The following is a 63,005-nucleotide window of genomic DNA, read 5'->3' as shown; positions in this document are numbered from 1 at the left end:
ATGTTTTGACTCTTCAAGTTCTAGACACCTAAGGAGTGTACCATAATGACCTCTCCTAAACAAGTCATTAGCGATGATGGCATAACAAGAAGCATTTTGGATAAGGTGATGTTTCTCATTCTGGATTAGAGTATCTAGAATAATCTAGTCACGTAATTAGGAGTATATGTAGAGGTAGTGAGATGAATCATGTCCTATGAAAAAATAGGTCATTCAAGATTCAAGGGAATCATAGGTAGGGTAGGATAATGTCTCTACTGGGAATTCATGTCGAAAGTCATTTTCTAGAATTTATAACATAGAAGCTAGAGTGGTCATTGCATCAGTCACCTTGTTATCTACCCAAGGAATCTTCTAGAAAGTAACATGTGCAAAGTACTTTTTTAGATCATCAACCATTCTCTTGTAAGGTGTCAATTTTTCATCTTTTGTGTGATAGATATCATTAACCTTGTTGATCACCAATTTCGAGTCATCAAAGATATTTAGTTCATTCAATGTCAATTTTCATCACATTGATCAAGGCTTCATATTCAACAATATTGTTTGTACAAGTAAATAGAATCTTGAATGCCTTAGGTAGAGAATATTTATATGGAATGATGAATAGAATTTAGGCACCATAGCCTTTTTGTGTGAAAAAAAATTCAAAGAACGTAACCCATGTTTGTTGTGTTAGCAATAGAATAGACTCATTAGAAAATTCAACATTCAGTGGTTGGTGACTTTACAATGGTGTCTCTAATAGTTGATCAAAAATTTCTTGTCCTTTGATAGCTCTTCATTCTACATATTCAATATCGAGTTCACTCATGATCATTACCCATTTAGCCAACCTCCCTATCAAAGTAGCTTTGCTAAGAAAGCACGTTAATGGATCAATCTTTGCAATTAGTCTTGTAGTATGAGTGAGCATGTAGTGTCTCAGCTTTTGGGAAGTGAAAACAACTACCAAGCAAGATTTCTTGATAATATATTAATTCATCGCATACAAGATCAATGTACGACCAGGTAGTAAATAGCTCATTCCTTATTGTTGTTATCTTCTTGAGCCCGTAAGATACCTAGAGATGAGTATGTTATAGAGATGTACAAAATGAGTGGCTTCCCATGAAAAGGAGGCATTAGTATTGATGAATTAGCAAATCTATGTTAAGCTTTGGTCACAATCTATGTTCCAATTGTATTTCAGACTCTTATGCAAAGTTTTAGTGAAGGGTTGTGATTTATTTGCTAACTATGATATGAACCAGAAAATAGACTAAAGTCTTCCTTGTAACCCTCTCATTTGACTGATGTTGCAAGGTGGAGGAACCTCCATTATAGTTTGAACCTTTTTAGGATCGACCTGGATACCTTTTGCAAACATAATCTACCCAATTAGTTTTATTGATGTGACACCAAAGGAACACTTCTTAGAATTCAATCTAAGATTAAATTTTTCCATACAATTTAAGCTAGGTCCTAAATCTTTTATATGTGTGATTTTCTACATACTCTTGGCTAGAGTATCATCAACATAGTATTCCATTGTTGTATGCATCATGTCATGGAATATTGTCATAACTACATGTTGATATGTTACACTATCATTCTTTAAACCAAATGGCATTACATTCCAACAAAAGGTCCTCCACACACAAGTGAAGGAAGTCTTCTCTTGGTCTTCTGCCACAATTTTTATTTGATTATAGCTAGAGAAACCATTCATTAATGAGTGCATTTCATATCCAACCATCATATCTACTATCTTATAAATTTTAGGTAGTGGAAAATCATCCTTACGACATGCTTTGTTGAGATCCTAGAAATCAATGCAAAATCTGATAGATTTTTTATGTTTTGAGACTAGAACTATATTTGATATCCATTCAACATAATCAATGGTGCGAATGAAACTAGCTTTCAAGAGTTTTTCCAATTCATCTTTAACAAGAAGTATCACATGAGGGTGTATCTAAACCTGGCATACTTAAGTATTTCCATGCAAAGTTGATCTTTTTTTCCAAAAAAAAAGCAACAAATTCTTCTTTTTCTTTAGTAGATAATGATTGTGCAAGATGTATGATATGAGGATGGTCCTCAGTTCCTAGATTTATTGGTTGCATTGGTTCTATCAATAATGATGATCACTCCTAAAAGTGACTCAAAAGTGCATCAAGTATCTCATCCTTAGGCACCTTATAGAGGTATTCATGTTTAGGTAGGTCTTTTTAAAACTATTTTTGGCTCTAATACTACCACACTAATACATTTGGCATCGATTTGCAAAGGCTATGTGTCGCAATTATGATAGCAATGTGTCGCCACTACGACAGTAGTAGAAGTCATTATTTTTTAGTCACAAATTACAATGTCTATCCTATACCATTGAAATTACAACACCTATGCATCGCTATGCAACCACTTTTTTGTAACATCAACCTCGTCACAATTCTTGTGGCTGACGTCGCAATTGTAATGGACACCCTAGAAATTGCGATAGTGGTTGCGTCATCATTACAGCAACCCCATCCTAGTGCTTGTGGCTAATGTCAGAATTGCAACGAACACCCTAGAAATTGTGGCAGTAGTTGACATCGTCGCTATAGAAACCCCATCGTAATTCTTGTGGCAGACGTCGCAATTGTGACGAATACAAAGTAAAACAAAAAAAAATTGCTAGCTTACTCAATTGCATGAAGCATTAAAGTGCCTAAACTTTTAGGCCATGTTTTACAATGCTATAAATAATCTTGATCTAAGATGGAGTACTATCAAGCATGGGAATCGCATGAAACTGATTGTCAATTTATAGACATACTTCAGTTATTTTGTATCATGTGCATGTGTGCTACCCATATGTTGCTTCTCTTGGCAATGTAATGATGAGAAGAGTTCACTAACATGGGGAGTCAAACTTACAAAGAGAAATGACCCCTGACAGATATATACTATACCCAAGGCAAGGTCCCTAAAGATGGAAACCAGATATTTGAGACATACTGCTTCAATTAGAAGTCTTCCAAATAGGGAAAAATGGAAATATATACTTAAGTATTATAAACAAGATAAAATTTTCTCACACCTTGGAAAATTCTAATATAGATTGTATGAGGAAGATTTTGCAGGAGACAACTATTAATGTTAGTACATTTATACCAAAGTTTAGGGAATGTGCATTATGTAGAAAACTCACAACTTCTTGAGTAGAGTCAAAAAATCCTTATGTACGAATAAGAATAGCTAAAGATTTGCTAAGAATTTGAGAGTCATTCAAAGTATTTCATACTTCAAAATTTCAATTAGAGAAGGAAACAACATTTAATACTTGATAAAGCCTGTGCTATAAATAATCAAATAGATACAATCGACAATTCTAAAAGATGAGATAGGTAAAAATTCTGCCTTATGAATACATTATTTCCAGAGCTATATAATTAGATTGGAAATTTTTTTAAATAGTATACTTTTCTACTTCGATAAGGAAAATTGAGCATGAAGAGAATACTTACCTTACCCATAATACTATGTTGTCAACTTATTCCCACCCATTCATAAGTTTTCCCATCAAAATAGCACACAGTTTTCATACCTGCCCATATACCTTCACAAGAAAGAATAATAATAACATTAGGACTAGATTTGTATACTGCTTAAACAATCCATGATACAAAAAAGTGGAAATCAAAGTAAGGTTTGCAATTTTTTTTGAAGATTGAACTCTCCAATTTAGGCTCAGTTACAATGAGGTGAGACGCTAAGTATGACATTTGTGGCCCTGATTATATTATTCATAAGCTTTATTGTCTTTTCCACATTCCATGAGCATTCTATATTATTTGTCACAACCCATTTTATTAACTCATTATGTGAATTAAAAAGTTGATTATTAACTAACTATTTATCTATGTGCATTTGATGTTTCGATACAATAAACTAAATGTGATGACACTAAATACAAATTTATGTCAATCATGAAATTTATTTGAAAGTTCCAACCATTTTTGTTGCCCTTCTATTGAGATCTTTCTACATTTTTCCTATCAAAAACAAAGCCCAACCATCAAACTATCATGATCATACTTTAAAAATTTACTATTTAGCTTTTGACTTCACATTTCACAAGTTAAATCACAACAACAAAAAAACAAAGATCCGTTTTGTGAATTTCATGAACACCCTTGAATCCAGAGGGGCATGCTTGGGAAGTAATTTGTTCCCTATCACCTTAGAACTAAAATAAGAAACTAGTTTGTGTTCAAAAGAAACATTGAGACCATAAATAGACAGAATGACAAAATAACACAAAATTCAGATATTATAATTTATTATCACAGTTTGAAATAGCAAAATTTCATAACAATAAATGATTAGGAAGCTCCATGAAAGTTGGCTTACATGTGCTTTTTTTTAAATGTAATTTCATATTAGCCCTTTGCAACTTTCACTAAAATAAATACACAAAACATATCGAGATAAAACCCAAGCTAACTTCAGTAAATAAACAAGAAACAATGTTTAGAAAAGCCATGAACAGTAATAGCTCTTTTAAGTAAAAGTTGCAAGAAACAGCTTATATAAAACACCCTACTAGGAAGCTATGGTGAAATTTAGAAAAAAAAAAAAAAATGAGGACACAATTCATAACTTTGTTGAATGCTGAGGATACAAATCCAGTTAGGACAGGCTTGAATGGGAAGATAGTTGGATCCAAAAGATTAAACGTTGAATCTGTAATTTTTTTTAAATGTGGAGTATATAAATTGAATAAGGATAGATTTGCATCTTTTCATTAAAGAAAGTTTTAATCAAACCCTATAAGAATCTAATAGTTAAGATCGATCTTCAATCTCTTCAATCCAACTTTCCTACTAGTCAACCTGGCTTCTTGAATGCTTTTCTACTTGAGCTTCAACCCATATCAATGGCTTTACCTAAAAAGTAATAAAAACATATGATATGAAACCTACTTTAGAAGGATATCCTTCATAACAGAACTTCAAAGATTTGACAACAACTGCATTCTCTTGAATATATGAACAAACCTGTGTGCTAAGTCTATAGTTCATAAGATCAAAAGTCTCATCAGGAGGTATGAAGGATATAGTTCTATCATTTTCAAAACGAGCAAGATGAATGCACCTAACAGAAGAAATAGAAATTAACATATGTCTTTTCAAGGGAAAAAAAAGACCAAGTACAACATCAAAGGAATTTGCAAGCACTTTAATATAAGATAAAATTGATAGTTTAAGGAATTGAATAAGAAAATGAGCTTGATTGGATCCTATGTAATCCAAATCAATTGCTTTACCCTTTGACGCTTTGCCTTGAGCTTCTAGTAGCACACTGTCATTGAGTCCAAGTTTTCATTTTGGCATTCCACTAAAAAAAAGTGAATCAAAATACACTTGTCATCTTTGACTTTGAGTCAACACTATTTTATATCATGCATAGTTGAGGCAATTTATCGTCCCTATCAACTGGCAAACATGTTATTCTACCATCTCTATTTCTATTTGCTTGTTTTAATTCATAATCAGTTGTTTCTAATATAGCTATAAGGATGCAAGCCTCACATGAAGAAATCTTTTCAAACATCAATGAATTAGTGCCTTCCAATCAAATTATTTTGTTTTTTCTTTAGTGACAATTTAACAAAAAGTAAGAGGCAATTTCAATGACGATTTGATAAAATGAGCATCGACTTACTTGTGCTCCAAATTTTCACAGGTAGTAAATGCACTTAAAAGGCTCCCATAAGTAATACAATCCGGTAGCATCCTTGTCCTCTGCATTGTCTGAAACAAATTCAAATCCTCTTCCCCAAACCAATGTTGTGCATATCCTAGAAGCATTGCATTCTAAGAAACAATGTTCTCTTTTGATTACATCTAACATTTCACAAGCATAATCAACATTTCCATGTTGAAAATGTGTTGTAATTGTACTAATTTGTGACACAGCAACCTGCATGATTATTTTCTCAAACACTTGGCATGCCTCCTTGATGCTATAGCATTTCCCATTTCCCATTTTGCCAATTTTCTCACTTCTCATGTCTTCTTTGCAGGACTATTTTCCAGCTATTTTTGATTTTTTCAGTGCCAATGTAATTATTCATGGCACTTCTATGAATCTACAAATAATGTATTGGAGGTTTTCAGCTGTATGTGCTTCGTTAACCAATTTTTCTTTAATAAATTGCTTAGTTGGCAGCTTTGCAATGACCCAAACACTTTATAGTTCTTCATGTTTGCAAACATTTCAAATTTTTTGTATTTTGGATACATCTCCCTCTCCCCCTCTCTTCCTCTTCTTCCCACTCTATCTTTATCTCTTCTTTTATCTATTCTAAACTAATGGTAGGAACTTTGATGCTTTGTGTCTCTTGCTTTTAAAAGGGAATGATGCAATTAAGGTTTCAAGACGGGGGATATGACAAGTAAGAAGGATCCAAAAACTTCAACACATTTATGAAAAAGTTTTATGGAGCATAAAACTGCATAAAAATTCATAGATTCATTTTTTTTAATTTAGTTTTATTGTTCATACCTGCTCATCCCAGAATTGGGCATACATACCATATAACTTTTAAATTTTAACTTGACATCTATATACTCCAAATGTCTTTTCTTGGCCTTATTGATAAATTTATTAAAACTGCCAAAGCTCATTGTGTTGATGTATCAACTGCCCTTAGGAGAGGAAATAAATGTGAGTGAGTCCACCATTGTTTTTTCCAACATTGGCATGGCAAGCAAACTGGATGTCTGTCAAATTTTCCAAATCGAAGTTCATATACCTATCTATTATCTTGGTTTTCCAATTCATTGGAATTATCTTGCCTTTCTACAAGTCTACGGAAAGTCAGTATAAGAAGAATAAAGAATGAACTTACACACTATGAACAACTGGTTTAACTTTCACAAGAAGAGTCCTATTGATGGTCTGCTTTCTCCAATTGTATGTCCATCATTTAATAGTTGTAGACTCTCCTATTCTCGCTTGTTATAGTTTTGTGCAGTACACATTTCCTCTTTCTACAATTGTATGCAGTCTAAACGAAATCCATGCTTTTAGTTGTATGAACAATTTTTAGGATTATGTCAGCATAAGGTTTCTTGGGAAATTGATAATTCTTATTTGCTTCTAAGTTCTAGGTCATCTACTATTTAGTGACATTTTTTGGGGTTCTTTTTGAGGCATTTGGGTATATTATTGTAGACATATGTCTAAACAAGATTGTAAAGTTCATGTCCTAGGCAATTGTAATTATTTTCCTTCTTTGATACACTTCTCTGTTTTATCTCAGAATGCACTCTAAAAGATCCTGAACCATTTAATAATGGGAGTACAAAAGTTATTGCAATCAAGACATATAGAATGCATCTCAAGACTTTTATTCTACATCAGCATCATTTTCTAGTCAAACTCATGTAGCTTTATATGTTGTTCAAAGAGCCTCATTTTTTTGCCTTCTTGTGATGCTTTTCATCAGTCATATCCATCATTTAATGTTTTCTAAAGCTCCCGTACATATTTGGATAACTATCAGAATAGTCATGAAATGTCTGTTGATCTTGTTGCGGTTCAAAGCATTCCTTTCAGGCATTTACTTTACACAGAATATTCAATCCCAAAGCTTCTTTCACATTCTTTTTATGCCTCTCATGAATGTTCAGTTATAACTATCTTTGGGTAACCAAACTATGGGAATTTCAGCATGATCAATTTCTTCCATGGATCCATGAGGAAGCTTTTCTAATAGGCCAGAAGATCTTATTATGTTGCTATCCAGGGATTGTGCATTAGATCTCTCTCATGAATGTCAACTATTGTATCATTGGTGATAACACAGTCCCAAGACAGTGCTGAGATCCAAGGATGCAATAAAAAAGCTACAAGTTTAGAACTTCATGACAGTTCAAAGCATGAAGCCTTAGATGCATAGGACAACAGTCTAAACATAGGACAAAATAGAGAAATATTTAGTATCTTATTGAGCTTCACTTTGTTTTGAGAATAGTTTAATATTCTCTACTAAATAGGGCCAACCACGTGAAGGTGGAAGCTCATTTGGCCCCACCCCCCCTCCCCCTAACATCACTCTACATTCCCCGTTAACATCTATCATTCATTCATTCTTTCAACCATTAATAAAATGTAACATTCAATCAATATCACATGATAACATTCACTAACACATTAGATTCATTAACATGCAACATTCATCAATATTCTGCATTAACACATAATTCATGAACATTCATTAGCACATAATTAAATTCATTGAGACATAAAATTCAGTCATTATCAATTAAGGTATGTAGATGACAATCATTTCTTTTTTTTTCTTTCTATTTATTTTTTCTATGTAAGCTCTAAGAGGAGCATCAGTGTCATCATCAATTCCCCCCTCATTAGTTGTTCTGTTCTCTATTCTTGATGATCTCAAATTCCTATGCTGTTGCAAAGGGGGGTCCTCTGCAATAACAAATAAAAGAGTTAAATTAAAAATAATTTATTATAATTGTTACAAGTATTTAATTATTTTAAATAACATAATTGTGGAGCTCTTTACCTGATCTAACCACATCATTTTGTTTGGACTCAACGTCAACACACTCATGAACATCGACCCCTCAATCCTCTATAGTTGCTATACAAAATGTTATGTTAATCCAAACACCAATTACCATTACTTATAAAAAATTTAATAGAAAATGTATACCTCCACCGCTAGGATGCACATCATGCGAACTTTCAGCATCCACAGATTGTGTAGAAGGATTGTCAAGCTGCATTCCAACATCCTACGCATTGTTATCATTGCTTGCTTAAAACAGATATACTCACTTTATATTGGAACTTAACATCAAATAGACTAATTGGTAAAGTATTCAATTTGAAATAAATTTCATTTAGCTTATTTACCTGTGGTTCAGATGCATCATTATTAGAACCTTCCACACTGATTTTAGCTCGTAGCCATTCAGCCACGGCTCTATAGCCTTGTTGGAAGCCAATTCTCTTATCCTCTTCTGTGAGGCATCTCTTGAACTTTGAGCCCTGCATTTTTGCGTGGTATGGTGAATTTTACTTGCATTGTTTCATCAACCAATGGAGGGTAGTTAAAATATCAAAAGGAAATGGTAAATAGTTAGCAGGGTTTCCAACCCTTGTTACACCTTATTTTAGTCATGTTGGAGTTGTTCTAAACTATCTTTGGTGTTTGGGAGTCCTAGAGGATCCAATTGCACTCTTGGTTGGGTGTGTAGAATAAGGTCAAGTGCTGCAATCTGCCCTATGACTGGTAACAGCAAGTTTGCCTTAGACCTGATTTGTTTTGGGTTGTGTTGATGTTTGTTTTGGTTTCCATTTATTTTAGAGGGTTGGAGTTGTCCAAAACACTTGGTGTCAAGGTTGGGTGTATGAGGCCTTGAATGGTACAAGGGAGAAGTAACTAGTATGCAACCTTATGTGATGTGTTGGGTCCATGAATTAAAGGAGCAGTTGTAACAGCAGATTAGTTCCTTGTTTGAAGGTGAATTGAATCAAGCCTTGAATTTTCTTATGGAGAACAGAGGATTGGGGTGATAACTTGAATTGCTTAGTTGTTCCAAGGTGCTAGGAGTTTGTTGGTGCTTCCAAAGCATGTTACTCTGCATCATATATTGGTGTGGAGGAACACTAAGATCCAAGTTGAGGATCAAGAGCATAGACAAGCTAGTCTATCCTAGCATTTCCCATCACAATATATAAAAAAATTGATACAATTTTTCATTTACTAATACTTACAACTCGTGCTTGAAGTTTCAGAAAACCACCAGAGCCAAGCTTGTGTGTCTCGTGCTTTTCTAGTCTTTCCTTTGTTGCCTTTGATGTGTCAGGCAATCTATGAAAAGTTTGAAATATGTTAGATAGTATAAATATAGAGGTTAATTAGTACATAATTACATTCTCGATAGTATCACATACCTTTTTGTACTGTCTACTGGTGTAATATTATTTTTCTTGTCACCTTTATACTTTCCATCCAAAATCAGAGTCTGCCACTCAGCCTCAGGAACATAGGGCGGATGCTCGTACCTGGGGTTATCTTATAAAAATTTTATGTACTGGTCCCTAATATACTTCAAACATAAACCATCTTTTTCAAGGAGCTTATTTCTCTCAAATGCATGAGGTCCAAAGAGTTGGGTCATGCTCTCTATAAGATCATCCTTCAACTTTTTGTCTTGGTTATTCCACCTTTTAAGTAAAAAAAAACATGTTAGACTCATAAATGAAGTGAAGCTACCTTTAATATAGTTCAATAAATGGATGAAAAGGAAAACTATTCTAGCAATGATATGAAATCAAAATAGTGGTTTGGGGTTTTAGTTAGGATATGATGTTCCACCAAGTATGCAGGGTGGGCCTGAATATTCGCAAACACTCATCACCAAGTTTTTTCCAAAAAACATCATTCCCTACAAAACAATCATGGGATCATTAGTCGATGAAGAGTGATCAAAAACTAAATTACTATTATATCACTATAGAATAATAATAACTTTAAAGTACCTAGAACTTTGGCTACTTTTAATGGAATGCCTTCATCGTCGCTGACGATCAATATGACATCCTTCACCATTCCTGTACTAGGAACATAGAAACATCCAGGAAATGATGTTGCAGCTCCTATTGCAAAAATTTTCATAAGTTCCATAAGTCTTTGTCACGAAGTATAAAAGAACAAATGATAATTGATGTTAAAAAGTTGTAAAAAAAAAAATGGTTAAATGATAACACTTAAACACATAACAAAAGAGAGAAAAAGAGGGATTTGTGTACCAGTAGATGGTGCAACAGTTGATGCCTATAAGTTGTGTGTTTTCGACTCAGCAGTCGAAAAGAGATTTGTGGTTGTCCTGGATGGAGGCGGTGTCCTCATAGGATACAACTGATTTGAAGCTGAAGAATAAAATTGTTAGAGCATGCATAAATATAGGACATGTGGTCTAGCATGGACAAGATTGTTAGAGCAGTAAAAAAAAGGATTTTTCGAGCATGTATTGTCAATGATTATGATCATTCCTATATATATTCAGTGGAAAACACAAGTGGGGAATGGAACATGCGATCTACCTAAACCACCTGCAACACCCTCATCATGGGAATGGAGCTCGAAATCACACAAAAAACTCTGTAAAGACAACACATCCATATTTTAATTAATGCCATAAAAGAGCATAACATAAAAACCATTATTGAACTCTTGTTATAATTAAAAATTTCATTAATACTTACTTTTAAGGTTTCAAAGGTGTGCAACAATTCAGATCCCCTATCTTTTATTTCCTGAGTAGTAGGCTTTATGGTTGCCAAACGTATAATTTCTTTGCCAATTTTCTTTAGCACATTTTTAATCGAATTGATCGGATCATCGGTCTCTACTAAATCAATATAGAAAGGGTCCTCCTCAGGGGGGGCTGCTAAGGGACTGCAAGTTCCTTTCCCTCCGTCTGACCACTGGCCCTCTGTGACAACAATAGTATTAGTATTATCAAAATTACTCCAAAACAATGAAGAAAACAACATTAAAAAAATAACATTTTGCTTCTATCTAGTATGCACAATTACAATGAGTTTTACTTGCTCATGTGTAGATGAGTCGGGAACATCACCAGCATCCCCTCTGAGCGGTTGCTCCATATAGTGCCCTTGTGTCAAAGATCAAGTATAAAAATGTTAGCCAAAAATTTATTGACTAAATGGTATGTTGGAGTCATTGATTAGAAGTTGGTTTAATAGTATGTACCACCCCCATGATAGTAGCCTTGTTTGTATCTATGCGGTTCAAATTGTAATCAATAAGAAGCTCTTCCCCTGCATGTATTGATTTTATCACACAGATGAATACACGATTTCCCTTGTGTGCCTCAAATATACAATTGGGTTGCTTTATAGTTGACCCAGGTCTTGTACTATTTATAAAACCCGCAATATTCCCTGTTGCTTTTGGCCTTCCATCAATGTATATAGCCACACTTTTACTTTGATTATTGTCTTGCTGTTGTATATAATTTTCCGAGAGGGCATACCTACACATACTTTTTTTATATTGAACAATATGCATTCAACTTTTGTAATCGTAACATGGTCCAACATACTCCATCAATTCATAAACTTTGTTGTAAGACACCTTTATGCCGTCCATAGAAAATAGGCCCAAACCATGTAATGATGATGGTGCTATGCGATATATCCTCTCGTTAACACAAAAATTAGTGTTTATTGGAGGAAGTTCCTTGGGTACCCAATGTTTCTGTACATGTTGGTACCTCAAGGGCACCTCGATGTCGCCTTCCATCTCATCATCATAAGAACATGACCCCCCTTCAGCAAGGAAAATTTTCATGCATTTATTGAATTTCCTTCTAGTCCTTTGACCTCTAGTTAATCTCCCTGTTCTAAATAAACTGCATGGCTCACTTTCCTCTTCTATTCCTATATTTCCCTCACTCGAGGAAGACACTTCTGACAAATACCTATTCACTGGTACCTGCAAATGGGAGAGATCTTAGAATACATCAATCTTACTATTGATAAGTGTATTAAATAGACTGTTTATAAGGAGTATTGACTTATACCTGTCGATCCATGAGACTGTGTAGGATGCTTCTGAAAGGGGTTCAGTTTCTTGCAAATGTAATTCAATTATTGTGAGCATAATCACATCATAATCATAATCACATCCATCATAAGCATCACATAAAAATTAAAAATATTAAAAGGTACACAATATAACACTTAAATCAAGCTCACATTATAAGCATACTAGGGAAGTAGGCCTAGTGAAGGGCTAAAATTGGGTTTTTGTATCAGTTGATGAGTTGAGGGCTTAGTCACCTTGGGGACACGCTATTTGAAGTTTTTTGATGTGTGTGGAGGTGGAGGAAACACCTAGTTAAGGTGAAGTCAAGTTTGGCGCCTATTGAGGCATTGTGAGCATTTGATAGTTTGTTGATTAGATTTCTTGGATGAATCCATTAGATGGATTGAGGGACATTCATGGGATTATTCCAAAGATGTAGAACCTAAGGTGGCATAAGGATTTGGTGTGCACTCTGATAGGTTATGGAGTTGGCTTGGATCAAGGAGAGGGATCTTATGAAGATGCTTGGTTGGTGTTGTGAGAACACTATGGAAGTCCCTCTTGTTATGAATGATTGCAAGTCCACCTAGGGTCTCTGCATCACCTATAGAGGCAAAATTATTAACCAAAAAATTGGGTAAGCACTTATATTATGTTTTACCTATGAATTTTATTCTAGGTACAACTCCCTTTTATACATATTTAATGAATTCCCTTTTCTAAACTAAACACTTACAAATGCTTTTGACTTGAAAGAAAATAAGGCTCAATACATTCACACATCAATATGTGTTTTAAATAGTTTTATTTAATTAATTTAGATTAATAGTTAATTTAGATTAGCAGTATTCTATTTTTAGTTGAAACTTGTAGCTTTCAAATAGATAATGAATAAACTATGTAACCATATAAGACAAATATATTTCTATCAAGAAATGAATATTAAATAGATAAGTATTGATGGCATACCTCCAAATTTCATCATCATCATCCTCATCATCGTCGTCATCATCATCATCATCATCATCATCCTCATCATCATCATCGTCGTCGTCATCATCATCATCCTCACCATCATCATTATCGTCATCCTCATCATCATTGTCATCGTCGTCATCGTCATCAACATCATCATCATCAACATCAACATCATCTTCATCATCATCATCAGTAGCATCATCATCTTCTTCTTCTTCTTCTTCTCCTTCATGAAAATTTGTTTCAGGAACATCATCCAATAACTGTCGATCGTGATCACCATCTACATCATCTTCTACTTCTTCAGTATCTTCTTCTTCCATCGCATTATACTTTATTGGCCTTCCTCTCGGTTCATGTCTAACAAAAAATGACCAACCTGGTTTATGTGGAACCTTTGAGTAAAATACCTACTCACATTGGCTTGGAAGAACATAGGGCTCATCCCCAACTGGCTCAAACAACCTTGTATTAACCATTGTAAATCTATTATCATGTTCAATAATAGTTCTATCAGGATCATTTAGATTAAGTCGTAGCCTATACCATTTGACAACGAATAGTACTAATTTGAAGGAACTAAAGTTAGACTCAAGTATATCATCCAAAATGCCATAGTATCAATTTTTAGACTCTTGAGGATGTAAGTCATTTCTAGATGAAATATTAGTCACTTGAAAGACTGCAATTATTCTTGAATCACAAGTTTTTTTCATGTCATCCAACACTTTGACGTGAAATTTTTTACCATTACAGAACATAGCCTTGTGGTGTTTAACCTGCAATAATATGTGAAACATGTCAAAATTATTGTATCGTGAGTTGATAAACATACGGGTGATTAATAAATTTGTACGTACCTAAAAATCTCTTAAACCATGTGCTAAATCTATTTCCCTTTGCATAACATTGGAATCTCCATTATGATGAGCTTCTTTAACCAATGAAGATACACCTTCCCATGTTAATGTGCGACCAAAATGTTGACATCATTGAATCCATACCATCATCCGATCAAGATTGTTTGCAATATACAAATGTAGTGCATCCCACTCTCGAGCAGCTGTACAAAAAAAAATAGACAACTTACAACCAATTTATTTTGAAGATTAAGAAATAATTTATTACAATAACATCTTATAATTTATTACCTCTCACTTTCCTCAATGTACCTTTGCCCATCAAGTACTCCCCTTCTAACTTTTTAAAAGGATCGAGATCCCAAATGTGATCTACATGGATATTTGATGCAAACTTAGGAAGATATTCAATAATGTACACCATAGTCTGATATACCATATATCCCTCTACCATAGAACCCTTAGGATGTGCTCTTTGTCGAACCAAAGCCTTCAAATATTTCAAGTGTCTCTCAACCATTCACATTGACCTAGTGTGTACAGGTCCACACAATTCAATTTCCTCAACTAGGTGTATGAGGTAGTGTTCCTGTGCATTGAAAAAAGTTGGAGGTAGACACTTTTGCATTTCACATAGTAAATGAGGAATTCTCCTCTTCCAATAGTTTATATCTTCTTTATGGATTTCTTTAGATGACAACCACCTACATTAAGAGATTCAAATCACAAAAAATATATAGATATGAGACTTTACAAAATAATGTACAATAGATTACATAGCAAGAAAAACAAATCGTGAATATAATAAATATATACAACAAATTGAATAGATATTACTGCTTACCTCATGTATTTTCCAAGATTGTATATCACTTGTTTGATGTTATTGTTGAAGTGCTCTAGGAGAGATAGAGAAAGCACCTACTGCAGTAATTATAAACCAATCATTTCATTGTTTTCTAACATAACATAACGAATAGTACACGTAGTTTATGAATATATTGTAAATACAAAAGAACATAACTTACCTTGACGAAAGTATGTCAATCATGCATTTTGAACCCTGGCCCAAATTCACTTTTTTTTTTTTATGAGATTGTTTATGTTCGTAAAAAATCCTGTGGGAAATCAAATTGTTTGTATGACTTCTTTTATGGCATCACTTTGCTACTCTGTTAATAACCAAGGAAGGGCACTTATATTAATCTGATCTCTGTTGCTATTTGAGTGAATGAAATTCTTCAATGCATGATTGGATTCATGAATGTCATTACAAATTTTGACATTTTTTTCTTTGTCACGCCTTCCATCCAATATTTTCCACAATGTCTCTATTATATTGTTTCCAATATGCATAGTATCAAACAAATGCACAATTTGTAAGTGCTCGTAGCAGGGCAACCTACTAAATTGTCTGGGATAGCTTTTTAGTCCCTTTGGAAGGTTGTCAGTACTGCCTTGATGACCTTCACAATCATCAATTACACAATTAGTAAACAAAAATCACAATAGAAATATATAAATTACAAACATAAACCATTAGGTGGAACAACATTACGTTGATGATTAATTCTATTATATTCGAACTTCCATAGGCGAGGTGTCATTCTTCGTGGCTTTGATGTAGTCTCTTCTTTCCCATTGAAAAGATGTTTTTTCGTACTTCGATACTTATGATTCCTATGTAGGAAGTGTCTACACTCATCAAACACCTGCTTTCTTAAACTTTTTGAATGACGAGATTTCATCTTTGGACCACAAACTGGACATGCAAATTTTCCCTTTGTTTGAAGACCTACAAGATAATGATATAATTGGATTATTAAATATGTTGATTTTTATAATTAGAATTATCGTGCGCAACTTGAATTCACTATAACATACCACAAAAATGTGTTAGCCCTAGGGCATCATGTATTGTTCATGCAAGTATTGCATGGAATTGAAATTTTCTTTGTCCTATTGGTCTAGACATGTCATACATAGTGACACTATTCCATAAGTCCACCAACTCGTCGATAAGAGGCTCAATATATACATTCATATCTTTTACTTGATATTTACCTACTTGAATGAACAGTAACATTACATAATTATTGTGACCGTTTTACTGCAAGATTTGTAAGTACATGTAAATTAATAACTATCAAATGATAAGATACCTAGAACAATCATTGTCAACATAATGTGCTCCCTCTTTATTGACATCCACGGAGGAATGTTATTGTTGATAACAAAAATAGGCCACACCGAGTAAACAGATCTCATCTCTCCAAATGGATTGACACCGTCCACTGCTAATGAAAGTCTGAGATTACAAGGTTCTTCTTTGAAGTGTTGCCACGTTTCCTCTATGTGCATAAATGTCGAAATATCCGCAGGGATTCGAATAATGTCATCTCTACTTCTATTGCATGCATGATAATCCATAAATTGAGCCAAGCTACTACACCTGAATAATTGTCGCATCTGTGGAATAATGGGGATGTAACGAAGAACCTTTTGAGGCACATTTTTTGTTAGTCAATCTGTTTGATATCTACTCATATGACATACAGGGCATTGTGTTGCAAATTCATGTTCTTTATAATATATAATATGATCATTGGGACAAGCATGTATTGCTTCAGACTCCATTCCAATATCTTTCATAACAGCAGATAATTCTCAATATGAGCAAGGTAGAATATTTGATGGTGGTAACAGAAACTCACCTATCAATCTATAGCAAAAAATATAAGTTGTTAATATAAACAATATTAGTGGTACATTATTCACCCTTTGTTAACTATAAAGACATATATGACATACCTTAACATACATGACATTGTTATGTTGGATAAACCATTCATAACCTTCAAGTTCAACAACAACAATACAGCAGAGAGAAGAGTTGTTTGGGATTCTTTGTATAGGGGCTCGTATGCCTTCTCAAGTAGAGGTACATCGAGGCTATCATCATCATCATGATCAGATACGCTTGGACTAAATGTGTCATGGATCAATGTATTTATACCATCATCTTTAATTGTGTTTTTTGGTGCATGATCATCATCTTCCATGGGATCATTATCTTCACCTTGGATATTCGCACCTCCATGTTCCTCCACTTCGAAAACCATATTCTTCGGATTGTTGTGGTTCATATCATGTACTTCCCTGGGGAGATCAACCTATATAAAATTGATTAACATAAATAAACTATGATAATCAACTCATCATCAAGTGATTTCATATGTATATAAATTGTTAAAATGATATAATGAACAACTTACCAATGGATGATAGTCATGCCCCCCTTCAATATGACCAGTCTCCCTACAATGTCTCTTAACTATTTTGATTAGCAGTCTTATACGGTTTAAGCCCTTACAAATTTTGCAAGGACAATAACATTTTCCATCACCTTTTCTTTTCAAGTTAGACCACAATCTAGTGATTGTCTCCCTATTTTGTTCTTCACTTATATTATCTGACATGATCGTTCTTCGCAAGAAGCAAAAATTGAGCTATGAAAACTTTGGTCTACAACTTTCACAAACTAAGAAAAACTGTCAAAAGTACACAAATATTCTTAGACCTAGCTAAATACTTTAATATTTTAAAAATACTTTCTTTGACTTTATTCCTAAGACATTTAACCCAATCACCTTTTATAACATTCAGTCAATTGCTCTAGGCAAATTTTTGGATAAGATTATTTGTAAAACTTTGACCAATCGCCTAAAGGTCTTATTTCAAGAGACCTTACAACATTAAGCCACTAAAAGCAATTTCAAAACATATAAGCTAAAAGTCTAGTTAAAATATACATTAGATTAAAAAATATACAATTTTCATACCTGAGCACACGGCTATAACTCGTGCAACGGCCTTCTTGCTTAGCTTTAGAAGCTCTCCAACAATCAAATTATACAAGCTACAAGGCCTAACAGAAATTTCAAAACATATAAGCGACAAGGCAAGACATATTACATGACATGGAAAAAGGAACAAAATTTACAAGCTTTAGCAAGCCATATTAAACGACATCATAGTCCTAGAGAGATCACAATTATATGAGTCAAACATAGTCATGAAAAAGCACATAAATTAGTTATTATATGCAATTAAAAGATATATAGTTAGATAGGGACATCCATAGGGCATATTGAAAATGGAGCAATGAGATCTGGTGGGGGTGAAATAGGTGGCCAAACACAAAGGAACAGCATAGCAGTGACAAATGCAGATGGAGATGCAGACGAGATGGATCGATGGTGGGCAGTGTCAATGGGGTTGTGTTTTGGAGTTGGATTTGCCAGCGTGATTGCAATGTTGTGCTTTCACCTAAAATCAAGGTACAGGTGTTTTACTTTGATGGATAGTTTTATCCAATATCTTTTTGAATGTTGAATTCATGAAGGTTTTATGTTGGTCCTGATGTATTTGAATTTTTATATTTAACTTCTTACATATAGTTAGAAGTCCCACAACGTAGTTGTTATATGGGTTGAACTGATTCTTCCTCTCCTTTATTTTATTGACCAAATTTCTCAAAATTAATTGTTCACATATTGCATTTGATTCTAGTTTTCCCTAAATGCTTGTAATTGAATATTAAAGATATAACATTTTTGTTAACAATCAAGATAATTTTGTGCAATCAAATTTTATTCAAGAAGCAACTTCTTATCACTTTGAAAGGTGACCAATATTTGGTGGATCTACACAATAAAATATATAACTCTTGCATAATTTTCATAATGAGTAGAATGTATGTGAGAATTTCAAAATACATTTCAATTGCCCTAGATACATATTCTTGATAGAATCTTCTTAATAGTTTGCATTTCAAGAGTGCAAACATAAGAGCTTATTTGTACTAAATTAAATATGATTAATGTTGTTTGTTGATATTCTTTTTGCTGAAAATTGTTTTGGAGCTTTGGTTAGCAATCTGTAGCAATATATTACAAAGATTACAACAAGTAAAAACATGGAGGTTCTTCAATATATTTCCAGTGACACGAAATTTGTAACTGTCTTGTTAACTGGCTCTATTCCGCTATATATATGTCTTGCCAATAATATTTTAGTATTTGTGGACTTTTCAAAGAATGCACTAAGTGATGTCACTCCTACAAATCTGGTCAGATGTTCTCAATTGAGAATTTTGAATTTGACTCAAAATTATTTCAAAGGTGGGGTACTAGAAGAGTTAGGAATCTTCCTCTACTTGAGACACTAAATATGAGTAAAGAAAAAATTGCAAGCTATTATTCCTCCTCCTATTGCAAATTGCACAAAACTTCGAGTATTTGACTTGCAAAACAAAATTCAAGGGTGTATCTCAATTTGGATTGGAGAACTAGCAGAGTTACGATTCTCAGCTTGTCTTTTAATGAGTTGTAAAACATTCTCTCACCAAAGTTGTTTACGTTCAAGAATCTTCAAATTCTAGATTAATCTCATAATAATTTATGAGGACTAATTCTTGAGAGTTCAGGGATGTTGAATGATACGGCAAATGTGACACAAAGTGAAAAACAAAGCTCTCTCTGTCTTCATCCAAGAACTTGATCGTTACCGCCATTTTCATTGTAAATTATCCCTTTCTGGTCTCTATAAACCTCTTATTTCTAAATTTTTCATCAAACCACCAAAAACAGCATGTACTTGGTGCCTTAATCCTCGGCAGTCCACTCTTCTTTTCACCCAAATTTACCCCAACTCTTGGAATGGACTTTGCAAAAAGCTCCTCCATTCCACCCAATGCCCAACTGCAGAGCCCATACCATGATCATCCAACTACAAAGCCCATACCATGATCTTGGAATGGATGTCGGTGTTTGTTTTGTGACGTTTCTCAACTTGGTGGAACAGCTCCCTCAACAAAAGCAAAACACTCTCCATTAATTTATTGTCCATAAAATTGAACATTTTATCAACCCTAGTCTTCTTACTCTTCCCATGATAAGAATTTTGTTGCTTGGTGCAAGAGAGAGTGAAAGCAATTTCCATCACTCCAATTGTAAAAAGCCTCTCAAACAACAATGTGGTTACCAAATCCAGCTTCTATCGAGGATTCAATTCTGGGGGCACACAAGACAAACATTCTCAATCATTATCAACCTAATTGATGGTACTTACATGGCACTTCCGGCAAGGATCACCAAGAACTCCCATCACATCACTATCGTTGCCTACATACCTCATTAAATGGATGAAGTTGGTGGTGGCCAATAAAAGAAACGAAAGAAATAATCACAATGGATGAAGTTGATAGTGCCCAATCAAACATGGTGTTGACCTCTTTATTGCCTTGTCTTCTCAAATGTGATAATTTGGAGTCATCCAGAGAAGCTAATTCTGCATTAATTTGATCTATGTAGTTCTACAAGTGCTAAGCTGCCATGTCCCTTTTATTATTGCATTTACAATGATTTGCGAATCACCCTCAACATGAAGTTTTCTGGCTCCTAGCTGCTTTGCTACTCATACTGCTGAGATAGCAGCCTCTAGCTCTAAAACATTATTTCTACCATCTGAATCATACTCCATGATCCATCATCAAGATGAAAGAGTTCAATGAACCAAAAATTGGATCATGGTGTATGATTTGAAACGTTAATTATAAAAATAATGTTACACAATCAAATTCTAGAAACATACTACAAAATTCAATGTGGATTATGGAAGCCTGCTATCTTTAATTAGAAATATAATTATGAGCTCTACATTCATTTACTTTTTTCAAAGTTTACCTCAATTATCTTTTATTCAATTTGTTGCATATATGCATTCGATTAATTATTTGGACATCTTGCAACAAAACAAAAGTTTAGTTTACATAAGATGACTTTTGTTCAATGGATTGATATGCATTTAGATTATTGGTATATGATTTATTTGCTAAGGAGAGATCAAGGGTTTTTCTATTCATCATTTTATGGCAATCCTAAATAAGGATAACTATGACCCTTGACAAAACAATTGCTTGACACATCTTAAGTTGCTTTATCTTTTGTATTATCGTTATAGACTTATACCAGAACCAACTATACCTAGGACACAATCAACATGGGGAACTAATATCAACCATTTTGTAAGACTAATTAATTCCAATGTTGATTCAGATATTGTGTGTTGTATTAGACCTTCATTACCCATTCACGCTTGGACCATAAATCTCTCCATTCCCAAATAATCTTGGTACAAATTGCCTCATTCCCCTTGATTGTTAATGTTGTGCCCAGAAGTAAGGATAAACAGAAACAAAGAACACAAAAAAGGTGCAAAAGACACAAGACATTTATTCTGGGAGAACACTTTGGCTTGAAGGGAAAGACCCAACCACACTAGGAAAATATATCTTTTATTGATATAAAAATGTTCAAGTACAATGCTTTCAACTTGATACGTTATCTCAACACAGAAAGCAATCACATATATATAATTGAGAGACTCTTCATATCACAACCAATGTTCTCTTCAATTTCCAAATACAAGTCTCTTCATATTTCCAAATGCATGACACATGTCACTTCATATAATATTATCTCAAATATCCAACTATAAACAGAATCCATAGGTATTATTTCTATTTCAATACATAGAGAAAAATCAGAGATAAAGATTTCTATCATAGCTAAAATCTTTAACATTGCTGATGCCAGAGTTCATTGCAAGAAAAAACAAGTGTGTGATACAGTGTTTTTAAGGTCAGGTGCATTAATAAGTACAAAAAGATTACATAAAAATAGCCAAGAGATTGCAATAAATTGGGAGGAAGAAGAAACCAATGAATGTGTATAACTTTATTTGTGAGCATTTACAATAGGTTGCTAGGAGTAACTTAAACCTCACCATTCGTCTCTATTGGGATTATGCAAATGCCTATTAATTTCAACAATACCTCTTAATTTCCACTTGCAATAATATTCTTCCTTATGGAGAAACTTGGTTTCTTCTAAATCAATGTGGTATTTTGTATTGAAACAATGCTTAAAAGTGCATATTAGTTTATGTATTCATGTGTAATGTCAGCATTCTGTTCTTTATTCCTAAGAGCAATTAAGTGGATAGTTTCTCCAATATTAAGGGAACCATATGAACAATCAATTCTATAGACAGCTAAATTGAAAATTCACAAGTGGTTCTCTCTAGACTCTAATCCTGCATAGCAAAGATCACATTCCTAATCATCTAGTGAATTAGGCATTATATTGATGCTTTTTCCTCTAATATTTTTTAGATCTCATTTGAGATTTCCTTTGACATAAGTTTACGGAGTTGCAATGTGATAGAAAATTGCCTTTAATAGCCCTTCCTTGATATTATTCATTTTCTAAAGCTTGATTGTTCCATTTCTATCAAGTGTTCACAAAAAACAACATATTTACCTTTATCTTTAGACATCTTATCATCACCATGCTACCCAAAAAACAGTTCTACTAAACACTAATGCTGCAAGAGAATTTCAAGTCTACATTGAGGTACAAATTGACCAGAGATGTCTGACCTAAGATAAGTGTTTGAAAAGAATCAATACAAATCTAAGTCGATTGCTAGGACATTTAAAGAAGCCAAAAGATGAAACAAGGGAAGTGTGGATACTCACAAAATAATACAAGACCTATAGAGCAAAACTGAGCAAAACCTATGAGGGGTTGGCCTGGGAGGTTTTCCACTCTGTCTGCTTCTTTAGCAGCTCCATTGCTCCCCTTCACCAGCAAAACCAAAGCCAACTCAGTCTGAAAATGGCCTCGCTTCAAACTTGCCCTAAATCATCCATCCATCTATCAACATTGCGTCTAGTAGCGGAATGGGTTCAATATCAAATGAGGTGATGTTGTATAACAAATGAGCAACGTTTTCTTTTTTTTTCTCTTATATCTTGTTAGCATCGCAATTGCGACGTTGTCGGGCTATAATTGAAAAAAAAAAAAAAAAAAGCCAAAAACACGTTACATTTGCCTGCCGTTCCAAATTGACCCCTAATGTATTAGTGAACCTTGTCCTAGAAGAAGGCATTATGGTTTTTAACCTATGCTTTGATGTAGAATGAATGATATTTAATATTAAATTATAATTAGTGTAGTAAGAAATATTTGTTTGATTAAAGTGGATTATTATGAGGTCAATGGTGATAGGATCTCACTATTCCTAGGAGGGCTTCACTTAGCAAACTTGAAGCATAGCACATACATACATTGAATACTAAAGAACCCTCCTATTTTCAAAAAAATATTACCCAAACTTGATTTTTGTTACCTCCATCCAATACCCTCACACCTCTTTTCCTATATAAATCCCCACCCCCACAACCCCCCTCCCCCCTTCACCAAAAAAAAAAAAAAAAAACCCACCCAAACACACATTAGCCCATACTATTAAAATTGGGCATACGATAGACCAAAAGACCAAGCATGTCTATTAGCCGAACCATCATGTTGCCTCCTTGAAAAGTTGAGGAAAGGACCCCCAACCCGCACCACTATTTGAGCTCTTGGCACCAATGCCACCATCTTGACCACCACCCTTGGGACTAGCTTGCTTAGGAGGGATTTGACACCAAGGAACTAGGACCCTGTTGTTCCTCCAAGGAGTCATATATTTCATTAGCGAGTTCTTCACTTTCCTCCTCTTCCCAACCACCAATTTTCCCTTCACCACTGATGACATTATCATTGTTATGTTGTTAATGATGAGTATATATTGAAGGTGTGGAATCATAATGTTCAAATACATAAAAATGATTATGCTATTAAAATTCCATTTCAATAGTTGCAATTATTTGTATATGTACTTTGGCAACTGCATGAGTAGGTAAACTTGACACATGATTGTTGTAGTGGTTGTGGATACAAGGCATCAACTCCACCTATCTCAATAGGTCTAAGCATGCCTACTTCCCAATGGTGGTTATTTAGAGATGACACATTGGACCATCTCCCTAAGCCTAGTGTCATCATGCTTACTTGAGTACAATTTATCTATTTATGAGACTCACATTACACACTAGGTACCACTATTGGTAGTGTTCAATGACCTTGACTTTATGTCAAGACTCCATAACAAGTATTCTTGTACTTGCATTTAATAGAAGAAATTATTGCAATTATGAGTTGATATTCAAATCAATATTTTTCATAGTTTAATGGTTTAATTAATGGTTTTTGCAGTTAAGTAAATATTTACGACTAAAACAAGCTTTAAATGATTCTTCACAACAAAACAATGTCTAGATGTTGTTAGGATCTCTTGGGAAGAAATAGGGTTTGAAAACAATGTGTTGTGCAATTAAACTATGATTTAATGTTTGTATTGGATCTTAGTATTACATGTGTGTGTTCACTAATGTGAGATACTATGATTTAATGTTTTATTGGATCTTAATATTACATGTGTGTGCTCGTTAATGTGAGATTTTTGTCACTGGTGAAGCTGATTAAACATTTGGACACACCCATTGAACATGACTACTCATTATTCTCAAATTCATATCAGAAATGGTCTTTTGAGAAACTCCCTTGAAAGCCCAAGTGAAAGCAATAACTTCAATTGATGCAAGTACAAATAATACTCTTTGATGAATTAAAATATTTTATGTTGACATAAATCAATGTGAAGGTGCAAGAAAAGAGCTAGTGTTTAATACACACATCATATTCAACTTACAAGCAAAATTGAAGGTAAATGCTTTTACTGTTTTGCTTAAAAAATAGTTCACTTTGTAGAAAAGTCATATATCAATTTAAATATTTTTGTTTTTATTTTCCTCTATTGCATTTCTTTTTTATTTATATTAAATGTTAAGCGAAAAATGTCATAACATGTCTACAATATTATCAATTGTAGAATAGTTGTAATTTAATACACACACAACCATCTTATATAAACTTGCACTTATTTTCCCTATTGTCCTACTCCATGCACCTCCTTTGGGTGCAAGTGCTAGTTTTATTTTATCCTATAATTGATTACATATCATGATTATCAGTACTTGTTGAGCTAAAATATAGAATACAATTATCCTAAATCATTATCATTGTTCTCAAAATTATCTTATTGCTTCAGAAAAAAGGTACTATAATCTAGCTTCATAATCATGAAGAGATACAGTCTGAAAAATCTAAAACCTCAGCTTTTTGGTTGAACGGTAAGATCATCAAATGTTGCTTTTAAGTGGACGTTCTCGTACAAACTAACCTATACATGGTTATCTGTTAGACCCAATGATATGCCTGTGTATTTTAAAATCCATGTGAAAAATAGCAGCCCAAAGATAACTTCTCGAATGAATGAATTGGTAAGAATTCAATGCAAATTGCATGACAAATGAGTAGATAGGAATCTTCAGAATTTAGGGCATAGGTGTGCAATTGATGTGAACTCACTGAATCTCAGGGCCCCAGGTACCAATGCTAGTTCTAAGTTTCCTACCTTTCTTGGTAGGGACTTTTCATGTGGCCCTGTCGTTGAATTGATCCTTAATTGAGTAATGTAAGTTGCATTTTTCCTAATACTAACAATAAGGCAAATAGAAGATCTTCAGGGACAGTTCGTCAGAATAGCATCCAAAAATTTGGGCAGAGAAGAAAATTGGAATAGATTTCTCTGTCATATTTGTGCGTGGATGCAGGTTTCAATTATGTACAGCACATGAACCCAATCTGCTCAGTGAACATGAAAAAAGAAAGCTTATCAGGAATCCTCAGAATCAGCACAATAACCAAGCTTACTTAGCTAGGACATATAATTTATAACCTCAGCTAATACAACTATTTTATGGTTGTGGAAACTCGTGTACTTCATTCCATTCAACATAAAAGCAATATATTATAAATCAGCAATCACCGTATACTTGGCAGCTGCTAATGTGTTGACATTTATTTTCAAAAACAACATGCTTAAGAATTTTTCCAATCATTCAGAGGAAAAACTGACAGTTGGGGACTTACAGAAAACCGAAAGAATCAACTGTTTGTGATATTTTAATCATATCTGACAGGACTATCCTTACACGTTCAAGATAGGATGTTAGTGGCTACAAATTTACAACATTTAATAACCTGTAAAAACTTCTTGACTCCCCACTGTCAAATTCAATATAGAGAAAGATACAGTCAGTCACATGAACAGTACTCTCCCCTAAAATAAGGAAGCTGATAAGTAATCATCTCTATGGAAAAGATTTTGAGGTTGAAGACAGTTTGCAAAAGTTTATCTGCATAAAATAATCCTCAAAGTTCACTGTTCAACCATTGCCTCGATTCCATCAGATATTCCAGTTTAAATAACGTGTTCAGGGATTTTCCTTGTATGGCAACTCACATGCAATCTGTGTGCCTTTTGATTTGTACTTATCAAGCATTTTGGCAACAGTTTTGCAACGACATTGAAGTCCTGGTCGAATCACATTTCCATACACAGCCATTTCGATGATAACCAACTCTTTATCTGCAGTCGAGCCAAGATACAATAAGTTCAAAAAAAATATGCGATATAATGTTTTCTAACCAAAAAAAAAGTCCCTAAAATGTAAAACCTAATGTTCTACATTAATTAATATGTTTTCCTGCAAGGTCTGCAATTTATAACAGAAGGAAAGCTCCTAATGTTGAATGTCCCTTACTGCACACTACTGAAATTGCACCTAACACGGGCAGTGATGTCTTAGCAAAGGCAAACCATTTCCTTCAATTGCAGGTTACCATTTCAATGTACTCATTTTAATGTGAATGTGTACAGGTACAAATAGGTATTCCAACCATTAGACTAAATCACTTTTTGGCATGCATTCAAAAAGGCTCATGATAAACTTTGTCGAATTGACTTTATTTAGCGTAATCTGAAAAAGGGAACTTCTTGCCCAGCTAGAGATGAGCACCGAGTTGGTACTCCTTATGTTTGATAAATCAACAAGTGGAGAAGTATTTCAGACAATATGCATAAAGTTCTTCATCCTGACATTTTCATTAGTTAAGCAGTTTCCTATTTAGTTATAAAAGTAACTTCCTAAGTAAAAAACTACCTGCAGAAATATAATTTCTATTGGCTGTTGCATTCCTCAAGTCATAAAGATTTGTAAGTATTAAGTCAAGTTGGCATTATTAGAATTTCCACACAGCAGTTTCTATGAAAAATTTAACTATTGCAGTCACTGATTATTAATCTCTTATCATAAACGATTATTAAACTGTTGAAAATAAATTCCCAGCTAATATCGAAAAATAACACAACTGCAACTTCACTTATAAAATACAGAAAGAAATGAACAACACAATGAACACAATATTTTCGGACAAATTGTCTCTGGAAAAACCCCTAAGGGAAAACTAGTTCTACATATGAGAAATTATATTAAACTTCAGCAAATCAAGAGATACAAAATTCCTTGCCTCTTATTGGCAGAATTCCGACAACCTCCTAATTTATCCCGCTGATATTCCCCACTGCTATTCCCACGCTAACACTGCGCCCTTGCTAACACTGCAAGACTGTTTGCTAACACTGCAAACGTTTCTCTAAACTTCATGTTCTCCAAATGCCCCCCTGACCTCCTTTTATACTACTCCTGTTGGTAAACCAATGGCCGAGATTGATTTACAATCGACGGTTGAGATTAAAACAACTTAACAACCCTAACCAAGTCGGTTTCTAGTTGTTTCCAAAAGTGGTCAATTAATTAACAAATATTTATTTCTAATCTAACCAATTAGTTAGTAAAACAATTACTTGCTAAATAATAGCAAATGGACAAACAGCTGTCCAAAGCTAACAAAACTAACACTCCCTCTTAGCGAGGAAGTTGTTTCGCAGGACACCTAACTGATCTCTGAAGAAGATAAATTTTGCCTTCCCAATGCCTTAGTCAGAATGTCTGCTACCTACTCCTCTGTAGGTATGTATTGTAGCTGAACAACTCCCCTTTGTACACAATCTCTGATGAAGTGATATCTGATATCTATATGTTTAGACCTATCATGAAACACTGGATTCTCAGACAACTTAATGCAACTCTGATTATCACAATGTATCACAGTAGTCTCAACCTTCTGACCAACAAGGCTACTAACAACTTCCGAAGCCATATAGCTTCACATGTCGCCATGCTAGCTGCTATGTATTCTACTTCTGCTGAACTTAGAGCCACAAACTTCTGCTTCCTGCCGAACCAAGATACAACTCCTGATCCCAAGCTAAAACAACACCCTGAAGTGCTCCTTTTGTCTATTGTACTTCCTGCCCAATCGGCATCAGTATAGCCTATCAACCTAATACCTTCACCTCGAACATATCTGATCCCATACTCGACTGTACCACGCAAGTAACGTAGCACATGCTTAGTCGCTATCCAATGCATTCTCTTTGGTTCAACCATGAACTGACTAAGAGAGTTTACTGCAAATGCTATATTTGGTCTAGTGTTGACCAAATACATAAGCGAACCAATCAACTGTCTATATAAAGTGGGATCTACATCTTTCTCCTTAGTTGTATCTACCTTCCTCCAATTCGTGATCATGGATGTAGACATGGCTTTGCAATCCTCCATCCCGAATTTCTTCAAGATTTCAATGCAATATTTTCCTTTGTACTCACCTCCATTGTCTGACCGAAGAACCTTTATCTTCTTTCCTATCAAATTCTCCATAAGAGCCTTGAACTCTTGGAATCGACTGAAAACCTCATCCTTAGTCTTTAAGAAGTATATCCAGGTCTTTCTAGAGAAATCATCAATAAAAGTAACATAGTACTCATATCCTCTGAGAGATTTCATTGACATTGGTCCACAAACATTTGAATGTACTAGATCAAGAACACCCTTAGATCTGGTGTCACTCCTTGAAAAAGATTTTTTCACAAAATTCCCAACACACATCCCTTACATACATAGTCATGCTCTGTGCTCACCTCTAGAACACCTGTCACTATCTCACGAAGCAATCTGAGTGCTCCATGATGAATATGGCCCATCCTCCTATGCCATAGCTCTCCAAGATCTCTAGGATTACTGTTGCTCATAAGTGCCTTAGGAGTATCAAACTGCAATCTATAAAGGCGACCACTCCTAACTCTTATAGTTATGGGTGATTTCCAATCCTTGTGTTTAATCAACACATTTGTCCCTCTAAAGAGTACATTATACCCCCTATCCTGAAGAACAGATACAGAAATCAAATTCATACCTAAGCCTGGCATATATAACACATCATGAAGTGGAATTATCTTTCCATTCTCCCTCTGAAACTGAACAGTCCCTTTCCCAACAGGGTTGAGTTTGGACAAGTTTCCCATAGAAATCTGGATGTTGGTGTCCTCCTTGTAACTGGAGAAGTACTCTCTAACTCCTGTCATATGAAATGACGCCCCACTATCTATATACCAAACACACTGTGAAGTTGAGCTAACCATACAAGCTATGAGTGCAAACTCATCTTCCATTCTACTGGAGAGTTCTTTCGCACTTGCTGAAGCTGCCACCTACTTCTTACCCTTCTTCCTCTCTGGGCAATCACTGACATAGTGGCCAAACTCGTGACATCCAAAGCACTTGACCTTAGAAAGGTCCTTCTTCTTCTTCTCACTTTGTGAATTTGATCCTTTGCTAGATCCCTTATTTGCTTTCCCTTTACCTGCTAGGGCAACGTTCTCTTGTTCCACCTCATTTTTCTGACTCTTGTTGGCCCCATTGACAAGACTTAGTCTAAACTCCTCCTGAGTGAAATCAGTCCATAGTCGATCCCAACTCAGTAAAGTATCTCGTCCACTGACAACTTGAACAAAGACACTCCATTGTTTAGTAAACCCATTTAGGGCTATTCTCACTAGCTCGTCATCACTAGGGCTATCTCCAACAGCTGCTAACTCATCCTTGACAAGTCTAAGCCTAGTGAGGTAACTTGTGACGTCTTCTCCCTGATTCATCTGAGTATTCTTTAGCTTCTCTCTGAGAAAAAATTTCATGTTGGCGGTAGCATTCTGGTAGAGATTCAGAATGGCATCCCACATCTTCTTCGTTGTATCTAGCTCCAAGATATGTGGAACAATATGATCCTTGACACCATCAAGGATAATCCTCCTCGCTTTGGCATCGTCCTTCCTATATGCTGCAAGCTGTGTTGCATCCGTTGGTACAGGTACAACACTGGTAGCATAATCCTTGATACCATTCTCTTCAAACAATAAAGAAATTTTGGCCTTCCAAACACCAAAATTTGAGGCACCATCCAATCTATCCTAATCTCTCAAACCAGCTGAAGCCATCTCAAGGGTTTAAAGCAATAATAAATCTAAAGAGATCAAAATTTCTTTCCTAGGGCAAAACTCTTCTACCCTTAACAATGCTCTGATACCATGTGAAAAATTTAACTATTGCAGTCACTGATTATTAATCTCCTATCATAAACGATTATTTATCTCCTATCATAAACGATTATTTAACTGCTGAAAATAAATTCCCAGCTAATATCGAAAAATAACACAATTGCAACTTCACTTATAAAATATGGAAAGAAATGAACAACACAATGAACACAATATTTTCGGACAAATTGCCCCTGGAAAAACCCCTAAGGGAAAACCAGTTCTACATATGAGAAATTATATTAAACTTCAGCAAATCAAGAGATACAAAATTCCTTGCCTCTTACTGGCAGAATTCCGACAACCTCCTAATTTATTCCGCTGATATTCCCCACTGCTATTCCCACGCTAACATTGCGCCCTTGCTAACACTGCAAGACTGTTTGCTAACACTGCAAACGTTTCTCCAAACTTCATGTTCTCCAAATGCCCCCCTAACCTCCTTTTATACTACTCCTGTTGGTAAACCAACGGCCGAGATTGATTTACAATCGACAGTTGAGATTAAAACAACTTAACAACCCTAATCAAGTCGGTTTCTAGTTGTTTCCAAAAGTGGTCAATTAATTAACAAATATTTGTTTCTAATCTAACCAATTAGTTAGTAAAACAATTACTTGCTAAATAATAGCAAATGGACAAACAGCTGTCCAAAGCTAACAAAACTAACAGTTTCTCTGTAGCACAGGATTTCACTCTGAGCATTCTTGAAATTGTAAAGATATTGAAGTCCAGGTTGACATTAATAGAATTTCCATGCAACAGTTCCTCTCTTGCACAGTATTCCACTCTAAATAACTTTCACATTTGAAAACAGTATCTTTAGTTTCCTCTATGGAACTATAAATAGTACGTATCAAAGGACACATGTCAATTTCTCACATTTAATTTGACAGTCATCTACTGATATGACATTCCACCTGCTCATAAGGTTGTGATCCATGATTACTAATCTGTTGCAAAAAACATTGACCAATGTTTTTTTCCTGCTTTAGAGCAGAAAATGACTGCTCCACCAATTGTTTCCTTACAAGTAAATAGCAAATAGAAATGTCAATAAAGGCATAAATTGCAATTGATGATTATAAAACTGATGCAAGAAAGGCAGACACTGTTATGCAACTGGTTAATGCGCAGAAAATAACTACTCCACCAATTGGTTTCTCACAACTGAATAAAATATTGAATTAAAGACTAAGTTGTTCGTTTGGATTCCGGTACAGACATGGGTCCGTTTTAGGTTATAAAAAGTCAAAAAAAAGGCTTTTTAAAAGTCAAAGACACTGACGTGGAATGTAAATTCGCTCCACATTTGCTCAAATTCTGACCAGGCTCGCAGAGGATGGGAAAACATCTTCGAAATTCGATGAAAAGTCGGGCAGGGTCCGATTTTAAGAATTTAGACTGGATATTTTAGTCTGATGCTGACTTTGGAACGAATGTGAACCGAATTCAAATTCGGTGTGAACCTAGTTCCAAATTCCAGGTCTGGGCCGCATGTGGTAACGTAGATTACAGATGGTTAAATATATGAAATTGAATATAATGAAACTGGAATTGTCTAAAAATATGAACAGTCCTTCCTTTGTCATACATAGAATTTTGATGGTCAGAAGCTGTACAATTGAGCAAAGCAGGAGAACTTTTGTTCGAGTATTACAATGCATATACTGAATCTATACGCATTGAAATATAGAGCAGAAAACAACTACTCAACCAATCAGTTTCTCACAAGTGAATAGAAATGTGAATTAGAAACGTGTTCCATTTTCCCATCAAGGAAAGGCATACATTATAGCTGGTGATTATATAACTGATGCAAAAAACATGGACAATTCTCGGCTCGTTAATGAGCAAATGCAAAAAAGTTTCCCACAAGCGGATAGAAATGTGAATTAAAGATGTTCTTTTCTCTTTGACCTTGAAGACAATCATAATACGAATGTGCAAGTATATGAACATCCTTGTTTTTCATAAGACAATCGAAAGCTCTAAGAGCAGGGCATGTAACAATGAAATTATTAATGAGTGGTTGAAGTCGAATATCAGTCCATCCATCCATAACAATGGAACCAACCCTATTCCATGTTAAATCATCCCTCTGTCATGTTCACCTTTGAATATTGTTTGTTAAGGTGGAAGATACACAACCTATATTCTTCAAGGGGAGCACAAGAAAATCCAACTATCATTGTACTCCCAACAAACATTTGAACTAATGAGACCTTGCCAAATGATATAGGATAGCATAGGCATATAAAAAGTTGGCCTTTGAAACATTCAGTTGCTCATGATTTTGTGAATTCATTATCTGTAACGCTGTAGTTTTTTCCCTGCAGTAGAAGTGGCCTTCCTCTTCCCTCTATCACAACTCTCTCCAACTAATACATTGGAATAGTCATATTTGTAAACACCCTAAACTTAACTATGCTAAATTATTAAATTTTTGCCCCTAATTGTTCTTCTAAGCTTTATGTTTAATGATATTATTTAATTAATCATTGTCATCCTTTTATGTAATTAATTTACATAATTAATTACATTTTCCTTTGTTCTTCTAAAGTTCAATTAATTCAATTAATTGAACAATTCTGACTAAATTCTTCAGAAAATTTAATTAATCAAGATTAATTAAACTTAAAACCTTTGCCTAATTGCCTATTTATTGTTATACTAGTTGTTTCAGACCTTGGACAAACATGTACATGATTGAAATTCACTAGAACAACTAGTTGACATAAAGATAACACTTTCCATGCATCTCAATATACATCTACAGTCACTAGGCTTTTAAGCAAACAGTTTGCATGCATTAATCATTCATTATAAACTAAAATTAATAATTCCAGTAAGGCATTTCATCAAACAGTTAGTGAGCAACCTTGTAACTCACTATTTTTGAATACCAAGCCAAGTACAATGTGTCAAACTAAATGATGTTAAAGGTACAATGAGAAACCTGGAAAGTAGTGGCAGTTTGCTGAAAAATTATTAATTCTTGACATTGATGCTGATATTATAAAACTGGTATCTTCAAATGCAAATACGAGCCCTCAACAAACATTCACGGGCTCTCTAAAGTCTAAACAATATTGCAGCTCCCTAGGAAGATCAACACTGTCCCACAAGAACTACCGCAGCCAAGTAAATCAAACGCAGCTTCAGGCTAAATCTGTGATTGACACGTAATCACCAGCCACTGACTTATAATTATTTCCTTCAAGAAAAATGTTGAAACCCCTCTCAAATCTGTCCCAATTTCTGGCAAAATTATGGTCTCTGAATAAGAGGATCGCAAGCACAATTCACTGGACAGTTTTAGCAGTTCAAAGTGTAAAGACACTTGGAAGAATTAACAATTCTACAAACTCAAGATCTAAAACCCTTGTTTCAACTGCTCCAAACAAAAGCAAAAAGCATGAGTCATGAATTAATTGGTATTTTAAGATGAAGGCTTTTATAAAATTTCCCCCTGAATCTTCACTAGCAAGGCTTTTTAATGAATATTTCATTTGCATTTGTTGACTAGTAATATATCATTAATAAAGCACATTTTTAATCAATGGGTATTAATTCCTTATTTCCCTCACCATGGCCAACACTTTATTACGAAGTCAATTTATAAATTTATAATATAACTTAAATATTTAGACATCATTAAGGTCATTAAAATATTAATATTTCATTAAATACTCATTAATATTTCATTAAATACTCATTAAATATTAATATAACTTAAATATTATATGTGTTGGTGCAGCAACTGATATAAATGGAAGAGTTGAAGGGTATAATTGCTCTGAACATTACGCGATTGTTTTATTCAATATATTTTTCTACATTGAATCCTTGAAGGATATATTCTAGATACCATTTCAAGTCTAATACCCTTGAACATCTTCACCTCTAATGACTAGGTGTGTGGAACAATTCCAGACACCAATTCCAATTTTTGTCAGATTAGAAAGTTTGTTGCTTTGCTCTAATATTGCTCCTTCCGTATTGGATTTTCTAAAAATCAACTTACAAATAACATCTCTTGCAGTTGGATTCCGCAATTTGCACAACTGCAATAGTATCTAGGGTTGAGGTCTTGTAATAATACAATAAAATGAAAAGATGAAACAAGGGAAGTGTGGATACTCACAAAATAATACAAGACCTACGGAGCAAAACTGAGCAAAACCTACAGGGGGTTGGTCTGGGAGGCTTTCCACTCTGTCTGCTTCTTTAGCAGCTCCATTGCTCCCCTTCACCAACAAAACCAAAGCCAACTCAGTCCGAAAATGGCCTCACCTCAAACTTGCCCTAAATCATCCATCCATCCGTCGACATTGTGTCTGGTAGCGAAACGGGTTCAATATCAAATGAGGTGATGTTGTATAACAAATGAGCAACCTTTTCTTTTTTTTTCTCTTATATTCTGTTAGCGTCGCAATTGCGACGTCATCGAGCTATAATTGAAAAAAAAAATCCCAAAAACACATTATATTTACCTGTCGTCGCAAATTGACCCCTAATGTATTAGTGCCACAATGTGGTTTTCACCATTGGAATTCCTATTCTTTTTTCTTTTGATTGTATAATTGAGATATTTGATGTTGCCTTCAGTCATATTGACACTTTGTTCATTGGTGGAAGATGTTATTGGTTCAACAGCATATAGATAGCAAGTGAGAGAATAGTCATTCTAGAATGTGGGGACTTCACTAGATGTAGCATTTGAGTTCTAGTATATTAGCTCAAGATAACTGAGTGGAAGAAAAGTGGCAGGTTCAATTGCATTCATAGTATAGTAATCAAATACATGGACAAGTAAATTGATACCTAGAGTGATTTTGTCCAAAGTTATGCTCAAATTCCTCTATATTCTAACTACATCAATCAAAGGTACATCAATATTAGTAGGGTGAGACTCATCAAACCAAACCCTAGACTACTTTCCTACTTTGAGTTGATTTTCATATACATGAACTTTGTCAATATCCTTATCAAAAGTTGCATCTTAGGGGGAATCAAATTTATACTCTCGAGAATTAGTGCTACATGGAATCAAATTGTAGTATTCCCCAATAGTAATGGGTACCCATTCTCCACTTTTATTATCATCTTGATTTTGACAAAAAAAATCAACAATAAGAGTATGACTAGACTCTCCCTATTCCTTTTGAGATGGGGGAGTATCAGTAGTATTCTTAGCAGAATCACTATCAGCTTTAGTATTACTAAGATGCAGTACAAAGTCAATGGGGTCTACAAAGAATGTAGCAATATCTAGCAAAATAGGATGAGGAAAGGTATCTTCATTGTTAGAAGTTTCTACTTAGTTGTCAGACTCAATTTGTGACTCATGTTCAAATGAACTGTTAGATTTTGGTGCAAATTTTTTGATCCCTAGATGAAAGGGAACTTTCTTGAAGCCTAAGTCTATTGTGTCATGAGGTCATCTAGATGTTTCTTTGATTGGATCTATCAGTCCTTTGTTTTTATGTCTTATAGGACCATTATCTTTGTAGCCAAGGTGTTTTATCAGTTTAAGATTGATTCCATTCTTTTTACAAGTTATTTCATGAGATTGGTCTGTGAGATCAGTTGGGACCTCTTTTTTATATAGCCAAGCAATAATGGCTCTATTTTTATCTTCATCTTTTGGAGGTATAATGGCCTATACAAAGGCACCATTGAATACAACATTAAGTGATACCCCAAAAGGTCTCTTCATTTTAGATGGTCTCCCAAAATGACACAGAGATTTAGGAAGAGATGTCAAAGACCAAACTAGTTCAATTTTATATTCTCCCATTCTAGTTTCTATTAGCTTAAGAGTCTTCTCCATTTCTTTGAACTTGTTTACATGATTTTTTGTAGACTCTCTATTAGTAGGAACAAAATTCTCAGCAAACTTAAGCATGTTACATGTGTAACTATTATTGGTAGGTATAGTAACCTTTGATCCTTGGAATGAAAACTTCATGCATTGATGGTATGTTGAAGGTACTACTTTCATTTCATGAATCCGAGGTCTTCCTAATAGTATGGTGTATACTAGAGGAATATCAAGGACCTAACAGAGAACATCTCATTCTATAGGGCCTACTCTGAGAGGCGACACAAAAAGACCTTTGGATTTTCTTTCTACTTTGTCAAATACTATTATAATGATTTTTCTATGAGGATCAATAGACTCATCATCGTAACCCAATTGTGTAAGAAAACTAGTATAACATATATTATGACTAGAAATACTATCTATAAGCACACAGCAGATGTCTTTCTAATGGATCATGACTTCAACATACAATGGTTGATTGTGATGATGGCTCAAATAATTCTCGTCATCTTCAAAAAAGGACAAGTATGAGGTGAGGCCAAGTAACCTACCATGGGTTGAAAGTAATTGAAATCAAGATCTTGAGGTATGCTTTCCTCAGTGAGAGATTTGTTAATAATCTTCCTATGAGAAATCAAGATTTTAAGTACTTCAAAGACGGTTATTTGAGAATTTTTTCATTGGAATTATTCAAGGATGCTATAGTTTGTAGCAGTGGAGGATTTTACAAGTTGTGTGTTCTTGTTGGTTGGACCAGCAAAAAGCTTCTCTTTAGGTTGTTCATTTCTAGGAGCAAAAGGCGTAGGGCCTTTGAGAACAATCTGAGCAAAGGAATGTGTAACAATGTTAGCACAGAATTGAGTTTTCTCTTGATCAGGTGTGAGAGATGTGGCACCTCTTAGAACAAATTTAGTCTTAGGTTTTGTATTATCTCTTTTTCCTTAGATCATGATTACATCACAATATTCAGAGTCTAAAGGTTCAACCATGTTGACTACATTATCATCATTGGTATACGTATAGTTGACCTTCTTGTTGTTTTTTGGTATAGAAATTTCTGCCTTGTCATATGGAGGAAATGTTTCCTTAAAAATTTTATAATCCAAATTATTGTTATGTCCTCCCACAACTATGTCACCATCATCAATGGGGTCTTGAACCTTATGTCTCAAATTAATACAATCATTGGTTTCATGACCTTTGTTTTGATGGTATTCATAGTATGCATTCTCATTCCACCATGTAGGTCTTGGTTGTGGATCATATGGACAAGAATTTTCAAGTGGAGTAATAATTTGATTTTGTAGAGGCTTGTAGACCACTTTAAGAGGTTCACCCGGAAGTGTGCATTCATGTTTGAGTCTAGAAACCCAAGATGAGATTTTAGCTTTATTTCCAGATGTCTTATTGTTCATAGTAGCTTGTTCAGTGGTTTTAGACACATGCATGTATCTATGAGATGAAAATATGCCTTAGGAGGTTTTGGAGTGATATTGTTCACCACTCCATCGTGTACTACTTCTCAGTTTTTGTTAACATACTTGGACTTGTCTTTGCTAGAGTTAAACCCTTGTTTGATGTCTTTTTGAAGGGCTAACTCACACTTCTTAACCATGAACTCTTCTATGTGGATACCTTGTGTAATTATTTCTTCGAAGGTATGTGGACCTTGAAGTTGTATTTTGTATCCAAAATCAAGTAAGAAGTTATCCATGAATATATCAAGTTTTTTAATCTCAAGTATCTTACATGAGTATTTGGTGTATAGTTGTCTCCATCTTTGGAGGAATATTAAGAAAGGTTCTCCAACTCTTTTTTTAAGGTTACAAAGATCTCTTATGTAACTAGATGTTGGATGTTGTATAAGTACTATTGTATGAATATATTGACAATCTCATCAAAATTCTCAATTCTAATAGGTAATTGTGAAAACCACTTCATAGCTTGGCCACCCTAACTTTGTGGGAACAAGTATTTGAGATAAGTTTGAGTGTGTATGAACTACATGGATAAAGCACTAAAATCCCTTAAGTCATCTTGGGGATCAGATGTTCATAGGAACTTTTTATATTTATGTAGCTCAAATCCTCTAAAAAAAGGAGGAATGTACAGATCCTTGTCAAAAGGAAATGGACAAATGGCATCTAGTGTGTATTGTTTAGCTAGTTTGTCTTTGTCTTTTAATATTTGTAGCAATTTCTCTTGAATGGCTTAGAGTTATTTTTGTAACTTGGATATTTCAAATTCCTCTTCATGTATGACAATTATTTCAAGATTGTAATCTTGATGTAGTTGTGCTCCTTCTTGAGCGAGTTTGAAGAAATACTTCTCTTTCTCAATTCTCATCATTAAGAAAGATTTTTATCATCTTTTGGAAGTTTTTGTCTTTGTGACATTTCTTTATGTCTTCTAGGAGTATTTCGTTAGTATCTCCATAGTCATTTATGTAGGTGTAGGGACCCTTGAACCTTTTGGTCCTTGGTCTTTTCACCAGTTTCTTGATCTTGGTCTGCCATCCTATTAGTATGCAAGTTTTTAGTCTAAATAGGATGTATAGGTGTCTCAAATAGAAGTTTAGTTGTTCTATTTAAAGATGTAGGTGTCTTGTTAGTGTCTAGATGTTCTTGAAATAATAGATTCCTATCTTGTTGTAAGTTTATTGAAAATACTTGTCTAACATTAGATAAACTAGTAGGTGAAGGAGACCATGAGGATCCTTCACTATACTCAGACTATATATATAACTGGGAATGACCTCTACCATGATTCCTACCTCTTTTACTACCTCGTCTAGGTCGATAGGGAGGAAACACGTTCCCACTCCTAGTTGCAAAAGTCATAGACAATGAAGTATGAAAAAATTTTAAACAAGGACCACACTTAGAGTGTTGTCTCAAAGTAAGTAAGTGATAATAAGTTTGATGTATACTAGGGTACGAGTAGTCAAAAATATGGCTAGAACAGCTGAGAGATTGACTATCATGACATAAGGTATGACAACATAATAGAAAAAATGGGTTAGATTAGTTCATATGCGGATCACAAGTGATATATTAAAATTGATGAAAGATCAACCCCACAGCTCCCAAGAATCACTTGCATGCAAACACCTATCACAAAAAGAGAGAAGTTAAAGCTATGGAGGCTAGAATTCCCAGATCCACAGATGAGACATTCTTGATGAGAAAAAAAGAGATTGATATTATTAAAAGTGAATGAATGAATTACAGAGAGAGATCAATCCTTATAAAGGAGATCAAAACCCTAACAGGAATCTAACCTAGGTTGCATGATAATAATTAATAAAAGAATTAATTATCATATGCCTAAAGTTTTGCTTAAGTAAAATAGAGATAACAAGTGACTTGATAATTAAATCAATATTATTTAATTAATAAGAAAATACTTCATTACTCTAACACACACCCCTTAAGATAAAATTAGGGAGTAGCTAGAAACCTAGAAACTACTAGTAAAAGCAAAAGAAAATGGGTCTTGGCGACAAAGGCCTGATGAGGTACCCAAGCACAACCAAATCTCTGAAAAGAGGAGAAATAGAAAAAACCACATGCGAAAAACCCTACTCCAAAAAGAGATAGAAAATGCTAAAAAGAACTAGTGAAGGACTGAAGATGCCTCCAAACTAGGGAATGTCCCAAAAGATAGGACCAAAAGATGATCATGAAGAACACTATTGAAGCATGAAACTGCAAACACTGCCAAACTGTTGATTTGAAGAACCTCCACTATATAAAACATGACCAAGTAGAGAAGAATAAGTCTGAAGGGTTGATCAATTGAAGATGGAAGGTATCTTCATGGCCTCAAAAAACAAGAATGAAAGAATGTCTCTATGGTAAATGATTCATCTCACTTAAATGCATAGGTATCCAGCCACTGTAATCACCTAGTACATAAGATCAAATATTGAATACATAGATCACTCCATCGAACCAAGAAAGTAATAGAACCAACATAACCCCCAATATAATGTTGAGAGGTAAGACATGAACACTAAAACTAAATGTAATATCTCCTATAGAAAGAGTAACCAGGAACATCAAGAGTGCAAAAGAAGTACAAACACCTATAATGGCATGTATCATTAACACATCTTGAGTCTAATGTCATGGAAGCAACACTCACTTGATAAAGAAAGATGGTGAATATGGACATCATGAAACCCCCCAAGGCAATTTATAATGTAGTGCGAGTACAAAAAAACACAAAGATGTGCAAGATCCCAAAATGTAATAGAGTGGCACTTTATCTTAGTGCAATTACAAAAATACTACAAAAGGATGTCAACAAAGATCAAAAGAGACATAAGGCTGATACAAAAGATAGTGCAACCCATGAAAAATCATCTAAAAAAAAATTGATCTCTAAACCTGAAATAACCAAGATATCCACCAGAATGCAAAAATGCAAAAAATTGAATGGGATGTGCCTGAAGCAGAATCTCAAAAATAGAATGTCTAAAGATATGTCTCCTGAAGTAAAATAGAACCTCTAACTTTGACTGCATAAACTCAAGAAGTGTGTCAGTTTCCTACCAAAATGGTCACAATTTGTAGGCTAAAAATTTCAATTTGTGTACCAAAAATTTCAATTTATGTGCCAAATAATCTTGATTTACGTACTAAAAATACCAATTTTTGTGCCAAAAAATCTAATATTCAAGAAAAAATCTCAATCTTTATGCCAAAAATCATAAAATTGTTGCCTCAGGAAATGTTCCCAATCAGGGAGCAATATTTTTTTGCCTCGGATTCTAACTGTGTCCAAATTGGACAAATTTTATATGAAAATAGGGGTTTTGGTTACTCTAAGCTCAATGGTGATGTTCGTTAAGGATCAAAGTGACCCAAAAATCAATGACCCCCCAGATCCAAAAACATTGTTCTGAAGAACTAAAACCCTCTAAAAAAGGCATAGATCTGAAAGCCAAGCCAAACTTCTCATAACTAGAATAGGGGCATGAAGATCTAGAGCTCTGATACTATGTTGTAGTTGATGAAAGATCAACCCCACAGCTCCCAAAAATCAACTACACGCAAACATCTACCACAAAAAAATAGAAGTAAAAGCTATGGAGGCTAGAATTCTCAGATCCACAAATGAGACATTCTTGATGAGCAAAAAGATATATTGCTATTATTAAAAGTGAATGAATGAATTACAAAGAGAGATCAATCCTTATAAAGGAGATCAAAATTCCAACAGGAATCTAACCTAGGTTGTATGATAATATTTAATAAAAGAATTAATTATTATATGCCTAAAGCTTAGCTTAAGTAAAATAGAGATAATAAGTGACTTAATAATTATATCAATATGATTTAATTAATAAGAAAATACTTTATTACTCTAACATGATCAACCAAGCAAGTTGTATCAGTTTCAGACTATTGTAGATAGAGAAATGAATTAGTGTACTTGGATAAAGACCAAGTTTAGACAAAGTGTTGATAAGCAAGCTAAAAATAGCTAGCAAGTTTTGATAATTTCTAACATACTCATGCAAGAAAATGACTTTGAGGTGAGTAAACGATATAAACCAGGCAAGTAAGTACTTCTAATAGACAAATTTGAGAAAATTTTGATAGTGTTGAGACAAAATCTCACATAAAGATCCTCATAGACCCGTGTGAGGAAGTATGTAGACTAGTGTAAGGAAAGAGAACAATAATTCCCAAGTTCTTTGCTCACACAATATTGTGCACCAAACTATGTGAGGAAGTGATAGATTGAAAAGTTTAACCAATTTTTGAATAATTTTGGTAGTGTTTCTGCACAATCTCACATGAGAAAAGTAAGCTTCTTGTATGAAGAAGTATAGAGTGACGTGAGGAAATGTAGACTAGAAGACCCTAAAGTTATAACTTGCACAAAATTTTGCAACAAACCAGCTGAATAAAGGAAAAATTTCTCGGCTTGGACCAAATTTTGATAAGACTTTGATCAGTTCTGACAAGTTTCAGACAAATTCTAGACAACATTTTTGGTTTTCAAACAGATTTGAACATTATTTTCAAATATACATCATTTTTGGACTGATTTGGCAAGTATGATAGTTGGTTTTTAGACTTGTTTGTAAAAATAGACAAGGGGCCAAAAGTAGTAGTCATAAACAATCCAACTAATGACAAAGAAACTTGGAGGGACCAAGGAGTCTTGACATTTTGTTTGAATAGTTTGGACAATTATTGACTTGAAAAAGACACTCTTTATTCCCATAACTAAAAATGGTAGAGGCGACAAAATATTTGTCTCACATCTTATGTGCTTGTGTTCACCTCATATAGTCATGTCAACCCACTAAAGGACACCTATGTCTTTGGTGTATTCGAAGGACTCAATAATGTATGTGTTCAAAGGTTACCCTTGAGTCTGGGACCAATGTCATATACCACCTTCCAAAACCAAGGTACATGCCTATGGTGAGGATCTACAGGAGAGATTCTTCCCCCTCCTTAAACAAATATTATGCCCCCTTCCAAAGGTGAACTAGGTAGCAACTGACTACAATTTTTTTAAAGGGATTTCATTCACATTAATACCCAATGCCCTTCTAAATGAGGTTAAGGGAAGCAGCCCACACTAACACCTAAAAGTGCACACACTTGACTAGAAAGATTGGGGGTAGCGTCACCCAGTGAAATAGATAGAGCTTTCTTTTGATATGAGATATCAAAATCAAGAGAAAGAAATTAACATGGCTTTGGAGTTTATGACTCTACAAGTATTCTTTATTGTTGTGAGTTGAAATCATCAATGCTAGTTGTGTACTCACTTGGGTTGTTCTCGATAGTTGGATCACTCTAGAAGGCCCTCTAAAGGTTTACTCAAACTTGATTTGGATTCAAGGGTCCAATTTTCTAATTTTCCCAAAGGGAAAAGAACATACTTCTCTACCTTTTCACCTTACCCAAATGCACAAAACACATTCATCTCCGAGCTAGCTGTCAATTCCAACTTGTCTTATTCTAGGTTTTTGATTTTCCTAAAGGGAAAATAGAATTATCCCTTCATTAAAATATTCATTTGGGAGAACCACTACCTTCTTTTCCTCCCTTGGGTACCATCTTCCAAAGGTGTCTAGGTTTCTAATTTACTCTTGGGGATCACTTCCAAGTAGTAAAGAGCATAATCCCCTATTCCTTTATCTAGAGCCCTATGAAGTTCACAAGGCCTATTTAAACTATGTGAATTGAAAGCATGTAAAAAGACATAATGTTTGAGTGGATTTGAATCATCTTCAACAAGAAATTCTTTGAAAAGTGTCTTGTAATCAAATCATTAGCAAGTTTTGTATGTTCATTTCAAGGTATCTTTGACAATTATCTTGCAAACCACTGTTATGTTGTTCCAGAAATCAAAAATTGTGAGATAATTGCTTTAGAAATAGAGGCTAGAATAGAATTATCAATGACAAATTGTTATAATGCAAATTTTGGATTTTTTTCATCAAGTCTCAAACGAGACTTTGTACCAAACTGCATAAGTTAATGCTTTGTGCCGCATGAGAGAATGCTCCCTCAACACAAGCATATACACTTCGTATGAGAAAGTAAAAAGGACAGTGTGAGCATTCAAAATTATCGAATTAGAAAATATCTTTACATGCAAGATTTTGGTGTATTGTACAGAATAGAATTTAAAATGTCAAAAATGAAGGTAAATGAGGCCAAAATTTTTATTTTTTTGCCCCTTGGTAGGTGCCACAAATGTGAGTGTTAAATATGGGCCTCTAATTCAACCACACACTTCAACATGATCATTGTTTTTTAGTAGCATTCCACAATGAACATGAGATTATTCATCTAGCATGTCTGCACAAGCCAACCTGATGCCTTTTAACTAGATAGGGCTTTACTATGTGCTCTTAGAATTGAGAGTTCAGTAACCAAACCAAACTAGTGTAAAGGATTTAAATGAATACAAATACAAGATTAATCTTTTTTTTTTTTTTTTAATATGCAAATATATGAATTAATCTATATGATATTCGAATTAATCTAAGAACAATGATAAACAAATTAGTCTAGATAATGCATTGTAATGTAGTTAATAAACATGTAAAAGCAATGTAGATGCGAATACAAAATGCTTGATGCTCAATCCAATAGCGGTTCAATACTCTTCACTTGCATCCTCCCAAATGAGAGCCAAGGCTCTCTTTTATAGAGTCTTGGACCTAATCAATGGTCAAGATTAAACTAGATGTATGGTTCAAACTGGAGGAGAGATTGAGTTCTCCATTTTTTTATGGAGTTGAATGAGATGAATTAGGGGAGAATATTGATCCTTTCAAATATGACCTCATAATCTAATATTCTAATTAATTAAATAATTAGTTTTAACAATTATGATGAGGATATTTAATCAAATCAATATATTTAATTACGTTTTCATGTGAGATGAATTAGGAAAAAATATTGATCCATTCAAATATGACATCATACTCTAATATTCTAATTAATTAAATAATTAGTTTCAACCATTATGATGAGAATATTTAATTAAATCAATATATTTCATTCCTTTTTCATGTGTATTAGCTAAAGGGGGTGGATTTTATTTTAATTAAAGTACTAGGACTTGTAATTAAATTAATTCGATTAGAAGGTTAATTTAGCCAATTTAGAAAAATATTTAGGAATTAAATAAAGTATGTGATTAATACAGATTATAGGTTTTCTTCATTTGACACTTAGGTCAAGTAAAGCCAATCAGAATCAGAAATTCTTAGTACAATAGGACTTAATCGATCAAGTAATTGATGTTGTAAGATTGCTACACCGAAATTGGTTTACAATGTCAATGTGCCAATTTAGGGGTATTACAATTTTCACTGCAACAATGATTTTTTCATTAACTTTTTTAAATATTTTTTAGTCTTTTTCTTCAGGAACTTTTTGCAAATGTTTTTGGATTGTCTAATTTTCTAACTTTTTATGATTTTTTTGTGGAACTTAGCAACACTATACAGGAACTACAGAACTCAAGCATAAAATCGCTTAAGGTGCTAAAGATTTACAAGCTCAGAGAGAAGATCTCCCTATGAAGTGGTAATTTGATATGCCCCAGAACCATACTTGGCTATAATGATAAATGGACCATGCCAATTGGCTTCGAATTTTCCTTTATTTTCTTGGGTCTAGAGATTTCACATTTATCCTGCAACACTAAGGCACAACCTCAAATTCCCAATGTTTGACCTTTTTGTGAAACTAGAGTTAAAGGCAATGTTGATACACACAGAGGTGGTTTAAGGCAATGAGTAATCTCTCATTGAGGAGTTGTATCTCTTGCAAGTGAGAAACTTGGTATATTTCTTTAGAAATTATATTCTTGAGAGATATTCAGAGGGAAGGGAGCTCAATTTCAATGGGTAATATAGCCTTAGATCCATAAACAAGGGCAAATGGAATAGCTCCTATGGGAGTATAGATGGAGGTGTGATAAGCTCTATTGATGTTTCGAAACATCATAGTTTCAAATTACCCCAATGAGAATAGAATACATCTAGGGGTAGCTACTTCCTATCTGCAACATATCCTTTCAAACACTGGGCCAATTATAAGGCTAGACCCTTCTACTTCAGGCTCTGCAAAACCTAGATGGGTGGACCTATAGATTATTCATATGGTAACAGTATTCAAAGCAAACATTGAATCTAAAACAAAGAAGATAAAAAAATTATATCTTATGTACTTATGCAAAGATCATAGACATGAAATAGCTAATAACATGACCTAAGAAATTGATAAGCTAAGTGAGGGCATCCTTTCAGCTCTTAAATAGAAAGGGAAATGGATGATTCTAATCTTGATTTCAACAAATCCCCAAATATGCAATAGTAAGAACAAGTTGATCCTGTTAATTGATCAGTGCCTTATCTATCAGGAAATTCCACAAATTACACACATACATCTATGATATCATTGACATATTCCATACATCAAAATATCATATCTATGTTATCACTTTGTGAATCAGGCATTGGTGTTCATAAAGGCATCATTCTCATGAAGTATCCTTCTCAAAGAACTAGAAACCCTATCAAGTACATCAAGCATTTACTTGGCCCTTTATTCCAACAGCAAAACATATCAGGCATACAACCTTAAAGGGATGCAAAAGGGTCTAAGTTCTTTGTCCCTAAACCTTAACACATTACAGATTACAAAGATAGGAGATGAGAATCAGAATGAGACTAAGAAGATTCTTTCTCATTGTATTCATTTCTTTGAAACTATACATTCAAGATGCATGCAGACAACTCATGATACCACTAAATAGATCAAAAGTATCTATATTAGCTTAACTATTGTTGTTCACACAAGATAAATATGCTAAAAAATAGTAACACGATCATGAAAATATATCAAAAACTAGAACCCTAGTCTTACAATAGTGAGAAAAATCTCAAGATTGGAACCCCTATAATGAATCAGAAAGAAAGAGATATAAGAAAAGAATGAGATCCTAGATCTAATCTAGAAATGACATGTGTCCACTTAAATATGCATTCCCAGTTGTTGTAAAACATCTCTCATCTTTTTATAACTGAAATATGATCTGATTATCATCATTATTATGTAACAAACTTGAAATATCTCTTCTTCAATGATGAAAACACTTGTTTTTCCAAAATATCTGAAATGTCGATAATACCTTTTTCAAACTAATTTGGAGATGACAAAAATCGTTCCTAATTGCATTTTTACTATCTCTAGGATTCACCCAGTTCATCATTTCATCATATATCAAATATGAAATGTCCTAACTGAATGAAACTCAAAAGTGGGTATCCAAGAAAAAATCTTATATAACTTGAATCAGTAGCTTCCTATACATTAAAAAAACTCCAAAAATGGAAAAAAAATTTCTCTCCTAGTTCTGGTGATATATAATAGTGCTATATTGGCACATCGAAGATACCTAGAATATCATTTTGAAGTTTCGGCTCTTGGACTAGTTCACAGGTCTACACTTTAGCAAATATTTAATTTTAACCTAAAGTCAAAACTTTTAGATTAAATCATCAAGTTTATTTAAAACCCTGCACATGATTTTTTGAAGGAAATAACAAAAGTATTTAAATTTTTAAATTTCTTGATTTTTCCTTCATTTTCAATCCGGGTCAAACTAGGTTTGATTGACTAGACACGTGTCACCACCAGATTGGTTTATCTCCTACACTATTTGCTCAGATCCTCTGTCATGTGGTGGCATTTGATTAGGTATCCATGTCACTATCCCAATTAGCATGGTGCAATGTCATTAGCGACATAACAACCTTGTGCTACGTGTCACCTCTGTCCACATCACTTGCCTCATCATCGTGCCATGTCATCCTATCTACCTCACAAGCCATATGGATAGCCATGTCAAACTGACTTGGATATGAAAAAAATCATTCCTAATTGCACTTTTAGTATCTCTAGCATTCACGCAGTTCATCATTTCATCATACATCAAATTTGAACTGTCCTAACTAAATGAAACTGAAATTTGGGTATCTGATAAAAAAGCCTTGTATAACTTGAATCAGTGGCTTCCTATGCATTAAAAAACTCCAAAAATGGAAAGTTTGTTCTCTCCCAGTTCTAGTGATATATAAGAGTGCCATATTGGCACATTGAAGATACCTAGAATATCATTTTGAAGTTTAGGCTCTTGGACTAGTTCACAAGTCTGCACTTTAGAAAATATTTAATTTTAACCTAAAATCAAAACTCTTACATTAAATCATCAAGTTTATTTAAAACACTGCATGTGATTTTTTGAAGGAAATAACAAAAAAATTTAAATTTTTTAATTTCTTGATTTTCCTACCATTTTCAATCTAGGTGAAACTAGGTTTGATTGACTAGACACATGTCACCACTAGATTGGTCCATCTCCTACACTGTCTACTTGGATCCTCTATCACATGGTGGCTTCTGATTGGATCTCCATGTCACTATCCTAGTCAGCATGGTGCAATGTTATTGGTGACATAACAACCTTGTGCCACTTGTCACCTCTATTCACATCACTTGTCTCATCATCGTGCCACATCATTCTATTTATCTCACAAGCCCCACCATGAGGCGTCTTGTCACTATGTCTCTATGACATCTCAACACTACTAGGTCACTAGTGACATAGCAACCTTGTGCCACATATCATTCCCGCCATGTCATTACCCCAGGAAGCATGCACATCCAAAGTCCTCTGCCATATGTCACATTTTAGTTTGTCCAAATGGGTCCACACCATTAGCTAACATCATCATCTCAACTTGTGTTCCACTTCAAAATTTCCTTACTGTTAGCCATGGGCCCCACATGAGAAACCTTGTGTCTCAAAAGGTGTTAACCTTTTAGACATTACACTATTGTGAGTTGACATATAAAAACATTATAAAAGCTCTTCTCACAATGCATGTAGGACTAAGTAATTTTCTAAATTTTTGGACTACAAATCACGCACCCCATTTCTCCTTGACCTATAAAAATGGGAAAGATTCTACTCTGGACTAGTTCAATATTTCATCCCAATTTGGCTAACTCACATCTTGGAGGAGATCATGCAAGTGCATGGAAAAAATCAGCATGGCATGGTCTTCTTCCTACAACATAATGTATCCCCTTAGACCTATCTTGGCACTCAAACATGTATGCATTATGATTTGAATCTCTTCAATGAGTAAATGACCTTCCACTTGGAATAATAAATAAGTAATGTTCTTTTATTACTCATTGCTATCAATGGGTACCAAAGGATTTCATGTCCTGATTGCCTGGGTTTTATTAATCATTCTTATGTTGCTTTGTCCAAACAAATAGATTTGAAAGACACCTCAACTTGCAAAAGCCATTGAATCCAATTTTGGTACACAACATGCCTTATAAAAGTGCAGATCTTGTTCAAAAACCATGTTAAATTTACAACTATGAATTCTCTTGGTAATGTCTCTTACAAGTTGGTCTCTAGCACTACCTCTGATTTGCAACCACAAGTGCCTCCCTTGCATTGTACCATAATCCAATCATTTTCTTCTGTTCCATGTGGACAACCATGTCACTTTGTTTGAAAGGTCATTGAATTGTAACAAATTTTGCTCTCTTGAGCCTGAACACCTTGGCAACTAGCACAAATGCAACTCCCCACAACATAATTGTAAGAAACCATGTTCTCTTGAAAGCTGCAACAATCCATGTGTTGTGCCAGTTGAGCTTGACCATGAGCAACACTAGTACCATGAAATTGCCTCTTCCCATGTGTTATAGATGGATGTAGTAGGACATGTGGAGTGAAGGATCATTTTCATGGTGTGGAAAATCCCAATGTAGAAAATTTATGTGCAAGTGAACATGCATGTGTAGAGAAAAGTGAAGGGCCTGGGATCCATGAAACCCTCACAAATCTTGTGAGACAAACTAGGGTCTTCGAGGGACAGAGGGGATGTTTTCAGTATGAACATGTCTTAGAGAAAAATGGCATACACAAAGGATGTTTCATTCCCATACCTCCTTTTTGAGAAAAAACACCGAGGGCAACATGTTCACACCAAGAATGAACTCTCTATGTACTACTATGACATCAGAGGCCAAGCTTGTCTGGTTACTTTTGTTAGCATCCAATGGGTCACCTTGACTTGCATGAAACAACTCATGGGAATATAAGGAATGTAAGATTCATTTTAGAGGAGGAAGATGTTGACACTAAGGATTGAAAGTATAAATGGGGAGAGAAAGGAGAGATTGAGATGTGCAATATGTATTGCAAGAAACATGGGTGGGGTCATATTCATTTCTACCTTAATGGTCTAAAAGGTTTATAACCATCTGCTTCATGAGATAACTCTTACAAAGAAGTTTTGAAGGATTGGCATGTTTTACCTCTCTATTTATACACCATTTGATTTGAGTTATCTAATTCTCATTATGTTCAAACAACACACACCTCTAGGCCTAAACTGTCTCCTTTTTCTAATATGCTCACGTCCTCGTGCTTCTTATCAGACTAATGCAATCACTCAGGCCCCAAAGTGGGTTCAGCTTAAAAAAATTGTTTTAAAAACTCCTGTTCTCTCAAACCCACTAAAAGACTTTCTAAAATTATTGGATTTGAATTAGACTAAAATCTACCCTCTATTGATCAATTGAAACTCATTTTACCTCTTTCTATAACTGGTCAATTTCGTGCCAAGGGGTCCATTTACTAGCTTTAAAAATTGATAAAAACACTTGATCGACCTCCAAAAATAGACATGCTAATTCTCTATTTTGCATTCTTGCACCCTACCAAATCTTATCTCATGAATAATTCTCAATCAAAAGATATTCACCATCAAAGTTTCCTCCTCAGAACTGCCTACAAGAAAACATGTTAGAAAACCATAAATCACATTCTATTTTGGCTTCAAAAATAGGTCAAACTGACACTTGGGGGGACAAAAACTAGGGTGTTGGTTTCCTATCATGAGGAGAGTATAAAATATTGATAAGGTCTCATGACAAATAATTGGCCGCATTTGGAAAGTGGTCAAAGTGGGCTACTTGGATTTTTAGAACTGGGAACACCGGTAGAAAAGTGATTTTTACAAATGGAATGGACCTAGGAAAGTATGCAAATAGGTTCGTCAAGATTTACAAACTAGCACACTTAAAGAATTTTCAAAGTAGAAAACAATTTTATAATCCATTTGATCTCACCTATCATAGATTCAGAGTTATGACATCACAAATAGGGGTACCAATCAATCTGCACTTCATGACCCCAGAAAAACTTTACAGATTGCAAATGGAATTGCATTTGAAAACTGAACAAACAGTTCATCATAAGCTCAAAATTGAAATGTAACAAGTCTCTAACCTCTAGAATACAATGCAAAAGGAATATTCTCATTCTGGTCAATTGGGTAAAAGTTATAATAGGTCAAATAGGGCTTTGCAGAAGTTTGAACAATTTACATCAGCATGACAACAAAAAACAACAGACTTTGAGGGATTCAAAACCTAGTCAAAAGATGTTGAAATGACTTGAAATCTAAAACATAGGTTCTTTGATAGGCATACTAAACACTCCCAAAGAATTGAGTCATGAAACATTACTAGGTGCAAGATATTCAAATGCAAACAAGGCCTCTTGTCATTGTTTAACACTTAGGAAAAAATGCAGATTTGGACATTTCTCAAAATAGAACTTCACATAATGACTTTAAATGGAAATTTATCTTCATGGAATGCATGGATATGTTGAATGCAAGGTGTTAGAAACATTAGACACCTCTTAGGCCTAAAACAGATAGTCGAGTACACATTCATTAAATGTGCTTTAAGGGCTTCAAAAGCTTGGAATGGTACTCAAATTGGGAAGGCGATTTAGAGTCCCAACAAACCCAAAGGGTGGGATAAATTTGGAGGTACCAGTCATAGCCAGTGGCATCAATGGTTTTCTTAAGGATTTTTAGAATGGTTTTATTAGTTGCTTTAGCTTGACCATTTCCTTTGGGGTAGTATTTGGTGGAGAAATGTTGGGTGATTCTGAATCTTCTACATAATGTGGCAAGAGTCCCATTATCAATCATGATGTCTTTGAGAATGTCAAAGAGATAGATGATCTAGTTCAAGATGAACTCCAAGACATTTTTTCCAATAGTATAGGTTAAAGGGATAGCCTTGGCCCACTTTGTGAAGTACTCAGTGGTGGCAAGAATAAGCTTGCTGCCATTTGTAGAATTTAGATATATTTGACCAACAAGATCAAAACCCCAGTGGGAGAAGGTCTATGGTGTGAGGATGGGTTGAAAGTCTTTGGTGGGAGCATGTATCAAATCTCCATGTTGTTGACAAGGAACACATCATTTCAAAAAATGATAGGCATTAGCTTCCATAGTAGGCTAATAATAACCCATTTTGAGGAGCTTCTTTGCTAATGTAGGTCCACTATAATGGGCCCCAAAAATTCCTTAATGGATCTCTTCTAACATGTTCTAGATTCATCTAAATTGAGACATCATAGGAGGGTTTTGTCAAAGTGCGTCACCTAGGATAGTGTATCAGGTAGTACAATGGATGAAGGTTTTACTTTGGTTTGTGGATAGGGCTATGGGGATTATTTTATGATGAAGGTATTTGAAAATTTTAGAGTACCATGGAGACTCAAGAGCAACAATTTCACACACGGGCTCTTATTCGAATTTCTTATAAGTAGGAAGGAAAAGATTCTCAACAAGAAATTCACATTTGGGGCTATATTTAGGCATGGCAATCATGGAGGCTATGGTAGCCATGGTATCTTTTTATTTATTATTTTTCCAACAAACCTCAGTATTTGTTGGAAGACTATCTTAGTGAAACATTATTTAACATCTTCTACTATTCAATGATATGGTACCAAATTTTTATCCTTTATTTGATATTCATATATGACTTATCTAATGACCAATTGGGAGTCCCCAAAGACAAGTAGGCTCTTGATATTCTAGTGGATAGCTTGACATAGTCCTGTTACACATCCTTCATATTCAACTATGTTGTTTGTGCAAGGAAATTAAATTTTGTAAGACTTGGGGATGAGGTCTCCTTACGGTATAACAAACAAGATGCCTATCCCCAATCCTTTCTATGTGAAAGAGCCATCAAAATAGAGCTTCCACTATGTACTATGGGAAACATTCATAATTGTGTCATCTAGAAAACCCACTATGATAGGATGATCTCCTTGAAGAGGAGCATCTGCAAGTTGGTCAGAAATAGCTTGTCCTTTAATAGCCTTGCAGTCTACATAGACAATGTTGAATTCACTCAAAATCAAGACCCATTTTTTAGCATCACCAATGAGGAAAGATTTTGATAGAAAATATTTGAGAGGATATATCTTAGCAATGAGTTGTGTAGTATGAATAAGCATGTAATGGTGAAGTTTCCATATGTAAAAAATTACAACCAAGCAATCTCTCTCAATAGCAATGTAGTTCAACTCATAGCCAACTAGTGTTCAACTGAGAGAGTAAATAGCTTTCTTATTTCCATTGTCATCTAGTTGTGCTAAAAGAGCACCCAGTGTAACTATAGTAGTAGATATGTAAAGAATTAATGGTTGACCTACAATTGGAGGAACTAGCACTAGTGGATTAGCTAGGTATACCTTGACTTGTTCAAATTCTTTCTGACATAGGCAATCCCATTGAAACTTGGTGTCTTTTCTAAGAAAGTGTTGGAGTGGATGGACTTCATTTGCCAATTGGGAAAAAAATTGTTTGATGGACTATAACTAACCTTGAAAGATGTGGAGTTATTTCAATGTAGAAGATGGAGGCATTTCCATGATCACTTTTACTTTTGCAAGGTCTACTTCAATGCCTCTTCTTGACGTTATATAACCTAACAACTTTCCCAATTGGACACCAAAAAAATACTTCTTAGTATTAAGGAAAACTTTGTGTTTCTCCAACCTTTCAAATATTGTAGTAAGAACAATAATGTATGAATAAAGTGTCTTGGATTTTCCTAGGATGTCGTCAACATAGTCCTCCATTATCACATGTAGAAGATCATGGGAGATTGTGGTTATTTTGCATTGATAGGTGGTGGTAGCATTACTTAAGACAAAAGACATGGCTTGATAATAGAAATTTCCCCATGGGGTAGTAAATGGTGTTTTGTGTTGATCTTCTTTTGCAATTATAATCTAATTATAACTACAGAAATCATCCATTAGAGATAGCATTTTATGTTCAGCAGTCAAATCCACTATAATATCTATGTTGAGTAATGGAAAATCATCCTTAGGGCATGCGAGATTTAGGTCTCAAAAATCTAAATAGATGTGTATGCCCCTAGAGGATTTTCCTATGGGTACAATGTTGGAAACCCACTCAAGATAATCAATAGGTCCAATGAACTTTGCTTCTAGCATTTTCTATAGTTTTGCTTTTACCAAGAGTGCTACCTTAGGATGCATCTCATGTAACTTTTGTTTAAAAGGTCTAATCTTAGGATCCACTGCTAGGTAATGAACAACTAAGTCTATGTCTAAGCCAGGAATGTCTTTGTATGTCCATGAAAAATTGATTTTGTATGTTTGTAAGAACTGAGTAATCACTTCTTAGTCTTCTATACTCAGGGAAGTAGCAATGTAGGTGTTTTTTGGATTATCTATAGTACCCATGTTAACTGGAATGGTGCCTTCATTTAGTATAGATGACTTTTTTGGTGGTAGATTTTTGAATGGAAAGTCAACCTCTCCCTCTTCTAGTTCCTCTAGAAGGTTTTCACTAGAAGATGTGTCCTTTATTTTATCTTTTTCATCATCCATAAGTGCCCCAAAAGAGTTTTCACTAGAGGATGTTTCTTCTATTTATTTATTTTCTTTTTCTTTTTTAATTTTATGACTAAGATATTTGATTTAGCTACCAAATTAGGCTTCCTCATTGTATTGTATATCAAGCTTATAATCTTGAAGATTCTTGAGGCCAAAAAGGGTCATCATTGTTTCATCAAAGTTACAAATATCAAGAGTTGGTGGTGTGTCTTGAAGGTTCCAGTCTATCACGTCAGGGTTAGTGAGGGGTAGGTTGGTGGATGAGAGATTGGCTATGGTGATGGCATGGACATAGGTATCTAGGTCATCCTCAATGTATTGGAAATGTACTTCAAAGAATTCCTTCTCTTCAGTCTCAGAATCAGGTTCAACGATACAATAGCTGTCAACAAAGGACACCTTGGGTCTAAGGGATCCCAAACCTTGTCCTTTAAGATAGCTAGTAGCCTCAAGGGGTTTTTTGATTCCATATTCTTTAGTTCCAAGGCTTGTTCCATGATAGCCCATGTTCTCAATGATGGGAGGGGCCTTGACATACTTTTCTTTGGAGAATTCCACAATATCATCTTTACCATCATAATAGATCCAATCTAGGATATTAGACTCCATGTGCTCATCACTAAGAGAACCCCAATGTTCAAAGGTTGTTTTATAAGAATGCATAGTGTCCTTATCTATAGAGGGAAGTATTTGAGAAGGTTTACCAAAGGATTAAGGAGAGAGTAATAGTTATCCAATGCACAAGGCCTTCTCAAACTTATACTCTCCCATTCCTTGATTAACAAAGGTAACCTTCTTCACTGTAGTGCTAAACTTGATGACTTTGATCTTCTCTTTTCCTTTACTATAACTAAAATCAGTATTAGGTGTCTCTATAATTGTTGTGGAAAGTCTTTTGGTTATGGTGAGAGATTTAGGTATGACCTTAGCAAACTCATTAATTGGACAAAAATTCATTGGGGCACCTTCCAACCTCTTACAAAAGGCAAAAGGAAAAGGATCTCCTAGAATTATGACCTCTCTTCCCTAGTGGGGAAATTTTAAGCAATAATGATAAGTAAATGGGATAACTTTTATTGTATGTATCCATGGTTGACCAAGCAAGATGTTATATGCTAGGTCCAAATATATGACATGACATTTAGTGTTGATTACAATAGATCTAACCTATAGTGATAGCATGATAACCCCTTTGGATTCTCTTTCTCTCTCATCATATGCTTTAATGATTATCCTTTTGTTCATGTCCAGGAGGTCATCTTGAAATCCCAAGAAATGGATCATCTTAAATGTACATAAGTTTAAACAAGATCTATTATCTATAAGGAACCATTTTATTTTGTGTCATTATATAAGGACTTCAATGTGGAACAAAAAATTATGATGGTGGTTAGGACCTCAACAAATATTTTTCTATGAAGACAAGGTGCTTTGTGCAGCAAGATTTTTGATCATGGTAGTGAATTAGGATGCATTGATGTTTTCAGGGACACGAGCCTCTAAAAGAGAAGTCTAAAGGATCTCTTTATGGACATTTGTGTAGAAGTCTTGCCTAACTAAGATGAGACATCATACCAAGAAGTAGGTCTCTGTGAAGTGGATGGCACAAAAAATGCATGTGGAATTGATGGATTTGTAGGATTGGAAGTGGAAGCTTGCAAAGTAATTATTCCTCATCAAGTAGTTGCACCATAGTTAGTTATTTGTAATGTGAGAATTTTTGCATGGGTGTCTACTTCCTCAATGCATCCACACATGGATTCAAAGACACATATATCATTTATTTTTATTTTTCCACACAAGGAGTAAAAGCCTGATATATGGTTAGTAGAATAGTCATAGTGGAGTGCATTAGATTTGTAAGCTTGATTGATATTTTTTTTGTTTTTGTTTCTATTATTGTTTCATTATTGTGGTTAGGGAATGGCTTTTGAAAGATCTTTAGTTTAGCATTTTTAGAGGTTGGTCCTCCCTCAAGCTCAACTTCCCCATCATTGACAACGTTTTGAATAAATATTTTGAGCTTGATACACTTCTTAGTGTCATGTCCTTTGATGCGATGATAATTGCAGTATTCATTGTCTCTATATCACTTGGGTTTTGGATAATTTTCATCAAAAGGTCTTGTGTTGGGAAAGATCATCAAATTATGTTCTACTAGTTTCTAGAATATGGTATCTAAGGGTTCATGAAAGCTAGTGAACTTTCTATTTTGATCATAGTCAAGATTGTAGTTGTTATTAGTATTGTTATTGTTGTGAGGAAAGAATTGTGCTTGATTGCAAGGTAGGTGGTTGTTTGGATTGTTGTTTTGATTTTGATTTTGAGTGTCATTGTTTGGATTATTATTGCAATTTTGATGATGATAGTTACCATTGTTATTATTACAACCTTGAAGATTTTGCACACTCTTGGCATTAGTGACACCATCGTGAGTAATGCCTCTTTTTTTGGACTAGAATTTAGGCTTTCCATTCTAGTTGGGCTCACTAGTTGATGATGAAGATCTATAATGTTTAATAGAACCTTTTTCTAAGAGTCCATTTTCAATATTTTTCCTTTCTTAACTAATGTTGCAAAGTCTTCAGAACTAGCCATGTTCATTTGGAAATACATCTCTGGAATCAAGTTTTTTATGAATATGTCAACAAGGTGTGAGTCTTCAATTTTATAGGGCATGCAATTTGCAAGGTTTCACAACCTTTGTAGAAAATGAGCAAATGTTCCACCATTTCTGTGTATTGTGTTGCACAAATCACTCAAGGAGGCATGATGTTCAATATTGTATGAATATTATGTTATGAATTTTCCTATCATGTCATTAAAGGAGGTGATAGATCCTCTTGGTAAGTTCATCAATAATTCAAGTGTGGGGCATTTAAGACTTCATGTCAAGAGCCTCTTAAGGTAGTCCTCACTATAGAAAATTTTTTGAGATAAGATAGAAAACTCTTTGAGATGTGTGATGGGACATGTTTCTCCTATGTATTTGTCAAATTTAGGGATCTCAAAGTTTGGTGGAAATGGTATCATGTTGATAGATCTATCAAATGGAAAAGGGAAAATTTCCTCAAAGGAGAAATCTTTCATCCCTTTGTTTATCATATTGTGGAGAAAACTCTAGAGTTCATGCAATTGTTGGGCAAGATCTTGGTTTGGTTGTATATGTGATGGTTGTAGATTGATGTTGAATCCACCTCCAAATTTGTATGATTTTCCAAATGGATTTTAGTGTGGTGGTGGATTATTAGGTGGTGAACATGGTGGTGCTCCACCTTGACCAATGTATTGGTATGCGGATGTTGAAATTGGCACAAATATTTTCAACATATTTGTTAGCATGTGTAGATAAGAGGAATATGTTGGTTGTTTCATCACTACCATTTTTTGGATAGATACTTGCCTAATATTTAAGCATCCTACATTTGGACCCATCAAGGTGGATTATGGAATACTAGTATGTGTAGTTGTGTTGGGCATAGCACTAATGATTTGTTGAATATTTTATGCACACTTAATTGGAAAGTTGGTTGATTTGGAGCTGATGTAGGCATAGAATTGGTTCCCACTATAGGTTTCTTACTATTTCTAGATGTTTGTGCTGTGGTAGGATTTAGAAACACCATAGCACAATCTTTGGTGATTTATCTAAACAAAGTACTCTCATCAAAGTTTGTAGGGACATTAACACTATCCTTGATAAGGTTCAGGAAGATCTTAGTTTTGTTTTCCCTAATAGATGTTTCCAACATTTGCAAGTTGTATGGATCTACAAGAAATGTTTGAACATCATTAGGAATGTTATCATTCTGAATGGGGTCTTTACCTTGGTAGGCTTCTTCCTAATTATGTGTGTCACTTCCTATAGTAGTTTTTTGAAAGGGATTATCAAGTTCTTGTATGGGTGTTGAGCTGGGCATGGCACAATTTGTACTAGGGGGGAATGTATTCCCAAATGAGGTTGATTGAGGAGGGAAAGGATTGTCCATCTCCTTCAATCTTAGTAATTCCAATAAATGAGACATGGGATTAAATATGAATCTATTGGATCATGTGTATACCATACAATTTTGACCAAAATGATGGGTCAAAGTTTGTGCAAGAAGGAGAAAATGTGATAAACAATTGAGCCTATATGATAAAAGGGAAGATTTCTCAAGGGTTGTGTGATTCGTTATGGTGTTGAAGATGACTAGAGCATAAGACAACCTATGTGTGAACAAGATACCTTGATAATTCTACAAACCAAGTGTGATATAGGATAATAGTATCTTTCTCCCACTAAAGATGGAAAAATGATATTTAAGCAAGATAGGACACCGAATAGAGGACTCAATATTCCAAGATGAACTTGTGATCCCAAATGAGCAAGTGCAACTATGATAACTATTTTCTTGTGGTTAAAGGTATGGTGTTGTAATCTCGAAAGTCTTGCTAGCTACAATTGGATTTGAAAAATTTTGGCTCTTGATGTTTGATTTTGAATAGAGGATCATGACTAAGATTGAGGACATAAGGATTAAGGTTCAAATGATAATACTCTATAAAGGAAATTTTGCAAATAGAAGACTAGAATCTTTAAAAGAAGACGGGATGGGAATAGATTGAATTGGAAAATGAGGGTGATATGGTCACTATGTGGGCACTTAATCTTCTCTCTCTGGAAATAGAAATATTGGGTTTACTCCTGGGAAAGTGGACCATTCTCAAAGTTTGGCATTGTACAAAAAATTATCATAACGATCTTGTCTATCTTCTTCTTTTTTGATGTCTTTGATGGCATTTAGGAAATTTTTATCACTGTATGCTATGTTTTTTCTTTCCTTGTAGGTAAATAGTTTGGATAACTTCACCTTCTTATGTTTGACTTTGTCAAACATGGAAGGAACAAAATAAATCTCAACTATAGGACCAAGCACAACAATTTCATGAAAATGTTGTGAAGATAAGAAAAGAAAAGACCCAATGAACCTTGAATGTTGGACCAAGTACAAGGACTTATGCAAATATTTTAGGTCAAGAGGGCCTACTTACAAACCACTTTTCTCATTGAATGTTTAGCTTACCATTTCTCTCATTTGAACCTATTTGATGTTTTTATTGGTTTTGAATTTTGAACACTCAAGCAGACCAAACACTTCAACAATCCTATTAAAGATTCAACTAGGATGTACAACTATCAACTAAAGCATGTCATCGATATACACAAGGTGTAATACCCTCCTTTGCTGTCATTGTAGACTTGATTATTAAAGTTCTATATGACTCTTCTATAGATGTGTTAGCCCTTGTTTGATATTTGAAATGAAATACTTTGATATGTTGAGTAATTGATTGTGTCAATTGGTAACGTTTTCCTATTAGTAGTGATGATGCTTTAATTTCTTTTAGTTAGTTAATGAAATTACTTTTTTGATGATGCCATATGGTGTGTCTTAGAAATATGTTTAGTATGTCCTCATGATAATGAGATATTCATGTTAGAATATGATATTATTTATATTTAGGATTTACTATTATACTTACCTCATACTTACATGTGTATGGTGTGTGTGTCTATTTTACATTTATGTTTGGCATGCTTGATATGGTTGAGGGAGGGAGTTGTAGTCACCTACTAGTCAGGATCTACACAATGTACCACTCCTCATCATTGTTTGTTTATCTTAGATATATATGCACATGTACATGCTCGTATCTTAAACAGATTTGAAGGTATCAAGCGTCAACTTCCCTGAATTGTCATGATGAGTGTGCCCTATCACAATAACTCAACGGTCAGAATGGGGAGATAATGTTCAAGTCCAATCCGAACCATAGCCTACTTATTTGTCCTAAGAAGGAGGACATGTATCTAACTTTCCACCCTTTTTTAAACCCATAAGTCTATCTTTGTCTGTTTGTTTACTTTTGAGTTTTGGTCAGTTTTAGTAATGTTGCTTTTATGTGGATTTGACTATGTGATTTATTTGGTAAATGATTTAATTATAGTATTTGTGTTAATTGTGTAATATTGAAAATTATTAAATATTTTTTGATTAAAAAATAAAGTATCAAAATATGAGAATATTCAATTAAATTAAAAACTAATTAGATGTATGCTTTAATTTAAAAGACTAAATTTAGAAGTCTAATTTAGAAATTTGGTTAAAGAGAAATAAGAATATGATGATAATTAATTAATTAAATATGTGCTTCAGTTTACAAGATTTAATTTAAAAGTCTAATTTAAGCAGTTGGATAAAAAGATAACTAAAATATTAAAATATTAAAGAGTTGATATTCCTTTATTATAAAAAATCTAATTAATATTAATTAAATTAAAGTTGCATTTAAATAATGGATTTTAATTATTATTATTAATTTAAATAATAAACTACGCTTTAAAAAAGTCCTTGCACTAATTAATAAAGTGTATGAAAAGAAAATAAAAGAATATTTTAACTAAAAAGTTCTTAAATGATTAAAGAACAAAAGTTTATTTTAAAGAGAGGCCATTGCATGTTCAAAAATCAGAAATCCTAGGTAGAGTTAAACCCTTTATTAAGAGATTCGAGCTCATTTCTACACACATAGCGTTTGGGGAGCAAAATTCAAAATTAGATCAGAAGAATAAAAGTTTTAGAGGGTTTGGATTTGTATGTGATGTAAAAACTAGCCTTTCTCCCACCTAGCTTCTTCTAGGGTCTCCTTAGGTCTTTCTTTGGACTTAATAGGGTTACTCGCTACCCTACTCGCTATGCGGTTTCATAATAGATGAAGATAATTGCACCATTGTCTCTCTCAAGGATATTATATCTATTTTGAAGACTACCTATTCCATCATGAAATAAACTTGAATTGTCAACCCAAGGACGTAGGACTTGAAATGGGTCAACATGGTATATGCACTAAGTTCCTTTAAGAATCTTAACACCTATGTTGCAGGAAAGTAAAATGCATGAAAATAATCTATACTACTATTACAAAATAGTAAACACATTTGGGCTAACAATAGATAACTGTAGAAAGCTTTGGAAAATGAAACTAAACTAGTTAACAACTCAAAACATCCACCATGATCATTTGCTACAAGTGTTGCAGGAACTTTCACAGTAACAATGTTGTAGGACTAATACAGTAAATCTATCTTGAAAATAGGAAATTGCAAAGAATGAATCTACTCTACCTAAATCTATTCCACCTCCCAAGTGGGCCCCCCTTGGTTGGTTTCAAATAACTATGAACACAAGTATTCAAAAATCACTCTTTCATTAAAATCCTTCTTTAATTAAATCAACTAGATAATTCATGAAGAACAGAAAAAGAGTAACTTCTGAATCTTAAACCATAATTGTCTATTTTCTCATTAGCTTACTAAGATGGTCCAAATCCATTATATAGAGGATTGGATACTTATTTAAAACATGACATAAAAGTCTTGAAAAAACATCACCAGAAAAGAAGGCAGAAGATCAACCATGACATAGTACATTTATTACTAAGCAACAGTATAATAACTTGCAGAAAATATAGCAAGTTTTGTCTCCTAGATTTTCTAGAATCATAACTCATGTACAAATGCGGCTTATCCATAGGAACTAAACTGTGCTTTGCTTGCCACAATCAGTTTCCATCATCCTCTTCCTTTAATGCAGTAATCAGCACCCTTTGTGTCACTTTTTATTTTCCTGAAAGTTAGAAACATCTAGAACATATATGCAAGATAACATTCCTACTTCTATTCAAATATTAGAACATAGCTTAAGATATTTATATGAAATACTACATTCTATTTATAATATTAAGAAAATTATGTTATACACACTACCTATAGGTTTAGTAAGTTCTAGTTGCCTCTCGCATAAGTTCACAAGATATTTACACAAATGTTTTGGAAATGTTTTTGACAAAGCACAAAAAGTAAGTCCAAACTATGAAAACTATATCAAAATTAAGACATTGATGTCTTATCACTCCCTTTAGGATCCTAACATTGAGATCTTAATCTATTCAACTAGTCCACACCAACTAGGTAGAAAAAACATGCCTC

At 34.2% G+C, this 63,005-nt stretch overlaps 1 long non-coding RNA gene across 1 annotated transcript; it reads right to left on the bottom strand.

The window, feature by feature from the left end:
- Positions 1-26,284: 26,284 nt before the first annotated feature.
- LOC149531012 (uncharacterized) lies at positions 26,285-34,300 on the bottom strand. The gene is made up of 2 exons (XR_016358580.1): positions 33,776-34,300; positions 26,285-26,907 (listed from the first exon to the last, which is right to left on the bottom strand). It is a non-coding gene; the product is annotated as an uncharacterized LOC149531012 (long non-coding RNA).
- Positions 34,301-63,005: the final 28,705 nt, after the last annotated feature.

This window comes from Cupressus sempervirens, chromosome 11 (assembly GCF_028749045.1).
Source record: "Cupressus sempervirens isolate cs-2001-9-10 chromosome 11, ASM2874904v1, whole genome shotgun sequence".
NCBI lineage: Eukaryota > Viridiplantae > Streptophyta > Pinopsida > Cupressales > Cupressaceae > Cupressus > Cupressus sempervirens.
This window is presented reverse-complemented; position numbering and strand designations above follow the sequence as displayed.